Source organism: Notothenia rossii (genome assembly GCF_949606895.1).
Source record: "Notothenia rossii genome assembly, chromosome: 6".
In the NCBI taxonomy this organism is placed as follows: Eukaryota; Metazoa; Chordata; class Actinopteri; order Perciformes; family Nototheniidae; genus Notothenia; species Notothenia rossii.
In genome coordinates this window covers 76,939,411-77,011,499 of record NC_136909.1, presented here as the reverse complement: position 1 = coordinate 77,011,499, position 72,089 = coordinate 76,939,411, and the positions used below count along the sequence as shown (strand labels likewise).

The 72,089-nt window shown below is 41.4% G+C and overlaps 2 protein-coding genes across 8 annotated transcripts in view; both read right to left on the bottom strand.

Annotated features, from left to right (window-relative positions):
• The window catches only part of adam12b (ADAM metallopeptidase domain 12b), a 92,778-nt gene extending 57,630 nt beyond the window's left edge, over positions 1 to 35,148 (bottom strand). For 3 of the 5 annotated variants that reach the window (XR_013809460.1, XM_079688763.1, XM_079688764.1), the window contains exons 1-4: positions 34,203 to 35,148; positions 14,339 to 14,460; positions 11,035 to 11,108; positions 9,844 to 9,975 (exon numbers count right to left, since the gene is read on the bottom strand). Coding sequence is in view for 4 of the 5 variants with exons in the window: in XM_079688763.1 (XP_079544889.1) it covers positions 9,844 to 9,975; positions 11,035 to 11,108; positions 14,339 to 14,460; positions 34,203 to 34,317 (443 nt within the window). In the remaining variant the exon portion in view is untranslated. The remainder of the gene's footprint in view (positions 1 to 9,843; positions 9,976 to 11,034; positions 11,109 to 14,338; positions 14,461 to 34,202) is intronic. The other 2 variants (XM_079688765.1, XM_079688766.1) reach the window with 1 other exon arrangement.
• Positions 35,149 to 37,750: 2,602 nt separating this feature from the next.
• Positions 37,751 to 54,378, bottom strand: LOC307045164 (uncharacterized protein). Of its 3 annotated transcripts, XM_079690693.1 has the most exons (10): positions 52,185 to 54,378; positions 51,240 to 51,321; positions 50,223 to 50,283; positions 49,412 to 49,497; positions 47,020 to 48,103; positions 45,137 to 45,288; positions 43,284 to 43,464; positions 41,206 to 41,269; positions 40,580 to 40,679; positions 37,751 to 38,831 (listed from the first exon to the last, which is right to left on the bottom strand). In XM_079690693.1, the coding sequence occupies exons 4-10, from the start codon at positions 49,469 to 49,471 to the stop codon at positions 38,802 to 38,804; spliced, it is 1,671 nt and encodes a 556-aa protein (XP_079546819.1). In that variant the 5' UTR covers positions 49,472 to 49,497; positions 50,223 to 50,283; positions 51,240 to 51,321; positions 52,185 to 54,378; the 3' UTR covers positions 37,751 to 38,801. The 3 variants fall into 3 exon arrangements, with proteins under 3 accessions (XP_079546819.1, XP_079546818.1, XP_079546820.1); XM_079690692.1 differs by lacking the exons at positions 50,223 to 50,283; positions 51,240 to 51,321; XM_079690694.1 differs by lacking the exons at positions 51,240 to 51,321; positions 52,185 to 54,378 and having other exon boundaries at positions 50,223 to 50,335.
• Between the last annotated feature and the right edge of the window lie 17,711 nt (positions 54,379 to 72,089).

Genomic DNA, 72,089 nt, shown 5'->3' with positions numbered 1-72,089 from the left:
CTCACCTCATTAAACCCACTCTTCACACTCATGGATGCTGTGTGGGTTCTCCAATAAGATAATAGCATGCAATCTGTCATTCTCCACTCCATTACCTTGCAAACATGGTGTGGGATGAAACTTCCACTTGGCACTGATGTATCATTTTAACATGAGGTTCAGGGTGAGCAGTCTGTCACTGGTGCTGATGCGGTGCAACGCGAGTCGTCATGGCTGCTGGGTATTGAGCGGGAGATGTCAATTATTGGATGGGCTATGGCTGGTAAAACAACAAAGTGCTTTTTAGTTAATCAGAGCCCATACTCTAGGTGTATTGCTTTAAGTGAGTCTACATCTCTCGGATGGCTATGGCCAGAGTAAGCTGTTATATCCAAAGACAAAATGGTTAGTTCACTACTGACACCTGACTGATATCTCGACAGGAACACTAAAATGGTACTAGAACCTAAAACATTAGGACAAGTAATGGATTATACCCAAGGTAAGGTACCTTTCTAGTTGAGTAACTGTGCAACACCATTGAGGAGTCTTAAATACAATACTGCGCAACATTTGTTTACCATCTGAACTCAGCATAGAGCCAGTGATGATAACAATGTTACACATTGATAAAACAAAGAGTAGGACAACCCAAGAAACACCAGCAGTCTGACACAAGACAAATTATAAGAATAAAAGTCTGTTTTAAACATCACCGTTTACAGAACTTACTGTACTTGACCTGGTTGTGTATTGATACACTTTACCAGTGCATTTATGGGTTATTACATTTCAGCACTAATTAACTTCAGTTTTACACCCATATTAAGTGGTTCAGATGTTTGTTTACAGCTCATCTTAATATCATTGTCAGACTTTTGATCTATGCAATTGCTTTGGTGAGTAAATTATTATTAAAACTGAGAAGATGAGCAAAAAATTGAAAAAAATGAAAAACCCACTTGTGAACAATGATAATAAAGACTACTATGGCTAGGGGTGTTTACATACAGCACACACATGGTAGCTATAGATTTCCCGTTTCTGTTCCAAGAAACCATGTTCATACTTTGAATAAAAATGTAAATCTGATTTTCTGCAGATTCAGAACAAAATCAGAAACAGCATGTCTTCGTATTTGTGTCAAGAACATTCCCACTGCTTCTGTCTGTACACAGCGCTGGATGATGGGCCACTGACCCTTTGTTGTCAAGTTGAACCCAGCAAGGCAAAAACTTCCCCTCCATCAGTGATGTCATATGATGCACTTCCTCTTTACCTTGTTTTCCAAGGCACATCTGGATTTATTGTTAACACACATTTCCTCTCATGTGTATTCAGCTACCGTGTGTGTGCTGTATGTAAACACCCCTAGTCATCTGAACTGATGAATGCAAGCCGTGCATTGTAGTGATAAAGCTGTTTGTCACATTGGGCTGAAACCTACATTATGTGAACTTTGAGGGTTCCAAAAGGCTGTTGTACACTGAGTATCACACACACACACACACACACACACACACACACACACACACACACACACACACACACACACACACACACACACACACACACACACACACACACACACACACACACACACACACACACACACACACACACACACACACACACACACACACACACACACACACACACACACACACACACACACACACACACACACACACACACACACACACACACACACACACACACACACACACACACACACACACACACACACACACACACACACACACACACACACACACACACACACAGCGGTGATATGTGTTTGTTATGTTTAGTTGAGTCACAAAGGCGAGGCAGAATGTAATACGAAATAATCTGCTCCATACATGATAACGCCAAATCTTAAATGCTCCAGACCAGTGGCTTTAGCTCTGCAGCATCGGCAGCAATCTCAATCATTCCTTTAATCTGTATCTCAAATCACCTGAATGGGCTGATAGCATGGTGTGCGATATTGCTGGCATTAAACATATCAGATAAACACCACTGAGCGTGCAAAACTGCTGCTAAGCTGTGCCGTCTAGGGCAGTGTTTATTTCTCATGGGTCCACTACAAATGATCCACTCTTTGCACCATGCTGAGATATAATGTAGATGAGGTTGTGAATTAAACACAAAGCTATTTCTACTGTGAAATTTCACATTAAAGCTTTAATGGTAGATGTTGTGTGTGATGAGGGATTTCGATCATACTGTTGGCAGATTCACTGGCCTGGAATGGCTGTATCCTGGATTACAGTTCACACATACATTTTATTATCTTGAAAAATCTATTTATGTACAGGGAGGTAATGCAATCACTCATCTAACATACTCTGCGGGTTTTTTCACAGCAGTGTTTCCTGCTGATGCAGATAAATGATGCGTAGGATAAATATGAATATTATGCACCATGGACATCTGTAGCCCCACTCTCCAACATATCAAAAACTCCAAAGCTGATAAGACATTTTCTGCTTACCTACACCAAAGCAATCATTCACTCCAATGACACCATACTACAGTATATCACACTGTCTAATTTCAATACAAAAAGAGCAGCAGCCTTTTTAAGTAGTTAGTGAACAACTCGGCAAATGCCTCACATCTCTGTTCTTGTGTGAAGGCTTTCAGTCTGTGTTAAGTGCCTCACAGTTGTGCTAGCTGGCACCTTTGACATGTGACCCACTCTTGGTACAGCATATGTGAGGTTAAAAGCAGTTACATTTAAAGATGTTCCACTCAGTGTTGTTTTGCATAACTGAGAATTACTGAGTGACTACACCCACACCACCCTCTACACTGCTGCAGGCCCCTAAAAATAGGTCTGGAGCAATTGTACAAATATATGATGCCATACCTTGGAATACTGCATTAGTGCAATCATGTATGTAACGCTTTCATTAAATACAAAAGAATAACAGAGAAAACCCAAACGTCTTATTGCATAATTGTTATAAATATTGGAGAATACTTGAGTTTATCTGGTGTACTCTAACTACATATTTACAGTCTACAAAGGCTAAAATCCCAAAGTTCCCTCCAGAGGGAGTTTCTCTGCCACACCCCCCCCCCCTTTGCCTGAAACGCCTCCATTGGACTCTTTTGTTTACTTCTGTAACATAGTGACATCACTATGTAACACACAGCTTCTATTGGTTAGCGCTCCACCACATTGTGCATGAAAGGCTAAGGGGGACATCCATAAGCGGTTGACGAATCACAAGAGAGCCGGCCAGCTAACCAATCAGAGCAGCCTGGGCTCTGGTTTCTGACAGAGGGTGAAAAGAGGTGCTGCAGCACAGGCAGTATGAGACAAATAAAGCACTTTATGAACATTACATCACAGTAGAGGCGGAAAACAGAAATATGAACCTATAAATAAGCGTAATGGGCTTTTAAACATCGATCTGGTCAAGAAAAAAGGCTATCATATCAAATATCTTATACTCAGTGTAGTTCCAGAAATCCAAAATTCGGCTCACAGATAGCAAATAAGCTTGACTCGGACAAAATACGTCTCAGGATAGTTTGTTTTTTACTTACACAAAAAGTATCAAATACGAACACATATTCTCTCAGCTAAAAAACTATGTTGCTCGGTGCTTCTTTCTCCTTCTCACACACACAATCACTAGCAGCTGCCGTCGGCTATAACGTCTCGTAATCACGTACAGCTTCGGTCGCCTATGCCGTCAATTTCACACGGCTGGTTCAAATAAATGATACGATAGCACTAATAACAAAGGATTATAATATTCAAATATATCAACTATACATTTTAACATATGGCTTCTACACTCAGAGATCTCCACTTCTGAACAAATCAATCTCATTTTAAAGAAACGATGGAGGCAATAAGTGAACCCCAGATTAAGAGAAAAAACGTACTTCGAGGGACTTTGAGCTAGCTTGGCTCTGATACTTGGCTCTGATCCCACTGGTCAAAAAACTACCACTCTAATCTTTTCCCCAAGCAACGCCTAAGACTGCTCTCTCTCTTTTTTTTCTTATATTGTCCTTCAGGACTGGGCAACTTTCCCCAAGGACACTCTGCAGTATCCAGAAACTCTTGAGCCAACTAATTAAAGATGGCAGGAGGCGAAATGCGATTAGTGTGTGCTCTAAGCTTAACAAGAGCTACAACTACAAAGTCACAAGGGTAAAAAGTGGTCAAAATCTAAATCGGATCAATACTTAAACAGAAAGGAATGTGTGAAAACTGTCTGATAGTCGTGATCCACATCTCATCTCTCAAGACAAGATGTGTCTTTTTCACAAGTGAAAATATCTGACTGTCAAAGTATTTTATTCTCAATCTCACATTGCCAAAAAAAAGCCAGAAGGATTTAAAGAACTCTAAGCCATTGCAATTAACCTGTATGAAAGTCTTATATGACGTCGGTGGGTTTGCTATTTTGGGTACCAGAATACCAATGAAATATTATTCAGGTCGATAAGAGTAAAGGTCACTAATAGGCGGGCGGCAGACCGAAAAATTGATTCGAATTATTACAGCTTTTCCATTTAAACCAGTGCAGCTTTTCCAGCTTTAACAGCACCAACGACCCACAGACCTGCTGCATGCATTGTAAATCATCTCAGGTGCTGCTATTCAGCCAATGAAATCAGTGCGTTCAGATAATCATTGCTACTCAAGACTGAGACACAAACTGGATAAATTATACTAGAGAATTTAGTGAGAGAAGTCATTTCCACAGGGCGTGCATGTGTGAAGTGATTACCTTTACATGCTAGCTTTTTCCCTTTGTTTTTAGTCTTTATTCTAAGCTAAGCTAACCAACAGCTGGTTGTTACCTTGTATTTTAAAACCACACGAGTCAAAATGTTCCCCTCTCAATCTGGAAATCATAGAATAAAGAAGGCATACAAAATGAAGCAAAGTTTAGGTAAACAGCTAATGATAACCTGTTTGTAGGTGACTGGTGTTTAACCTTGTGAAAGTGATGGTGACAGGTTGAACAAAATGCCTTGGCATCCAAAGTAATGTCACACAGAGCTTTGGCACCAAACTATGAGTAGTACACGTGTTGGCCCCAAACAGCAGCCTGAGGTCCACCGTCCCCACTGGTGCCTGGTCTCAGGTTGCACGATGACAGAAGAGATGCTCAGAGGAAACTCAAGCATGCATGTAGAGAGCGTGGGAGGAAGGGAGGAAGCGACAACAAGAGATAAGAGAGGGGGGTAGAAAACCTGGTTATAGATACTGAGCCATGTCACAGGCAAAGAGAATCACAACAACTTGAACACAGGCGTGCAGGAACAAAGGAAGTGGAAGTGATGGAAGAGTTGGAGGAAGAGGCAGAAGGAGAAGTAGACCGTCAAAGTGAAGTCTAGTGCTGCTAAACATTCAGAATTGGACGATATAAGGGGGTTCTTTTTAATAATCTAGTTTTTTGGCTAGGATAATGGTTTTCAGCTGTCCATTAGAACATTTAATTATGTCAAGCCTTTCATTTTTCTTTAGACTTCTTTCTGCTTTATCCATTGTTTCGCACACAGAGTTTACTTGGGCAGGCTGCCAAGGAATATTAACAGATCTCAAGGTGGGTTTATTTGGCGATATGGAGATAAGGACGCAATCTGCTATCACAATCCCTGACATGCTGTTGCCAAAGGCTCCTAGTGACACATCATGAACACACGAGGCTCTTAACCATGCAGAGCTCGCAGCGATTTCTTTGAAAAATAATCTTGATAGCCAGCGTCATGTTTAGACATACGATGGCTGAGACAAGTAGACACGCGGTGTAAAATAACATGACCATTTTATTTCATTGAATGTGCACACAGCATTTGATTTGCTCAACCCTTATTTGCCTATTGCATTTGTTGCTTATATAATCCATAGACATTCAAATATGCGTAATTACTTTAGTATTTTTTTTTGGACGTAAATTATGATTATGGATTTTTCTTAAAGGAATATCGTCCATAGGGGAATTTCAACATTAATCCATCTCTTTCCTGACCGTATGCAGTTGATTAGGTCAGCAGAAAAGTCGATATTAATGACTACATAAATGCAAAAAAGTGTATTTTACAACCTCAATTAGCATCAGAGTTGACAAACAAGCTGGCAGAGTTCAATGCCTCATATTCTTTACAGACCCACTCAAGGATACCTAGGATCTCTCTTTGTTTGGTCTGCGCTACTGTCATTGAACAGCCTAAGTGATATTACATCTCCTCTGTGGTACCACACAATGACACAGATCAAGGCATTGTCAGTCGTGTTATTGGAATTGAGGACATTTTGTTTCCGCATTAAAAAATAAATACTCTGAGGATGTTGCTATGGGGATTTTTTCTTTGTCAAAAAACATAATGATGTTGTTTAGATGTAGCCATGTGTTTCAAAAGGGCTCTTTCCGCTTTTCTTTTCCTGCCACAGAAGAATGAAAGGAAATGTTCTCACTGGCAAACGCAGGTTGTTTTGCACAGAACTGGTTTGTCTGTGAACACTCAGCTCAGAGGTTCAAGGAGAAAAGCTGGAGAAAATGTAAAATAGTAGAATAGCAATGGAATATAAATAAACTACTGTTGGCAATGTTAGGACATGGGAAGAATAACGAAATATAAGAATATAAAAATAAATGTTTCTGTTCATACATTTATTTTCTATATACGGAGAGTTGTAATGAACTATTCTCTGTAGAACCAATATGTTGGTTTGGTACTGACCAACATGTATCCATAGCACAGAGAAGTGCAAATGGATGCCTAAAGCAGGCACTAAAGGTCAGATCAGTTTCATAATCTTGCTTTTCATTTTTTAGTAGTGTTTAGGTTATAATGTTGGCTGTCTTGTCCTTACATTTGAGTATTTTTTTTATTTGTTAACAACAGAAAATATTACTTTTGAAAGAAGAAATAACATGTTTGAATTAAAGTTAAACAAATAACACACTGTTGCTTAACCAATACAATCATTGGCTTTAATACTGCCTTTTTTGGTCTGGTATTGCCCGAAGCTTATTTTACCAATGTTATCTAATTCTAGAAATGATCCCACGATTGTCACTTGCGGCCACACATCTTCGAAGGAAGACTTCTAGTATTGAACTATTTCACTGGGCTTCAGAAATCAGAAATTAAATGTAGAAAACTTCAGTAAGTGTATCAAGCTGTGAATCTTTGACATGTCTTCCTCTCTCACACACACTCCCGCTCACCAACACGAGCACCTTGGTCTCCCAGACAGTGCTATTGAAGTCTTTAATCAAGACTAATGTGGAATGTCCCATACGACCACCATTAATCATCTGAGGCTGGCCAACTGTGCCATTGATCAATGCTTTACATCAAAGCCGCTGCTGCTGGCACAAGTCTGCATGTCTGCCCAGCTCTGTGTGCAATGTGACATGCCAAGCCTTATACATTCTATATGACCTGGTATCTGCCATTGCTCTTATGTTTAAACATGTGAGAATCGGGAAAATGTTTTATCCTTTTTAACCCGGTTAAGCTACAGATTTTATTTGAACTGCTAAATATGGGGTAATATGCAATAAGATTTAACTGTTACAATTTAAGAAAGAACCCAAGAGGCCGATCTTAGTCACTTCCTAATGTGCTGCTTGGGTACAGAGCTGACAAAATACAATCCATTAGCCTGAACGAACAGGAACAGTTTGCAGGATTTGTTTTTGACAACTGTGATACATTTCAGGTGATAACATGTAAAACAGACAAAAGGTTCTGTGAATTCCCAGTGGCAGTAAAGAGACAAAAGCAGCGGCCTGTACCACACAGAAAGATCTAATCAAATCCAAGTTTAGGTGTTTTGTATGCTACCTATGGAAACACACCCATTTTATACACACACACACACACACACACACACACACACACACACACACACACACACACACACACACACACACACACACACACACACACACACACACACACACACACACACACACACACACACACACACACACACACACACACACACACACACACACACACACACACACACACACACACACACACACACACACACACACACACACACACACACACACACACACACACACACACACACACACACACACACACACACACACACACACACACACACACACACACACACACACACACACACACACACACACACACACACTACTGATTTCTCTCCTCAGCAGATCTGTCCTTGTCTTGCTGCAGCCAACTTTCCCTGGGACCGGGCCAGGCGGCTAACAAACAGCAGTGTATTAATTGGATCTGGTAGCGTGTTTATATTGCTAAGGACTGAGATCATTTCACACTGGCCTTGGAGCAGGTGTGCCAAATGAGCAAACTGCACAGGCTCAGCACATTCACGCAACAAAGGATGAGGCTTCACAGAAAACCTGACATAACTCCGCACAAAGAGGCACCACTTGCTAAGAAATTTGCATCCAGATCTGTTCAATTCAACAAAACAATGGTTGTTCCGTTTCCCTGGATTCTGCACTTTTTCCACCTCTAAACCTTCAATGTTTTCACCTTATTTCTCCTTCAATAGCAAAGCAAGGGAACTAACATCTACACAGTATTACTTTTATGTACCTCACTTGAAATGTTATAGAATAGCATGCTTACATTGTGTCTCAAGTACTGAAAATAGAAAATTCATGATGTGTTTGACAAAACTGGCAACATGAAATTGGGACAATTCTTCAGGGAGATATCCACATTGAGAGCATACGTTAGTGAGTGAAGCCTGGAGGGCCCTTTTGGGAAATATATGTATATGCAAACCACACCTGCCGTTATGCGTTTTTACTGCTTCTTTGGAGAAACCTTCTTCATTATTGTTGAGCAACTAAACTGTCAAGTATATTTCAGTGACATTTGATTGGTGAAACTAACTTTAATGTGCTCAATGTGCATGCTTTTAATATAGGATTATTTTTAATGCTGTCAAAATTATCGTGTTAACGGCGGTAATTAATTTTTTAATTAATTGCGTTAAAATATTTAACGCATTTAACGCATGCGCAGAATGGCCCGCCCCATACATCCCACCAGTGGCAGCGCTGGGGTAGGCTACAGCCATACCAAGAAATGGCTTAGCCCCACCATGAAAAATGATGTTAAAGTAAGCAAAATAAAGTCCGCCAACTCGCGGAGTAAATTGCACAGACAGCAATTAGTAAGATTGATTTCAGTAGCCGCTTGTCTGGAAATACCGAAGACTAGAAACGGTTTTGAAAACTTTTGGCGCGTAGTGATCGTCTTCTCAATAGAACATCTTTGATAATGTCTTCTGGCCAATCAGAATCACGATAACGGCGTGGTGTTGTTGCAGGAAGTCCTGACGGAGAATACTTTTTCTGTAGTACATCTCTATATACATCGATACAGCATTACGTGTTGATAGAAATCAACACGTAATGAAATAAGACCCCACGGTTTGATGATTGATAGGTGTGTGGGCTGTCTTTCATTTTGACACACAGAACAATGTTATAATAAACATACATACATAATGTATGTTAAATGGATATATCCGCCTTCTTTCATTTATCTTTCATCTTTCCATTCCCACAACAATATACATAAAGAAATGGCATATTTTGGACATAGTTTGAATGGTGATTAATCATGATTAATTAATTTTTAAGCTGTGATTAATCTGATTAAAATGTTTAATCGTTTGACAGCCCTAATTATATTATATCTGAGCAGGACTCACGTGAGCCAGTTTAAAAGAATAAGAAATTCAATTCATCGTTACATCATTTTCTTTATCCTGTTCTGTTCCCTCATCTTTCCCTCCGCCCCACACTGAACGGTCATAGCTTCGACAAACAGGCGCACGTAGAGGTCGGAGACCACCTGTTCTGAGTCGGCTGAACTGGTGAGGCGATATCAGAGGACACATCTGGCCGAGAACAGGCCGGATGGGAATGGCAGCATGCTCCCGGGCGCAGACTGCTGATGGATGACTCACAGCTGATGCTGAGGTCACTAAAGGTCAAATGGAGAATGGGGAATGAAAGGGTCAGTCAGGACATGGTTTTTCTAGGGAGTATGTAACTGCTGGACGGGGATAATAATATAGTTAGAGGGTTGGCAGGGTACCTTGAACTCTGGGTGGGGAGGAAGGGTGCTTGATGAGTTATTTGGCAATCTGCTCACATATAAGAAAGGTCTTTCTAATAGAGTTTTTGTATTTGCAGTATTCCTAATTATTTGCCGTTTTATTATGAATGTAAACCGGTGAAACACGAGTGAATCCATGGGAAGTTTTACTTCTGAATTTCAACTTCAGTAGTTGTTTTTTATTTCCAGCCTCCATCTAAGGTTATGTATTTTGAAAAGGGGAAGCAGGCGTTTGCTCTGAGCTACGTGTGATGGAGGTGTGACCAGTTATGGCCCAAGTCCATCAACCCAGTGTCAATATCTATATCCCTAAGCAGCAGAGTGAAATATAATGTCTCTACTTCCTCTGAATAAGAAGCACGCACAGAAACAGGACCGAAGACAATAATGCCATCAATCTTGTTGGATTGTGAAAGTCCCTGGACAAGAAACCTGGCCTTTTATATTCTGGCTCTAAAGCAATCCTTCCCATCTATAGGAAACAATGTGTGTGAGAATGTTTGTGTATCTACATATTCATGAACTCAGAATGATCCCCACCCCTCGTTTCAAAGTTCACTGTGTTTTTCCGCAGCCTGGAAGGGAGTGGAGTGATGAGAAGAGAAAGACAAGCATGTCCTCAGAGCTCTCCTCTTCCTTATTCTTCATCAGCTTTCATCTCTCGGCCCTTCAGAGAGACTGAACCATAAAAGAGTCCAATCACTAGGGGACATATTATTTTCTCCCTGCTGCTTGAATACACTACATCATAGCAAAGACCTATACAAGTTCTCCTCCTCTTGCATAAATAACTCCCGACAGCCATAGCTGAAAGTGTGGCTTTATCTATTGGCTGTGTGTGTGATTAACATAATAAATAGATTGTTTCTTTTTTCCTGGTGGAGTATGAATGGAGAATTTAAATAAAATGGGAGGATAACTCACTCATTTTTCTGCAGCAACAGGATCAGCTGTTCACCTTCTGCATGAACCAGCAGCTGGAGTGACGCAGGATAGCTCTGAAACACAAAAAGATGAGAGGAGTGTGTTAAGGCGGTGCCTGGAGCTCACCCATCCTGCCTCTGTGAACCAGCGTCTGTGTGAAGCTTCACCTTCAGCTTGACACACTGGCTGTATACAAGCCAGGATGTGGCAACGCACAATAGTGTAAGAGGAAACGGAAGAAAGCGTCCACATCCTTCACTTCCCAAGTCTGTGCATGAAACTAAAGTTTGACTAGACTCAACTAAACCAATGACCGTAGTTGTATTGCTATACTGCTCAAGTAAGTAAGTACCATTTTTAGGCTTTTAAATTCCATTTTTGTTACGTCATATGGTCCTCATTTTTTCGTTGCTAGCCATACAATGATGTAATTTTTTTGAGTAGCTTACACCTTTTAACAAATGCCCATGCTGGAATTAAATTGTAACTAACTAATTAATAACAGCCTCACTGTTCACTGTTCACCCTTTTAATGCTTCAGTGCGTCAACTGGCAAAAACAGGGTGCCTTTAATTATTGAAAGGCTGCCACAAATGCAGGTTATCTCTCTGGAAGGTTAGCCCTAACTGCGATCATTCATCAAAGAGCCCATTTTTGTCATGTAGTGATAGCAGATCACATTTGATTATTGCAAGACAGTAATGGAACAAGAAGAAATTAGATATCTCTCCTGTTAGATGAATATTTTAAGATAACTGGCTGCAGACCTTGAGCTCCACAAGGTGTCCAGCTGTTAGGTAGAAAACTCCTAGAGGTAGTTGCAGCAGTAAGTCAGATAATTGTTGTAAATAACATGATGGGAAAAATGATCTGCTTGAGTGATGCTGAATAATACTGGATATGGACAGCATTTTTTACCTAACCTAGAGCATGAGTCCAGTATTCATCAGGCACCTTAATATTGTTATGAAGTTTCTTGGCAGAAAAACTGTATTTCAGTGCAGAAGCAACTGCCATGACTACGCTCTGTGAGTATATCGTATATGGCACTGATTTATGGATGCAAGAACCCAGGAAATGAAGGAGATGCAGGAGATTGTGCTTACATTGCTAAATGTCAGTTTGAGGTTCAATCTTATATCACAATTTAAAGTGGCAATATCCCAACAAACAACTCTAAGATGCTTTTCAGAAAAGAATGTTGTTATCAGAGTGAAGAAGTGCCCTTGCAGCCGGACAGAAACAGAGTGTTCATGCCTGAGGACTCGGAACATTTTACGACGTGAACATAAAGAAAAACAAGAAAAGAAAGCCATGAACTTTTCAAAAAGGATTTATGTAGAGGGACAGAAATTGCCAGTCGTGTGCAAAGAGAGGAGCAGACATAGATTTGTGTCTCATCTGTTGATATTTTGTGCGTACACTGTCCTGTTTCACAGTGACATTTCTTAGGTCTGCTGACTGATGCCTTCAGGCCGTACTTTGCCAGTCTCCGGTCTGCAGCTCTGTCTGAGAGGGAGTCGGTCTTTCTTTGCGGGGTTTGTGTGTGTGTGGAAAGTCGATGTCACTGTAAGTAATGACTCGGCAATACTTTACGGCCGCTTCATAACCTTCCACTGGCACAAGGAGCGGCTATATCAATCTGTTATATGGGGACGTTTAAGTCTTAGTGCAATCTCTGCTAGGACAATCACCATCTGCCCTGGAAGTCAGTTTAATTAAGGAAGGGTCAGCTTGTAGATGGCCTACTGTAAAAGCACGGGTCAACCAAAATGTTCAACAGTCAGCAGTAGCCGGGGGTTAGACAAATCTGATGCATTTGAAAATGGGTTGCATAACACAGTGACGCAAACACAGATTTTTATTTTTGGATATTTTACAAATCACTCCCCTTTCAAACTCTATTCTTGTTATTTTTAACAACTTTTTTTTGTTACTGTCATATAGTCTTTTATACCTGTTAATAATTGAGTCTCTAATGTCTCATTAATAACTATAATGATCATATCAAGGTGTGCCTTAACCTCACTGAGCTGAGGTTATTTGAGCCTCTCAGGAGAGAGCTCTCTTCCACCTGGTTGTAGAAAAGCTCTTTAAATTCGTTAGCATAGCTAGCTAACCAGATGCTAATAACAACAGATCGCCACTGTGCTTACAACTAAAGACACAGCCACGCAAACACTGCGGCATGTGTACGGCTCCTTAAAGGTACTGCAATATTTGAAGAGTTGGAGCGGCGTTCTGATGCACTCCGTTACTCCTTTCAGACGAGACATAACCACGTGAAGACCTATGGTGAAGACACGTTATGCTCGTGTTGTGTTCAATGAACCTTTCCTTGGCCAGGAAAAACAGGCACTCGCTTGTTTAATTATTTTGCGATCTAGATTTCTTCTTCTTTTTTGAAGTGAGAAGTTCGGACTGACGGACCCCCCCCCCCCCCCCAGACGAAAACTCTTCGGTTCTCCACGAATTAAACAAGTCACCCAAATCAGCGTTAAAAAAGCGGGAGGCGCCGAAAAGCGACTAATTTGCATCACTGATAACAAGCTCTACAAAGCTAAAAGCATGCCAATGTGACATGTGGGTGATAAACAATTCATGTAATTAACTTCAGTGCCCCCCTCAACAGACTGACTGAGAGAGTAGCAGAAGGCTGGAGAGAAAACAAATCTCTCAGATGGTGACTTGCCTGCACCAGGAAAAAAATGTTTGATTGCTCAGGGAGTTCTCAACACCTACGCATTTCCTCCTATGGAAAAGTTTCCTTCAGTTGTGGTGGGGGATGCCGAATTTCAAACATTTCCAGCTGCAAAAGGTGGTCTTGATTCCAGCGGGGGCTGATTTCACTATACACAGGCATGTTTTAAAATAGCATATATCTTATGGTGCAGGAAAGAAATGAAACATTCTACAAGGCTGCTTCACACCGTCTAATCTTTCTCACAGCGTCAGGATTGTGTACTGCTGACAGGTAAAGCTGTTGAAGGGATGACAAGTTCCAAGGAAATATCACACTATTTTCTTGCCTACTATGCAACTCGTGCTCAAACAAAGGAGAGGGAGCTAGCATAGAGGGAAAACACAACAGGGAACAAACAGGAAGGGGCATTTCACTGAAGGAAAATCAAGCAAGCGGGGAAAGAGGAACTACTGTAAAGGAGACACGTACTGTGGTTGTGTCAAACAAAAAGCAAGACATCTGTACTTGGCTCAGCTCTTGGAAGCATCAGCTGTACTGCTGTGTGAGCAAGCTTCTTAGCATTACGCAAGTGTTGCACTGAGTGGCCTTGTGAGTGTTTACCCCGGTGTTGCGCTGGAAGAAAGGTCTGCGCTCCTCGCCCTTCAGCAGCAGAGGTACCGTGGTCCCATAGCGCTCTGGTCTGGCTGCTTTCCCTCGCTGTTTAGCCTTGTCTGGACTACTTTCTGTAAAAAGAACATCAGAACAGATTCAAACATCAGTGAGTCAATTAAAAGTCCCACTAAAAATGCAATGAAGGCAATGTATTAACTTTGTAAGCATGCAGACAAAGGGGGCAAGCAATGGTCAAAACAGCTCTTTAAAACAGCCCCTGCAACAAAGGCAGGGAATCCTTGGATAGAAAGCAGTTTGTTTTTTATTGTGGACTGAGCTGCTGAGAAAGAGTTAAGAGTTCATTCGGGGGCCTTTGAGGAGATGTGCTGTCCCCCAAAGGGTCTCTACGATAAGAAAAAGCTACAGACACACATCAATAATAGATCCGCTCACACAGTTTGTAAGGAACTCAGCTTTTACGATAAATCTGCACTGGAAAGAAGTCTTTAAAAGATACAATTTGGCAAGATAAATGTGTCCTTTCCACTTCTCATTTATCTTTTTACTTCATAAATATATAAAAGGTCAGACACTGGCACTGCAGTCTGCTGTTGCCTTCTCTTTCCCACTTCCTCATTCATTCAAATCCTCTTTTAAACTCTGACTGAAGAGAAATTAACTTAGTTAGAAGAAGCCAATTATGCTAATTAGCCCTTCAAAGACTGCTCATCGGGGAGGCAAACAAAATGGGATGTATATATAGCATAGGATGACATATAATAAAGCGGGTGGCTTGAAGCAGAATATGGGAATCATAGTCACAATTCCCTCTGCTCTCTCCGTGTCTCTCAAGCTCTCCTCCCTCTTCTCCCACAGACAACAGAGACTGTCCCTGATGCTCCCACGGCCTCACAGAGCACGTCTGAATTGTAGCAGGCCCAGCAGGCTTCCTGTGAAGCCCAGTAAATGTTACAAACCCAGGGAGGAGCTGCGGAGATGAAGTGGAGAGGTAGTGTCAGAGGGGAGGGGGAGGTTGTTTGAGGTCTCACAATCCTGTTATCACCAAAGTAAGGCTGAGAGAGCGTGCTGCGCCTCTGTGTACTGTACGTCTCAGGTCTACGCTTGTTCCCTAATCCCTTAGAGATACGCACGTAAAGCAGCCGTGTGTCTGCGTTGCATGTACAGCGTCACGCAGGGTACAACAAGAGTTCAGTAGTACATTGAGCTGCGATACTACACTGACATATTTGTTTACTCTTCCCCCCTCTCCCCCACCGGCTGAAGACGTCTTCATTTTAAGTATTCTTTTAAAGTCTGACGTTTATTTTCTTTGAAGCAGAAATGCAGAGAGGAGTCCTGCTCCACCACAACTGCATTTCTTACATCTTCAAACGGTGTCTGACGGCGGGTGCCCTTCGCTCTCAGTGTGGCCCAGACTCTCCGTTTATCCACAGTGGGTAATAAGCTAACAAGGGCATAAAAGGGACCTCCTATATTTAATGAGGTATTTCAACATGTGCCGATGGTAGTTTGTTTGTTTTAGTGGTGCATGAAAACCCTGTTAGACAGACGGAGCAGCATGACTGAGACCACAGGCTGTGGCTAGAGTGCTAATAAATGGAGCTATAAAAGAGAAAGTCAGGCAGACGTCTTGTTAATAAAAGACCTTAACACGACTACCGTTGTCCCTTGCAATTCAATTGGATCTCTCAAATACTTTTGAGTTAATTTAAGTCATAAAACCATACCAATGTAGAGGGGACACTAAAGCAGGAGTATGCGTAACACAAACTAGTTTATATTTCATCAGACCACATCTGAGGGCAATAGTGTTTATAGTTGTTCTGAACACTCAAAAGCACGAAAAGAGCCTGTCGCCAGAGAGGCTAGACACAATGAATCGCACACTTTGGGGCAATCTTTCCTGAGAGTCTTGTTGCAGTTGTTTGTTCTCGTGGAAAGCGCTAAAAAGGTTGTGTGAAGAATAAAAAGAAGAGCTTAAAAAAAGAATTCCAGATCACCACCTTGCACACTTGCAGTGGGAAGTAGGCATGCCTGTTTGATTGTTGTAAGTGGAAAATTACAAAAAATATTGTATCCACCCCCAAAAAAAGTTACCATTGAATATTTAATATGAATGTGCGTGTGTGCCGTGTGGAAACGGGCTGCATGCCGTATGTGAGTTTGTCAATATTTTTGCGTGCATGCTTCAGTAAAAGCTGGATGACGATTAACGTTTCTATGCAACATCCGTCATTGCTCTCTAAAACGAAGTATTCCCTTCAAAAAGCCAAGAAAAATTACATTCATGATTATTCTCATGGGCTTTATGCTCTTTGGGATCCTTTGAAATTCAAACCAAAACTGGGTTAATCCCATATGTTTTTGGAGAGTATCTTGATTGCTAAGCCAACCACAGTTGTATCCCCATGTTGGCCACAAGGGGAAATCAGCTGCGGGTCATACATCTTAAAAACATAACTCTGTTTGGCAGCCAAAACATCTTTCCTCCGCTCTCTCTGTAAATAGCCTCAAAAACTAAATCTCTACGAGGATGATTTGTTTTTGCTGCTTTATCATAGCACCCCGAGCAGTAGCTTTATTACTTACTAACTGGTGGGTAACGTGAATTCAAACGGGGGGCTGCAGTCCACTTTACTCAGCAGGGATACGACACAGACAAAAATATAAACAAACTAAATGAGCTTCAATTACTTCAGTCAAGCAGAAGGCGCCGCTGGACCCAAAATCCACCTCATTACTTGTTCTGCATGTCTCCTGCTGCAAGATGGGTTCACTTATATGTATATATTCATCTATTTAGTGATTAAAGCAGAGAACCATATGCATATTTTATTAATGTTCAAAGTGCACATGAACAGCATTATCTGTGTTCCCTTTAGTCTATTGGAGGAACAGAATACATTATTGTTCATTCACACCTAATAAAGGTACCTGCGCTATCGACAGTTCTATCATGGAGCCGCTCCCTTGAGATAAACAGGAGGATAAACAGTGTAGTGAAGGTCAAACAGGCAGCTGGAAGGACGTGGTAATCTATAGGCAATGTATTCAGAGAACAAGAAAGTGAATGTCACAGCGGGACTTTAGCAACTCCCTCAAGCTGATTACCCTGAAATAAAATGTGCATACAGACTATGCAAGTTTAGTGTTGACCTTGGGAAACAGTTGGTAAAAATCTCAACACATCTCACAAGATCATGCTTTAAGCACACACATATTTAGGGCTGATCATTGATCTTTAATGTTCATCAATAAAACTGATGTTTTTTTTTCTCTCTAACAATAATTTAGCCTACAGTATGATATAAGAAAGTTGTGAAAAATGTCCCTAAAATCCAGGCTTACGTATTAAAAATAATCATGTGTACAACTAACCAGAGCTACCACTGCATATTAATTAATTAATTGAATGCCAGAAAATAGTGAAAATATCCCCAAATCTAAGGTGATATCTTTGAATGCCTTGTACTGTTGGTCCAAAGTCCAAAGACAGTCATTTGAATGGATATCAAATGTAGAAAATCAGGACATTTCTATACTTGAGAGGCTGAATACTTAATAAGTTGATCAAATATTTGTTTTACTGTTCATCAACTTATCAAAAAATAATTCTCCCACTTTAAGAGATACTCAAAGACTATTTTGTTATCCAGATATATGCAGATGCAGGCAAGGCAAGGCAAGTTTATTTATATAGCACCTTTCAGCACACGGCAATTCAAAGTGCTTTACAAAATAGAATAAAAGACATTTAAGAAGAAATACATCAGAAACAAAAAATCATGTTGTTGCAAAGATAACCTCTGTCTAAGCTGCTCTTCACCACACAGGCCTTGTCTCTTTAGATTTCCACTCAAATATAAGAGCGGGGAAACATGATGGGCCCTGGGAGAGACGTGACACTCCAGTTATTATGAAGCGAAGGCCTTTAATAACAGCGCATTAGAGTTTCAGAGCTCTGATTATGTTTTGACAATGAAGATTTTATGTTCAATATCTGCAAGGCGGCTGCCAAACCAGCCCTCCATGCCTCCAAACGAACCCCTGGGATGTGTCTGTGAATGCATTCAAAGGGTGAATTTCTGCCAGCAAGGACTCTCTGGAGTAGCCCCCTTTTAGCAAAGAGAAAGAAGATGAAGGCCGCACGATTACTAAAGATGAGAGATGGCACACACAGAAGAAGTGAGTTCAACTGTTGAAATTATATTCGATTTAAATCTTGCTCTAACCCACAATCAGTGCTGCAAGTACCTACTGCATTGATCATTCATATTGATCAGATGATGGCCGTGTTTAAAGAGCCAAGGTGAAACCACTGCTTGGACATGGGTTAGGTGTCGTTATTAGTGTGGAGTAGGTCTGTGCAATTAATCGTACTTTAATCTTGATTACGATTTTCGCTTGCAACGATTACGAAAACAACGTAATCAAAATAAAACGATTATTATAACTTATTTATTTTATTACTTTCTTTCAATGCTTTTTCATTTCGGTTATGTTTACAAGTGCATGATATAAAACCTGAGTCAAATAGAAAAACTAAAGTTATGTTGTGCTGTCTACCTTTAGAATGCTTCTATTCAATTATAAGAGGGCATATTGATTCAACTATCACAGATAGAAATTCAACAAAACATTAAAAGCTTCACTAAAGTATAATTTATTGTAGGGCTATTGATCGTTTTGCGTTATATGATGAGCCAACATGTCAAACCACATTTATGTATTTACAGCAAGGTTTAACATTTACAAAGCACTAAAGGAACAGTTTGACCTCTTGGGAAATGCAGGTATTTGATTTCTTCTACACCAGGAGTCTTCGAGCTGTAGATTTATATATAAAAGAACAGATGTAAGAGTTGTATTGATCGTCTAATCCAACTGTAAGCAAAGCAAAGAGACTGCAGCGGTACGGGCTGAGGAGGCAGGTTGTCTGCTGATCACAAGGTTAGCAGTTTTTTCATAAACTCATTATTTTCACATGTCAATATTTTCTTGAATAAGACTCTAAACCTTGAATTGTTGAACTTGAATAAGGATTTTATCCGAAGTTGTAAAAATGTTGGTAGTTATGTACAAAGAAACATATACATAGGAACAGAAAGTACATAGAGTGCCACAGTGACGCGTCCTAAAACCCGGAAGTAAGTTAGCATTTTACCACTTCCTGTTCCTTCAACAAAAACCAATGCAATTCCTCTGTAGGATTTTGGAAAATAGCTCGAAATGAGGTCTGTTGTTGACACAAATTGAAGAGACAGATCACGTTTTGTTCAGCCGGATAATATCCACATGTCTACCCTACTTTTAGAATCATAAATCTAATCGATAGATTTATGATTCGAAAATGTTAAAAGTAGGGTAGACATGTGGATATTATCCGGCTATTTTCCAAAATCCTATGGAGAAATTGCATAGTTTTTTGTCGAAGGAACCGGAAGGAGTTTACTTCCGGGTTTTAGGACGCGTCACTGTGGCAGTCTATTTGTGAGTGATTTAAGATTTCTAAATAAAATGTCAGCTGTTTTATCAGCTACCAGTTTAAAAATCACTGATACCATAATCAAATAATTGCTGATTGGTCATCAAGATAATCGGTCAACTCCTAAAACATCACAAGGACTTAGTGGGTAACACAAGGGTCATATATGGGATAACATTTGAGAAAGAAAGGAATAAGAGGAAAGGAAATGAAAGTGAAGATCTTAGTGTCTTTGGTATTTGTTTCACTTCTGCCTTTTACATTCTCTTACACAAGAAATCTGAGGATTAAAGATGCTAACGTGTTCATCTTTTCGGTCCAAGTGGAACAAAGGAGCTCTACACACACTTTAGTGGAGCTTCCTGTACACATCCAATTACTGATTTCGTATGAAAACACCACTGACCTAAATACAGCAATGGATGCTACACCTCCATTGTGCCCTCGGAAATAGATTAGAGAATTGCGAATGAGGCCGCTTTGAAACGTGATACAGATATTCAGACTATCTTAATAGAGTCGTTCCTGGAAGTACAAATAGCTAACTTAGTAACTTCTCCTAGAAAATCAACTCGAAGGTGATACCTGTGAGGATGCTGTGACATTTATTTAATTAGCTGGAAGTCAGAGACGCCCAAAGAAATACAACGATTTCAACGTCATATTAACGGACTGCCTACCCTATTACATGTTGTTACAGTTCATCTAGCCAAAGTGTAAAACTCAGCATTGAAATAAAGCCTTGGTTTCCTTTCATAATAACAACTATTTCGTCCAGCACATCAAAGCGAGCACTTTACAATCCTCCCGCTAAAAAGCTCCTGACAAATCCTTTTAATAAAACAAAAAAAGTCCTGCTGCTGACGTTCGATATAATAATTGTTCCTAGACTAATAAAAGACCTGGAAAGTAGGCAGGATGAGTACAGCTGTAGCTCTGTGAAGCAGTGGAGCAGCCAAAACAGCGGCGAAACTGAGGCTCCGTGGTAAACTGTGGTAACATGAAGAGCCGTTTGGGAGCCGAAACAGCTGGCGCTTGAACGGCCTGTCCACACGGCGGCGTGCGTTGTTGCTTGCCGGCGAGGGGGGGGGGGGGGGGGAATGCTGAAACTCGACCAACAACCAATCACACATCTCCCGCCCCGGACACACAAGCACGCAGTTTGATTGGCTAGAGCTTGTATTGGCAAGCTCTAGCCAATCAAAAGTTGAAAATTGCTCAACTTTCGTCGCAAGCAACGCGAGCAAATCTACGCTTCGCTCCCACAATGCAGTTTGGCGAAACGTGACGTCACCCCATTCAAAGTGAATGGGCAGAAGCGTTGAAGCTTCAACGCACGCCGCTGTGTGGACGGGCCGTGAGAGAGCCGAGCCAAATGATCCGGCTCACTAACGTAAAAAGACAGTATCTATAAGGAACGGCTCAAGTCAAAATTCAACCCCTCCCTCCCCCCCGCTCTTGGGATGGACGCCCTCTCAGCTAGTGCTGAACGATTAATCGATTTTAAATCGAAATCGCGATTTGAAATGATGCGATTATCAAATCGCAAAGCCTGCGATTTTGTTTTTACTTTTACTTTCAATCAGAAGTGCTGTGCTCACATGTACCAGCCACTGTTAACCAATCAGAAGTGGCCCATGATAGAAGGTGATAGACAGATTGATCCAATCACCTGCCAAGTATTTTTGAAAGTGCATGCCCTTTCCAAATGGCTTCCAATGGAGCTTTCCTAGATGGTTTGGTGAAACAAACCATCTGAGTCAGGTTAGTAATGCTCCATCACATGTTTTACATCTATTACAGGGTGAATCTTAAACTGAAGCTTGACTTTAAAGCAACCCAACGGAAGTTTCATGTAAGTTTAGTTCTTTCACTCGTAGCTCGGGCTGCGGGGGTGCTTGAGACGGGACCATGTTGATGCGACCTTCCTAGCCGGAGATATGGCCGCATTTTACAATAAACTTCCGTTGGGTCGCTAAAAAGCAAATATCGCAAATCGAATCACAATCGCAATATTTGTCAGAAAAATCGCAATTAGATTTTTTCCCTAAATCGTGCAGCCCTACTCTCAGCCCTGGTCTGGCGGAAACTAGGGCTGGGCGGTATATCGAGTTTACACGATACATCGTGGATTGCACTACATGCAATGTCGTAAATGACCACATCGTGAACATCGAGTATTATGTTGTCAAATCAGTTTCCCGCCGCGGCCAAAATGAGCTTTCCTTTCTCCCTCATAGACACAGTCACACACGCAGGCACACACGCAGGCCCCGCCCAACTTGCACACAAACATTACACACACGCACAGTGACAGAGAGGCATTTGTTTTGAGGAGAGCGAAATAAAGGTTAGCTAGTTTAAACCTTAGCACAACATGTTCTTTTTATTTTTGTATGTCTTGTGAACGCAACGCTGGCATAATATGATGTGGCCTGCTGACATGGCCCATGTTTAATTCAGCCCAGATGCGATGACTGCAGGCCAAATTCATGAATGCGGCAGGGAGGTGTCCAAAATAAAGTCGCACCGGTATGAGAAGCAGTGAGAACCACGCACCTGTCAGACTAGCGATTGGGCACATTTACATTTCAGGAGAATAATGAAGATGGTTGTTCCACTCCGTTTCTCACGAGACCAGCGCGCTGCTGTTTGCATTAATGTGGACTGGACCAACTGACACCAGAAGCCTTAATAATTGTGGAAGGATGGACCCCCATCCTGCGAAAAATAGGAGGAAAGGTGGTGCAGAGAGGGAAAGAGAGAAAAAAGCACGCGAGGAGGAGGCAGTGAAATGTGCTAAAATCACAGATGTATTCAGAACCCCCCGTATGGTACAGAATGACGAAGCAGAAAGTAAGTTAGCCAACATTATGAGCCACATTTCTTTCTATATTATAGCCTGATGTGCACATCGACTGACTGTCAATAAAACAGTTTCTCAGTCCAATGTTAAGTTAGTGGCAGACCCTGTGTGACTGAGACTGTGAGGCTACAAAAAACCCAAACCTCCTTAATGTTACTCAAGGCAAATATATGTAGGCTAATATAACCGTTAGACTGCAGCTAACTGTGGGGCTACACAAGTATATATTTTTTGTGTGTTGGTTAAAATAGTTTTAATAGAAACCACGAATGAAGACAGTATAAATAACAATGGTTTAATGCAGACATATGTTACAGGGACTACTAGAATCATCATACTGGCGTGACTGTAAACATCAAGGGGTTAAATAAAAAAAATGTATGTGTTTTTAGAGGAAATTTCAGAATATCGCGATATATATCGTGTATCGCGATATAGTCAGTAAATATCGCGATATAATTTAGAGACCATATCGCCCAGCCCTAGCGGAAACACTGCTGTGAAGTGCTACCTACTTTGCTGCATATTAATTGATGTTAGACGCAACTCAAAAGAAAACACTCTTTCCAGTGATACATTAAGCCATGCATTGAAACATACACAAAGGCTACTTTTTTTACATAAAAAGCAAAATGTAGTTTTCATCACTGCGTTTCATCTTGAGCAGCATAATGAACAGAGAGGCTCATATTCCATTAGTTACAGCAATAAAATGGACTTACAGCATACTCAAAAAGATACCATACAGTAATTTCCAGGCCCTTGCAATGCTCAAAGACAAACTCTAAAGCCTTCTTCAAACAGGTTTTTACATTTTTTGTGGATTTATGTAGAGATGAAGATAGAAGGGCAACTTTATGAAATTATTATTCTGCTCCCTACACCAACTTTCTTTAGCTTTAGGCTTCTTTATAGGTTTCTATAGCCATACTACATACCCATTTCGTATAGTATATAATACTGTCAACATACAATAAATAATATATGTGAAGTAGGGCTGTACCCGAATATCCGAATATTCGTTCGTTGGAGTACTATTCGGGTTTCAATTTCGTTATTCGGATATCCGTTTTTTTTCTTTTTTCCCCGTTTTCTTTTTCAAATTGAATTCATTGAAATCTCCAATATCAACGTAAGAGCTTGTGCCTCTTCGGGGGGTGCTAACACTTAACCATAAACGTTATCGTTTACTTTCTCCGTCTTTATATGTAGATATTACATTTCTCCGTTAATCTCCGTCACGTTGTTTCCAATGCAACAACAACTTCCTGTCAGCTCTCCTTCAAAATAAAAGCATGTCCATAAATAGGAAGGCATCTACAGTATTGCACGTCTGTCCGTCCTGGGAGAGGGATCCCTCCTCTGTTGCTCTCCCTGAGGTTTCTCCTATTTTTCCCTTTAAACTGTGTCACGATTCTCATGTTATGTCACGTTTATAGTTTTGTAGGTTTGGGTGTTTTTGCTGTTTTCCATGTCATGTTTTCCTTTGGGTTATTGTCTTGTCATTAGTTTCCCCTGGTGTGTCTAATTGTCTGATTATGTTCACCTGGGCCCCTGTGTTTTCTCCTCCCTCCTCACCTGTGTCTTGTTGTGTGATTGAGTCTTGTGTGTATTTAAGTTCTGGGTTGTCTATCTGTCTTGGTCGGTTCGTCTTGTTCCCTGACTAGCTCTGTGGTGAGTGTTCTGTTTTGTCATTGTATATATATATCATAGCCTTGAAATAAAGGAATTTTCAGTTTATATCTGCATTTGGGTCCTGCTTGTTTCACAAACCGTGACAGTACGAACCGACCAAGAAATGGGCCCAGCAGATCCGTTAGAGTCGGAATTATTACATTTTTCCTTTTTTTTGGCTAACTGCTCGGATAGATGGAAGAGAGCACCCGGAGTTCAGCAGCGGGAGGCTGTGTTGTCGGAGGCGCGCCAGATGGCTAGAGAGAAACCAGGTATGGTGAAGTTCTTACCTGGCTGGATTTCAAAGATCCTCCCTGTGTGTGATTTCCGGCCTGCTAGCCCCAGGCTTGCTAGCTCCCGGCCTCCCAATTCCCAACCGGGCACCATACGCCTCGGTGGGTTCCGTCTGCAGTCAACCCATGCTTCTGCCCCAGTTCCTGCTCCTGTCCAGGAGTCATATTCTGGAACTCGTCTGGCTTATGGAGGTCCACGGAGTATTCAGGCGGCTGCTAAGAGGAGGAGTCGCAAGGCCAAGCTAGCAGCTCAAGCCCCAAGAGCCATGGTTCCGGCTCCAGAACCGGACCTTACAGCCATGTTGCCGGCTCCAGAACCGGACCATACAGCCATGTTTCCGGGTCCAGTGCCGGCCCACACAGCCATGTTTCCGGCTCCAGATCCGGACCTTACAGCCATGTTTCCGACTCCAGAACCGGACCTTACAGCCATGTTTCCGGGTCCAGAACCGGACCTTACAGCCATGTTGCCGGCTCCAGAACCGGACCTTACAGCCATGTTCCCAGCTTCAGTGCCGGCTCCAGTAACCATGGTCCCGACTCCGGCTCCTCGTCACCTGCTGACTCATCGGCCGACGCCAGCTCCTCGAGTCCTGTCAGCGTACCGGCCGACTCCAGCACCTAGTATCCTGTTGGCTGTCCGTCCTACGCCAGCTCCCCATGTCCTGTCAGCATACCGGCCGACTCCAGCACCTCGTCTCCGGTTGGCTGTCCGTCCGACACCAGCTCCCCGTGTCCTGATGGCTGTCCGTCCGACGCCAGCTCCCCGTGTCTTGTCGGCATACCGGCCGACTCCAGCACCTCGTCTCCTGTTGGCTGTCCGTCCGACGCCAGCTCCCCGGGTTCTGTTGGCGAACCAACCCACTCAAGTGTCGTTGGAGGTCCCGCAGACTGCCCCGCTGCCGAGGGTCCTGCCAACCCCATGTCCTGTGCCGTTGGAGGTCCCGCAGACTACTCTTCTGCCGGGGGTCCTGCCAACTCCATGTCTTGTCAAGTTGGAGGTCCCGCAGACTGCTCTTCTGCCGAGGGTCCTGCCAACCCCATGTCCTGTGCCGTTGGAGGTCACGCAGACTACTCTTCTGCCGGGGGTGCTGCCAACTCCATGTCTTGTCACGTTGGAGGTCCCGCAGACTGCTCTTCTGCCAGGGGTGCTGCCAACTCCATGTCTTGTCACGTTGGAGGTCCCGCAGACTACTCTTCTGCCGGGGGTCCTGCCAACCCCATGTCCTGAGCCGTTGGAGGTCCCGCAGACTGCTCTTCTGCCGGGGGTCCTGCCAACCCCATGTCCTGTGCTGTTGGAGGTCCCGCAGACTACTCTTCCGCTGGGGGTCCTGCCAACTCCATGTCCTGTCACGTTGGAGGTCCCGCAGACTACTCTTCTGCCGGGGGTCCTGCCAACCCCATGTCCTGAGCCGTTGGAGGTCCCGCAGACTGCTCTTCTGCCGGGGGTCCTGCCAACCCCATGTCCTGTGCTGTTGGAGGTCCCGCAGACTACTCTTCCGCTGGGGGTCCTGCCAACTCCATGTCCTGTCACGTTGGGGATTCCGCCGACTGCTCTCCTGCCGGGGATCCTGCCGGTCCTGTGTCCTCTTCCATGGGGGATCTTGCCGACACCGGCTCCTGACCGGCCTCCGGAGGTGTCTGGTCTTCACCCCTCCTCGGACTCTGCCTTGCCCCCGGGCCGTCCGCCCGAGATTCCCTCCATGGACTCTGCCTTGCCCCCGGGCCGTCCGCCCGAATTCCCCTTTTTGAACTCTGCCTTGCCCCCGGGCCGTCCGCCGAATTCCCCTTTTTGAACTCTGCCTTGCCCCCGGGCCGTCCGCCCGAATTCCCCTTTTTTGAACTCTGCCTTGCCCCCGGGCCGTCCGCCCTCCACCCGTCCTCCAGATCCCCTCCACCCACCCTGCTGGATTTTTGTTTTTTTGGGACGTCTGGAATCCGAGCTTGTGCCTCTTCGGGGGGTGCTAACACTTAACCATAAACGTTATCGTTTACTTTCTCCGTCTTTATATGTAGATATTACATTTCTCTGTTAATCTCCGTCACGTTGTTTCCAATGCAACTTTCTGTCAGCTCTCCTTCAAAATAAAAGCATGTCCATAAATAGGAAGGCATCTACAGTATTGCACGTCTGTCCGTCCTGGGAGAGGGATCCCTCCTCTGTTGCTCTCCCTGAGGTTTCTCCTATTTTTCCCTTTAAACTGTGTAACGATTCTCATGTTATGTCACTTTTGTAGGTTTGGGTGTTTTTGCTGTTTTCCATGTCATGTTTTCCTTTGGGTTATTGTCTTGTCATTAGTTTCCCCTGGTGTGTCTAATTGTCTGATTATGTTCACCTGGGCCCCTGTGTTTTCTCCTCCCTCCTCACCTGTGTCTTGTTTTGTGATTGAGTCTTGTGTGTATTTAAGTTCTGGGTTGTCTATCTGTCTTGGTCGGTTTGTCCTGTTCCCTGACTAGTTCTGCGGTGAGTGTTCTGTTTGTCATTGTATATAGATATCATAGCCTTGAAATAAAGGAATTTTCAGTTTATATCTGCATTTGGGTCCTGCTTGTTTCACAAACCGTGACAAACTGTGGGTTTTCTCTGGAAGTTTTTCCTTGTACGATGTGAGGGTCAAAGGACAGAGGGGGTCGTATTGTCATACTGATATTCTGTACAAACTTTGAAGACCACTGAGACAAATGTAACATTTGTGATATTGGGCTATATAAATAAAAATTGAACACAATGCGATATCCTTTTCAATTTCAAAGAACACAAATTGGGTTACATTAACAAATAACTATAAAACAACAATACTTTAGAATAACAAAATTAATGCCGTGAATACACCGAAATACACGTGTTAAAGCGGTTCGCTGCTGATTACTACGCCGTCGCCGCACCCCCGCGCGGGCCGAATATTCGCTGCTGATTACTACCGAATATCCGGAGCCCCAAAAATTGTATTCGGGACAGCCCTAATGTGAAGTTGGTTGACAATCAATCCGAAGGTCACTGCGAATAATCTTCACTGCTTTGCATTGTGAAAGAGTATTGCACATAAACATAACACTCAAAACGAAATGGTATTTACTGTAAATGCTATCAGCATTGAGTGTACTTGATTTATTACCTTTGTGTTCACATACTACAGCTTAGAATCAGTTGCGATATGCATCATCGCCAACATCAATACCAATCAATTGAACTCAGACCTTTCAAAGCTAAAAACGTCAGCCTCATGTTGGCAAAAAGTCAGAGGATTACCGAAGCCAGTAGAATTCATCTGCTGATTATTTGTACAACATGTAATGGCAATCCATCCCATAGTGGATCAGATATTTGAATCTGGACCAAATGTTCATTATGAGAGCCGAACGTTGCTAATGTTACTAAAAATAAAGCGTTTTTGTTGTTTTGATGGATGAGTACATTCTTCTGTTTGAATCTTTAATCAACCAGTAGTTGTGTATTTCTACCTAGAGTAGATAGTACAGTGCATTTTCAAAGTCAATATATCCTAACTGTACTGATCAGTGAGTACTGTTCCACTCTGGCTTCTCTACAAGTAAGGATTCTTAGAGTTCTGGATTGTTCTAAGCAAAATCAAATAGATAATGAAAAAAGAGGGGGTTTAAAATGTAGTTTTGCAGAACAGTTCAATATTATCAGCTCCTTATTGACAGTGGTAAGAGCAGGCTGAAAGGCAGAGCGAACATGACTGAGAAGCACACAGAGAAACAACGACTTGGAAAGCCTTTTTGCAGGAGTTTGACATTTGACTGTTGCCTCATTTGAACAACCCCTCCCTTTATCATCTTAGTTTCCCCTGTGATGACACACACTGGAGTAATTACTGAAGAAGTTGAGAAGGTGTTAATCCTGGATGTGGGATCCTCCCCAATCTTTTCCAAACAGAAGAGCCCATTATTGGCCTGATGGAGTAAGCTACGAGGTCAGCGGCTCAAAGTGAAATAATGGTAAGAGGAGACTTCCCAGGGAGTTCTAGTGAGATTTGTGTATCCCATTCCCATCCTGTGGGAGCAACAGTGGGAAATCAAAATCCCATTTTGTCGTGCACAGATTTGGGCATTACGTCTCTAAGCTTTGGGGACTTTGGGGATTAACAGAAATGCATCACACAGGCTGGGCCACCTAGCAGCTATCGGTGGAAGGGACGGGGTTCCGACAAATATGGATTTGTATCCATGCTAAGGGCATTGGAGGGCAATGTCGGTCAGTTGATTGGTTGTTTGGTTTATCGGTTTTGGTCCAAGTAGCACTTTAGCCTGCTAACATGCTAAACAGAGGTAGTGAATATGAGAATAATTATACCTGCTAATTATCAGCATCTTATCAAAGTCATTGTGATCATGTCAACATGCTCCCGTCTCTAGCACCCCAGCAGCCCAAGCTAAGAGTGAAATAACTAAACGTACATGAAACTTCCGTTGGCTTGCTTTAAAGTCAAGCTTCAGTTTAAGATTCACCCTGTAATAGATGTAAAACATGTGATGGAGCATTGCTAACCTGAGCAATTGTTTCACCAAACCATCTAGGAAAGCTCCATTGGATGCCATTTGGAAATGGCAGGCACTTTCAAAAATACTTGGCAGGTGATTGGATCAATCTATCTATCACCTTCTATTATGGGCCACTTCTGATTGGTTAACAATGGCTGGTACATGTGGAGAACAGCACTTCTGATTGGTGTGGATGACTGACACACAAGAAAAAAAAAAGAGAATTTGAATAAAATCGCAGGCTTTGCGATTTGATAATCGCATCATTTCAAAATCGCGATTTCAATTTAAAATCGATTAATCGTTAAGCCCTAGGGCGAACCAGAACCAACCTCCGCCTTAGAGGTCTTTCTTAACAAAAGATTTTCACTTCATATAATGCCCTCTCAAAGCTGGCTCTATTCCCTCCATCAAAAGCTCCTACAATATGAAGACTGACGGTTTGAGAGCATGGCTTGACTCCAATAAGCGATGTCTCACAGTAAATAAACTGACAGAGGGGTGTGATGACCTTTCTGTTGTGAAATTATTGATGTAGTCTGCTGTGTAACTGCGTGAGTCTCAAACCAGAATCATGTTGCTGTTGCATCAGTTCACTCTTTCCTTCTGTCCTCATCCAAGCTAAACCTAATATTTCTTAAGGGCGCTCTGTCAACGGAAAAAGAAACAAACAAGCAGCCGCTGCTCTAAAGAATTCATGTTTGCCAGCTCTTTTTTGTTTTTTGTATTTCTTCCATTACACCTCTGGCTGTCATTCATTTTACAGTGAGTATTGACGACTGCATGTGTGCACCTCCCGTAAATCCAATTTCTCTGCTTTCAAGCATAAATCTCAACGCATGCTGTTCACAGATATGTTCCGACAGCAGCGACTTCATGTTCCCTTCCTGCTTTGCATCTATTCATTATTCCTTTCTTATTCTCTCGTCGCTCCACAAAAAACTCATATTCCTTTCCATTTCATAGAAAATTGTCAGTAAATGGATGAGAGAGGTAGATGTCTGCCTTCACGCCTTTCTCTTTGTCTCTTTTGATGCAGATGAAGGGGAAATGCATCTTTCTGCATCACACCCATGATGGATTCTGTCTGTCAGGACTCTGCAGGTGGTGGTCTGCAGCTCTGTTGTTGTCCAACACCAGATTTCTCACAGTTTCACGAACATAAACCACATTTTATTTCTTCCTTCTCTGTCTCATCTTCCCTTTTCTCACTCATGACATCTGGAATAGCTGAAAGCAATATTCCATGTTAGTTTCTCAGATTATCAAAAAGCTGTTTGCATCTGAATTGTACATGCTCCTGGTTTCTGTGTTATGTTGCCATCAAATTACATCGGCTTATCCACTATATCGGTGATCCCGTCATCCTCGGGCAAAGCAGCACGTGTGGAGCAGGAGGAAGCTAAATCATACTGATGGCTTTAACGACCAATGATGCCTAACAGAGGGAGACGTTCCTAACTGTGTCGTTCCCTCATAGCCAACAAATCAATGCCAGCCTGCCCTCAAAATGTCAAGCGACAGCCACCCCTATAGGGTTTTAAAGACAGACCAGGATGAGGCTATTTCCTAAATGGCTTTAGCGGGGAAGGGTTGTTTTAACCTGGATGGGTTCCATACATCAGAGCTCTCCCACAGACTGGAGAATGGCTGTGAGTTACATCCCAGAAATATGTGCTGAAAAGTGGGCTATGCACCTGTGTGTGAACTTCTACGTGTTTCAGGGTGCTCAGGGCAGGTTTAACTCTCCTATCTGAAAGTTTGTTTAGACACACATTCTAATCTTTCTAATTAATTTAGTCGGAAGCTGCGATTTGACCAGAAATCTAATCCAGGTCATTTGTGATTCTGCCTCTAATTATTTATTGAGTTCCCTCTTCCCAGAACAAAAAAAGGATTAGTCCCTCAGAAAAACCGTTGATATGCAGAGAAGAGACAAAGAGAGAGCAATTTATCAAAGATTTGTAAAACACAGATTTGTAAACACAGTCCTCTTGATTCTCTTCCTTGTGGACTTTTATTTTTGCTTTTAGCCAATTTAACAACTCGACTTTAACTTTGTGGATTCTTTCACAAACTGTTTTTCCTTCAATTTAATTATAAGGTGTTTTTTTTACCCAGCTTTTAACGACAAATGTGTTGGTATTCTGAAACTCACTCAGTGTGCCGCCTGTCAACCTTTTGATAATTTCACGTTTTCTTTCTGATGTTGGAAGGAAAGGTTGGTTTTTTGACCCGGACACCTTTTCTTTTGGCAATATGGAACGGACAATATGACAGAGGGAAATGTTGTTAAGCACATTTTGTTAATAGCCTTGTTTTCCTTTGTTGTACTTAACAATTGACTCAATGCTTTTTGATTTCATTTTCCTACTTAAAGAGTACTTGTGACTTCCACAGTGTTTCCACCTATTGAATGTTTCTTGTAAAAATCCTCTAACCTAACACAGTTTTTGAAATGTGTCCAGGTAGACGATTGCATCCGAGTGTTGGCACAGCTAGCAAGTGTTCTGGCGATGGAGGATTTAGTGTCGGCTCTGGTCCATATATGACTGACAGATTTGGCCATGTTTTTGGGGGGTGTGGACTTTGGCTAATTTAGGCTGAGAAACTGTTCAAGTAAGCAGCAATCAAGCTAGTTCTGGGCAAGTATCAACTCATGGCATTAGCCCAAGTTTGGCTGTTTCCAGCAGGCCACTCCTCACAAATCTTTGAGACCAGTAGTACTGAATATAGGCCACTGTTGATTTTGGCTAAACAAGTCACTTTACAGTAAACATACATCCGGATGTGCCTATTACTCCCATGCATCTTTTTTTCCCTCCTGATGAGACTGTAGCTTTCACCTAAACCTTCTATGTATTACTTAACTTCAATTATTGTTTAAGCACAAAAACTAATTTGAAAAGGAAAAGATCATGGTTTAGGTTAATATGACCCACTGGTTGAGGTTTCGGGAACTATTGTCATGGTTAAAATAAATCAATGGCACTGTCAGTAGGAAATGGAAAGCAAACAGCAGTCCTGTATCAAAATCCAACATTTACCCATCCAATCAATCCGAACAAAGTTTTCTGAAAACTGCAGGGGAATCTGCCTCAAAGAAAACCCTTTTCAAGCTTCAGTCTGTCCCAAAGACTTCAGTATGAGAAAGACATGGTAGTGCAGTCTTCACTCAGGTGGAAGGAAGCCATGACAAACATTTCAGAGTTGAGCTGCAGTCAGTATCCTGCTGACATCAAAGACGTGGTATGTATGTACTGCTGCCCCATTTCAATACCCACACAACTCCTTAAAACTATTTTTACTCCCTGCATTCATACATCAGCTCAGCCTCTGAGTGATAGCTCTAATGACCTCACATTGGGATGATGTGTGTGGTAAACATCTCCTGAACTACATCTCTCTATTTTTTCTGCCAGCCTGGTAATTCTCAGAGAAGCTTTATAATTAGGGGCTTTATATGATTCACGCTCAGGATTCATGTTTGTTAAAAAAAAAAGAAGTCATGAACAATGAGCAGTCTGTGTTCCACATGCTGCATTGTATTTAACTGTTGCTAGATGGAGTAAAAACTAAATTATTAAGACAAGACTCAAACTTCCATTTGTATCATATAGTGTACTTTTTTTGTATCTTCTTTTCTTAGCACCATAAGTAGCCTCTCTAATTTTGAAATACAATATTGTTTCAGAAGAAAACAGACCTATTGTATGTTGTTTTTGTTTGTTTTATCTCCTAAAATGTGGGAATAAGTTTATATCACATTTACTGTAGTTTTTTTTCAACCTTTTTTTAAGCCCCATGCCCCTGGTACCGGGGGACTATGTTCAATCTGAATTTACATTAAAATAAAAAATATTCTATATTGATTCTGACTTCTCTACATCCAACTCACAGGTTTATCATTACTTGGAGAAAAAATAATATTAATGTACCCTTTTTAGAAGTGAAGATATAGTCAATTGTTCTGGGAATGTCATTTTCGAGCCTGAGGCCTGAAAAACAGGCACTGGACTTAACTGATCCTCAGAAACAAAGTGGCAGCCCAACAACATTTTAACCACGGAGAATATAGCTTTGGTTCACAAGGGGGGGATTACATTACATTGCATTTAGCTGACGCTTTTGTCCAAAGCGACTTACATTCGACCAGGAAGATACAACCTAGAAGAAAACAGAATCATATAAGTACATCAGGTTTCATAGAGCCAAACATTTCAAGTGCTACTCAACTGGCTATAGATAAGCCAGTCCTTTATTAGTATATAAGTGCTCTGTTAGCAGTTATTTGTTCGTAATTCTATTGCTCGAAGTGGAGTCGAAAGAGATGAGTTTTCAGTCTGCGCCGGAAGATGTGCAAGCTATCTGTCAGGATGTATGTTTCGGTTTTTATCCTTCTTGTTTTGTCTTGGTACTACATGCACAGCCACACACACAACAAACTAAGACACAAAAATAAAAAATGATATCCTGCCTCGTGCTCTGCTCCAAAAATACAATGACCGGATAATCACTGTCTCATTCATTCAGCAGATTAAGTTTGCTGCTGAACAATAATAACATCCTGTTTGGTTCATGTTTACAGCCTAAAGATAAAGCTCCTGGATGTAAGACTCATCTGTCTATCCCAAAACTTCCCTGTATTGTTCCATTGGAGCAGAATGATGGATCTAAAAAAAGACACACTCTGCATTTCCCAAATGTCAAATGCACAGCCAGAGATTTACAAAGGACTGAATGAGAAGATACATGTCAAACTCGTATGTACGTGGCATTTGTATTTTAAGTGTTCAATCAAATGTTTAAAAAAAGCTCAGTCATTTACATACAAATGCATATAAACAACAACAAGGTAAACCATACTGGTAACAAAAAGCTTCTTGCACTGACTGTATCCTCATGTAACATAAATGCACTCCAAACACACTCTAAAATCATGTTCAATGGACCAGACTGTGGCTTTACATCTGCAGCACTACATGGAAATAAGCATAATGACTTAAGACATAATTGTTGTGTACTCACCCTCATGTGTGTTGTTAAGCTTGCTGTCAGTATATTCCGTCGCCGTGGACAGGCACCAGACGTGGAGAGCGAAGAGCACAAAGGCAAAGTTCTTCCGCCGCCTCCAGGTTCTCATGATGCCCGGGCTCAGTGAGGTGAAACCGGGTGAAAGCGCTCCGGTCACACCGCGTTATAAAAGCAGCACGACCAACACTTCAAACAGGTGACAGGTAGCGGCCAATGTAGTTCACTGTGGTGTGGCGGGGGCTAAACCTCCAGGAAGGTGTGGTAGTCTGTCACTCCAGGAAAGAAGCTGTCAAAAACTTTTCATTCCTACACCCACGTTTAAAGTGCAACAACCGGTGGGGAAAACGTACAAATACATGTGTTATCCCAATGTTGCTCATGTGGTAGAGGTATGGCAAGGAGCGAGAGAGGAGGCAGAATGAGAGGCTGTTGGAGCGGAGTGGAGCGGACTCGCCATCCCCTCCAGGACCGGAGCAGCCACTCTGCCATGTGCGCTTCAGGCTCCGCTGGGTCCTAGAGCCGGACCAACCAAACAACTGAATGTAAACTATTTAGCCTAAAAAATCACCAACTTTGCGCTAGCTAATTGTTTTTTTTATATATAAAACACAGACTAAGGTACACCAAGGAGCTTTAGGTATGTTCTAATTTTGTAAAATATTAGATGTTGACGTAACATACAATATTTTGAGAGTACCTCAAGTTAGCTAGTTAGCATTAGCTGACAGCGTAGTCACGGCAATTCGTCCTTCACAAAGTGTAGACATAAACGTCAGTTTGATTAAAAAATACCTTTAGAGATGCAACCCGCTGCTTGGCAGCAAGTAAACAATGATGTGTAAAAAGCTAGAAACTCTAGTTAGCTAACTTATAGTTGCTTGCAGCCTGAAGTTTGTGAAGCGAACAGAGAACGGTTGTAGTGCATGCGTTTAGCGGTAGCCTTTGGCGGTGGCTAGCTAAATACTTCAAATTACAACTTTATTGAAAAGCAGTACATTGACATGAGAAACAAAAGACGTAGACCTACAGGAGAAAGATATTAAATGCACAAATGGAAGAGAAAACAAGAATCGAACTTATTGACATCATTAAATACATTTGAACAATTAAACATTCATTTACAAATTATTTACAACATGACATACGTTAAAAATCCCTACCATTAAAATATAAAATATATATAAATATATATAAATATATATATATACATATATATATATATATATAATTATTTATGTTTAGTAGAACATTCAAGTTTGTGTGATCCAGGAAGCTATGTTAGGAACATATTTAGAAACTATGAGACACAATCATTTCCTTTCAGAAGCAGTTTTTTAAAATCAAATTTTACTCATGAACATGTTTTGTCAATGTTGTTTTTCTTCTTCTTCTTTTTGTACCTCAGAACTAAACTTTAAAACTAAAGATGCTCTATAACAAGGAAGGAAGGACATTTCCAAAAACATAGCACTTCCCCATGTGATCACCTACTTTGACTATGCTTCTTCTTGGTATGTACTTTTCTGAACAAGGTAGTGTGCTGGACTTCAAATCAGGGGATAGGACGTTTGAGTCCCACTGCAGCATGTCGTTGTGTCCCTGGGCAAGACACTTCACCCCAAATTGCTCCTGTGGGGATTTTCCACAGTACTAAATGTATGTAAGTCGCTTTGGATAAAAGCGTCTAACAAATGACATGTAATGTAATGAACATCATGATGAGTTGTGCAAAATAAAATATATGCATGTACGCTGATGGTATTACAAGTTGACATTTCAAAAATTGGTAAGCTTCTAACCTGTTGAACCCTCAGTTCCCAATTTAGTTCATTTCTAAAATGCCTGTACGTGCGTTTCTTTTGGTTTAGGTTTGTTATCTTGAGATATAATAAAGACCTTCATGATTCAATGTCAGTGTGAGAATATTGTATGTGAAAAATATTCAGTCCATCAAAATAGGAAGTTGTCCTTCACTTTAAAATACCCCTGGGATGAGGATGGCTCATCCTTCAATCTGTGTCCAAATGACATACAAAAAGACACACACACACACACACACACACACACACACACACACACACACACACACACACACACACACACACACACACACACACACACACACACACACACACACACACACACACACACACACACACACACACACACACACACACACACACACACACACACACACACACACACACACACTCTCTCTCATGGCCCCATCCGTGTTTTGCACAGGCTACCTTGTCTGGTTTAGAATAATCTTTTTCATTGTGAATGCTGCAGGCAAAGAAAGTCACATCATGTCTACGTGCACATATCAGTTCACTCTACATCTCCACTGAGGTCACAAACTGCAAAGAAAATTATAAAAAAGATTTGATATGCCAGAGCTGACTTTAAGTTATATGCCAGAGTCTGGTGTTCATCCTAACTTTCTCTTTGAAAAAGATGTATTAAATATGTTCCCCTCTGCTTTCTGTTGTAACTTTTGAGTTGATTCTGTTTTGGATGACACCTCCATCTCCTCCTCCCTCTTGCTCACCATTTTCTTGTGATAAGACAACTTTCAAGGCACATTTATCTTAGATGTTAAAGATTAAAATAAATATAACACAGAGACACTGCTGGAAACGATGGCAATGACGCCAAACTAACCCTATCCCAGAAAATATGGGTGCCAATGAAATGACTAATGGCAAACCACTCTTTGTCAGTGTTTCTGCTTCACTGTACACAATTAGCCCTATACATCTCATCTAGTGTATCGTTTCCAAGACAGACATATCAGCTGTTTCTTCAGGGCATGCAAGTCAGTCAAGGCTAAGCAAAGGGCCTCAGAGTACACAGTCCATATTATGCGGAGATAGCAATGTGACATGCAGACACATGATGCCTCAGAGAGCGGGAGGCAGACTGACATGAGCCCTTCTCCTCGTATACAGCTGCCTGTCAGTCTCTGCTCATCGTCCGGAACCAGCCCACATGACAGCAGAGCACTTCTCCCATGTGGATTACTATTTTAAATTGTCTTGCTGGTAATGCAGCCATCAGTCATGTCAGTGGAAACTGACTTTACTGATCGATTGATACTGTTTAATACATAATGTTCCTTCCTTGCTAACGGCCCAAATCGATCCATCTGTTAAAAACTGCAATTACATTACACACTTGTATAATGTACACAGCATCCTTTGTTTATATTTTGTCAGTAGCAAGTTAATTGTGTTCTTCTAACTTATTATTGCTATTATAATAGTCTTTAGATACTGTATATTTTACTACTTCTGATATGTTTGTACTAACTGTTTTTCAATGTGTTGTTTTCATAGTAGAAGAGATTGAACTAAAGTAGCTAAAAGTAAAGTATGACATTAAACCTTGCATTTTGTTTGGTTTTTAAACACGGTCAGTATTTACTCTTAAGAAGTCAACTTCAGATACAGCATGCATTAATACAGCGCGGTGGTCTGAGACCTGCGGCACATATCCTTCCCCTGTTCCCTCCTCAGCCCAGCAGGCTCAGTTCCACAGAGATGTCAGTCACCTTTACGGGCTATATGCGGACTGCAGTCACAGCCTGTGCTCAGTAGTCGCCTCTCTTATTACAATGTCATCTCTGGTTTGGAGCTCTATGACAAAAGCTCCCTTTCACCAGCGTTGCGAGTCTCCTGAGTTCGATTAGCTTGGAATTCCAGTGTTCCGGATGGGAGGATCCACAGGCCTCGAGGCAGACGCGTGAAGCCAATGACGCAACATGGTTGACCCCTCTCCAACTTTACACACCCAGAGCACCGTACCAATGATAGTCAAGGTGCTGGGCTCCAAGCAGAATCTTAATTTCCTGGAAAATAACACTATGCCTACACAGAATGTCCTTGGAAAGCTGTTATTTCATTCTTGAGATACATTAGAGAAACATGATATCGTAGATAAGGAATACAAACAGTAGAAAGGGTATGAGCCAAGATTAGCCTCTATTGCTTTTAATCATTGGGTATTCATTTAAACAGTAAAGAAAGGTATAATTGCATTTTTTCAACGTATAAAACTGTAAACCTCATTCTCATTTGTGTGTGTGTTGGTGTCAGAAGTTTAGGTTTTGTCAATGTCTGCACACAACAACAATTGTTATTTATATTGAACATCATATACAATTTTTATATACAGAATACCATACAGTTTAATATGGGTAAGAAAATGCTTATTTGTCTTTGCCATTGTGGCATAGATTGAATTGTGTCTTCTCTGGAACATATCAAATAAGATTACAAAGTTGGAAAATAATGAAAGATTACTCAAAATGTGTGTTTTTGTCACCGTCATGACTTCATCATCTTGTTCTGCAAAATCCGATTTGTGTTTCTGATTTTGTATTCATTCTAACTGTTATGCAGTCAGGATAGAATAAGTAAAGATTGAACATGATATTTCATATAAATCAAGCCTAAATCAAATGAATATATGCCAAGGCATGGAAATGATTTACATAGAAGATTGACTGAATTAAATACATTCCTATTGAATTTACATCAGAGCCAGGATGGTCAGTGAATTAACACAGTTTCACCTCCTGGTTTCTCTAATTTATCTTTGCAGTATCTGGTCCAGAAGTCTCTGCAAAAAAATAGAAAAACAATGTAATCAATAACTTTCAAAAATGTATCTGCTTTCAGATCTGCCTTCCCCTAGTCTCTTAAGAGCAGCTCTGCATCAAACAGGAAAGACTCCCGCTGCTAAATTGGCTTTCCTCTCCCTAAGCCTCACCCTCAGGAAGGATGGAATCATTCTAGTTTGCTATCGGTCCAAATACACTGCTATTCATTCGCCCTCCTCTCACAGCACAACCCAACAGTAGGAATCTCATTTCAGCCAGCGTTTAAAACCACCCACCCTATACCTCTCACTATCAGACCTCTGTGTGACTCTACTCTGGGCTCAACCTGTCTCCCTGCTGCAGACTTTCTGACAAGAATGACGCCTGTGTAGCACACACACGACTTGGCGTTTATCGTGGTGGAACACACTTCTTTTTTCTCCCCCAATCTCACTGCGGGTGTGCCCGGCTAATAGCTTCATTTGAGAGGTGGCAAGGTCACGCTGGCATCGTTACAGTCGGCTCCATTTCCTTGAGAAATACAAAATGTTCTCTCACAGAGCCATTTGACGTCACACTGTGCCCTATAATTGCTGGTTGTGTCAGTAAACCACAGAGTTGATTTACTGTCGTACAGTGTTTAAAATGAGTGTTGTTGGAGGTCCCGAGGCAAAACGGTTCCCAGTTTATGTAAGGGTTGGCGAAACGAGAGAGAAGACAATCATTTTGAGATTACCCTGAAAAACATATTGGTAAAACACACACACACACACACACACACACACTTTCTCTCTCTCAAGCCTGAAGCTGCCATGATAGTGTAATTATCTGTAAAAGATTGGAGACATCTCTTCACACTTTTACCATCTCACCTGACTGACAGCAAATGTATTGTTTGGGTAAGGGTATTATGGGAGATGAGTGATGGCTCACCCACATGTGAAGCTGAAGAATTGATTTGTCTGACGTTTCATGTCCTAAATATATCACTCATTTGCCAAATGCCCCTCATTGTGAGGACGTGGATTCTGCCTCTTACAGTTAAGCAAGTCCTAGGCATTACGTCAGCAGGGTCTAAAATCCGTTACATTTAATTAAGTTATGTGTTTTTACTGTACAGTGAAAGCCAAGACCACAGCGTAGCATAATGACTGAAATGGGTTTAGTTGTGATGAAGTAAGGGTTTCAATTTGGCATGAATTATTAGGAGGTTCTTTAGTGTTTTCTAATCTGATTTTGAAGAAAACACTAGTCCTGAAAACTCAGAAATAACTGCATGTTATATATAAGGAAAATTAATGGACATAAATGTTAAATGTGCATTTTGTAATGTTTAATTTGTAGTTTGACCAATGACCATGGATCTGACTTTTGCAGTCAAACAGTGCCCTCTGCTGGATGATTGTCAAACTATGAGTCATTTTATTCAGTTTATTACAACTCAAAAACATTTCTTATCCCTACCCACATTAATAAGATGTCTATGTAGTGCACATTCTGGGTTACTGAGTGTGACGTGAATACAGTGAAAAACATTTACAGCTCTATAGAAAATCTCCTCATCAACACTATTTCTTAAAAAAAAATCATTCAACTTGAAAATGAGACTCTGCTCCATATCTTCAGAAACACATTTTAAGCAAGTGTTACAGTGTCAGTTTTGGGGATTTTAAGGTAATGTTGATGCTGTACTGTTTATATAATTGTAGAATCGGACACATTTTATGTTTTGGGTTGATTTTGTAACACATTTAAACCCCAACTCTACCTTTTTAAAGATGTCTGCTCGCAATCTGTTGCTTTGTGATATGGTCCTCTTCTTCTCCTCCTCTTTTTTCTTTGTCACCTCTGGTAGCTTTTTGTAAATCCTACAGACACACAAAAAGGTAAATTCATACAGGACAGGGGAATATGCTATCAGAAGTCTGAGGGTGGTTGAGCTATGCCAACAGATTGGCTACAGACAAAGTATTATCTAGTGAGACCACAGCCGGCACAAACCTGGATCCACTGATAAACAGGTCTCACACAGACCCCTTTTTCACTCCCATACCTCCAGCCAATTTGTTAGGAGATCCTCCAAGTCAGATAGTGTCTCTTTAAACATTTTTTACAATGGGCAGCCATCATCTGATCAGGTGTGCCTTTCCAGATAAGGCCAGAAAAAAGGGGGAAAGAGATAAGGTATACTGAGGGTAGTTCATATCTCCTATCAAGACATTTGGGCATCAAACGTCTATTGTTTCCATAATACAGAGTGAGGGTGTGTTAGTGTGCGCTGTGTTTGCGCATGGCAGATATGACAAACAAGCTTTGGAAGGATTGTGCTAAATAAAGAAAACAAAGAGAGACGGAGTGACATCGTCTGACGTGGGTTTAGTCTGGAGAACTCACCGTCTGGACCTCAGCTGCATCTCTCTGCCTGATATAGACCTCTCTCTAGGCTTGAAAAGGTTATCTAGGACAAGCACACACACACACACACACACACACACACACACACACACACACACACACACACACACACACACACACACACACACACACACACACACACACACACACACACACAGACACACACACAGACAGACAGACAGACAGACAGACAGACAGACAGACAGACAGACAGACAGACAGACAGACAGACAGACAGACAGACAGACAGACAGACAGACAGACAGACAGACACAGACACACACACACACACACACACACACACACACACAGACACACACACACACACACACACACACACACACACACACACACACACACACACACACACACACACGCACACACACACACACACACACACACACAGGAACAACAAATAATAATTAATATGTAAATGAAGCTTGCATATGTTAATGAGCACTGAGGACTGTATGATCTCTCTTATTCAGACACCTTTGAGCATTAGCACCCCCCTCCACACACACACAAACACAAACACATGAAGACGTATCCATTTGATTTCACAACCATCAATAGCCAGTGGTATTACATGTGAGTTTTCTGTGTCTCACAGATTGAGCTGCAGTGAGTTTTCTGCTCAGGTCAACAGGACCCAGACTCTTTGTTCATAATTAGACTTCAGACTTCAGTCAGACATCAGCGTGAGTGTTTAAAGGCTCTTCTTTCCATGACTCCTCAATGACCTCCCAAAACTTTCAGTTATCTGAAATGTGCTATGCCCCCCCCCCCTTTATTAACATTTTACTCAAGCGTTAAGCGGTCAGGAGTCGGGTTGGATTTGCTGCAAAGAAAATTGCTATGAAAAACAATCTGCTGTGATGAATGTGTAACAAAAGGGTTCAAAACCAAAAAAGCATTTAATAAAATTCCGAGAGACTATGTAGATAATCAACTCCATATCAGGCTTTTAAAATCACATATTTTCTCAAAGACAGAGAATCAAACATTTAAGTTAAAACTAATATAGGAAATGTTGGATGTGCTGTGCATTCATTTCAACTGAACAAAGCCTTGTTAGAGTTTATAAGTCTGACAGCTTCAGGCTGAGAAGAAGAAAAATACTCTTGTGTGTATACTCTTAATATATAATACCCTTCACATAAACTATTTTGACAAACGCCGATTTAGACTCGGTATGCTGCTGGGAAAGATGATTTTCATGCCCCTAGCATTATGAGGCTGCAATTCTTCCTCTATTTGGGTCCCTATTGTCAGTTTGAGTTCACTTTTGTTATTATTTGTAAAAGTATGTGTATGCTGTTTCCTATATGAGAAACACTTTGTTGTTGTATTTTCACCTTTTTCCATTCCTGGTATGATATAAAAGTTGGAACGAAGAGAAAACAAAACCCCACATTTTTATTCTAGACACCTCTAGTCTCAACTTGTGTATTCCCTGCTCACAGAGCCTTAGAGAAATCAAATGCTGTAACTGATCTGCAATACTAGATAATAGCCAGCAGAGAGCAAAGTTGGATAATTGTCATGACTCTAGTCTAGAAGGAGAACAATATACTGTAAAAAAGCTGCTATTTTTCGAGGCCAGCTGAGGTTGTTGATTGTATTGTAATTTTAGAGAAACTCCAAGGTTCCCTTAAAAAGCCAACATGATTCGACATGACCACCAGCTACCTATTTACTTATTTCCCAATCTATTCAGCAAAGAAAGTCGTATAAAAATACATATAAAGTAGCTTTCCTTGCCACATTTCAAGGATTCGATGAATGTGTAAAAGCCCTACAGAAGCGAGGTAGCGACCGATGAAACATCGTAACAGATCGGTGTCGAAGAGGAGGACTAGCTCTGGACTGACTCTTGGGAGAGAGCTAGACTGTGAATTGCTGCAGGGTGACATCCCTATAGGTTGAATGCCACACTTACTCCTCCACAACTCCCATGATCTTCTATCATATGATCTATCCTGATTGTTTGTAGAGATATGAAATTGTACTTTTGTTTTTCCAGGCTCCAGGCAGAGTTATTCAGCTGCACTTACCACTAAGTGGATCCGGTGTGGTGCAGTTTCTCTTCTGTTTGTCTCGTTCCTCCCTGAGGCCCTGCACCACGTCTGGATTGGAGTCCTGCAGCAATCTCCTTTTTGAAACCCTCTGCTCCAACCTCCTCACCCGACCTTGAGATCGGCTGATGAAGTCTGGCCTGAAGAGCTCCAAAGCCTCCTAACACAGGGAGAGGGAAACCTACAGTAAGCTGTGTTGTTATTGTGAAGAACACAGAACAACTCATAGACATTAATCCTGTGGAAAGAGAAAGACACATCTTTATTGAATCTGAACATTTCCCTAATCTATTCCTTAACCTTGCAGAATCCTCTTCACAGCCTTGTAAAAGCTAAGAGGTAGAGGCAGCGTTATACAATTATGCTCAGCTTTACTGGGGATAAAGGTAAGAGGGCTTTACTCACAGGGGGAATGGACCTCAGTGGATCTCTCAACGCTGGGATATAACTTGTTACATCAACTGTGTAATAATTACAATTAAATGAAAATAGGAAAGAGGTGGAAGAAAAAATGAAAAATTGTGTAATTATTAAATATAGTTTTTTCGTTCCCCTTCTACTTGGCAGAGGCTGTGTCAAAAACCAACTAAAGTAAACATCCCTCCAAGTTTAAAATTCAACCCCTCAAGAGATGCCGCTTCTGTTCGGATAATGCTTAATCCAAGAGTAAACACATTAGGATTCTCTGTGTGGTAAACCTCAATTGAAATAGTCTGAAACACCATTCCTGAGGGTTTCAAGGTTCCATCTGGCAGATTCACTTTTTCCACATCTGATCATAAACCTTGTGTGGCTGCAATGTGTAGAATACTAAAGATATTTTCATGGTATTTTCTTGACTCCATAAATGACTTTTAGGTTATCATTCTTGGTTGTGTACTTTGTGAAACCATTTCATGTAGTATTTCCATCCTCACGAGCCTCGACACTCCTAACTTTGATGGATAAAAAGCAATAGAACGCGTGGACATTTTGAAATCAATTTGCCACTGTTGACTTTCATTCCTTGGGATCCCCCAGTCAGAGCTGGTTGATGTGGCCAGGGAAAAGAAAGTTTGGGGCTCTCTGCTGGAACTGCTACCTCCGCGACCCGACCACGGATAAGCGGGAGAAGATGGATGGATGGATGGATGACTTTCATTAAGTTATAGTTACAGCTGACAGTCTATGTATGTTCTCAAAATAAACTAGAATGGCATTGAAGAGTGCATAACTAACAACATCTGTGGAGGTAATAATGATCTAAACTTCTTATTATCTATGGTAATGTATTATTTCCAAATGCATATATAATTTAAAAGTAGTTAAAAATGGACAGGGGTTGACAACAATCAATATACAATTGCTGGTTGGGGCTGAAAATGAAATGTTTAGCTTTTTAGCTGGAACTAGCACAACAACCCGGTATCTCCTACAAATCTGCACTCGGTCAAGTTGCATTGTGGGTAATGGATGAAGCAGGTTTTTGCATGAAAGTAGAATGTTGAGCATAAAAAGCTGTTTTTGTTGTTGTTGAGTCCTTCCCTAAAGACAGACAGATTAAAACCTGCCCTGCACAATAAGGTTTTAACCTGTGACAAAGTTGATCACAATTTGATCCGGAACATTTGATCCATCTCCTCAACTCATTCTGTTGATATAGGCAGATGTGACCAATTTATTTTTGAAAATGTTCCGTAATTGGACTTTGTGACAAGTATGTTTTGGCAAAACACATTTTTTAGGTCAATAAGAAACCATAAGGCTCACTGTTTACTTTGGAGTTTCTTTAGCTTGTTCCAATATTGAGTTTATTTCCTGAAAGAAGTCATCATTTAAAATGTGGCTCCTACTTTGAGGCTGAGAGTCTTGGGTGTGCCTTTCAGATAATCAGCCTGCGGTCGTTTCTTCAAGGAGACTCTTCGAGGCTCTGGGGACCCGTCCACTTCTTGTTGTTCTTCTTTCTTGCAATTTACAGCTTGCTTGCTGCAAATTCTGGATTCCACTATAGAAACACAGAAAGAAGTTACATGTCCGTAAACTTTAGCAACCCAAATCCTTCCAAAAAATAAAGTGGGTTCGAAGACAAACAGCATGATTGCTTTTATAGGGTAACTTTCATAGTGAGGAATCATTTGAAATAGATTTGTGTTTTGCAGTTTGTGAAGTGGTTTGTTGCTGTTTGATGTTATATAAAACACATACAGTAGATGTATCCGGATGACTGTATGCTTCGCCTCAGACTGAGTTATTGCAAGATTTTCCCAATGTTCCCAAGTTCTATCTTACAGTAGCTTTTATGATCTGGAGAAAGCAGGAACATAAACAGACCTTAAAGTAACCTTCACAAACTCTCTCACACACACAAGCCCCACAACTCTGGGAGGAGAAGTACTAGAGGGAACACGAGTACGGACAATGAATAATGCAAAAGATGACCATGCATCCATCCTACACCTCCAACCTCATTCCTCTAACTTGTGTCGAATTCATATCTATACTGAATTTAATGTAGAAAAATAATGGTTCAGGAAGCACATGCAGAAGTGTAAAATCCTCAGTCAAGCTTCTGCTACAGGATGTGTCTTGCTGTAATCAGAATAAATGCCCAGTGAAAAGAGCAAAAATATATAAGAAGAAAGACACAAGTGTGTGGGATGATTCAGGAAATAAATGTTGTAATGAGTGGAGAGAGTGCTTTAATAATTTAAAATGTGTCATGTGGCGGTTGTTCTTTTGAGACTGCCATGGTAAGATGGGAGGCAGGCAGGTAAAAGTGCTTCAGGCTGTGACATCGCATTTTATTGTCATTTTGGCTGCAACATCCACTGCCATTACTTTATAGGCCTAATCATAGATTAGGTCCGCCTACTTGCAGTCAGTGCTGCAGTATGGATATCAACGGATTATGTTTACCCTTGCATCACCACTATTATATAAATAGTTTGACATGCTGTAAAATACTATTATTTTATTTCTTCATAAAAATATTGATATTAATCTATTTTCTGCCTGTTGAATATGAAGCTACAGCCAGCAACCGTTAGCCTAGCTTAGCAAAAAGAATGTAAATAGGGAGAAAACAGGCTGGATTATTTCTTGCCAGGTGCAGTGACATCAAGTTAACCAGCAGACACTCCAGGAAGTCACCTAGTCCATAAACTAACTCTCCATTAAACCATAACTTAACTTTCTAACATTTAAAAACGCGAACTAGACATAAAACATGTTATCTATGCATCCTCACTTGCATAAACCAAATCATGTTTCTTAATAATGCTCTCATATAACCTTGATCTTATTTTACTAGTCCTAGGAGACCTGAACGAAGACTGTTTTAAATCATGCAAATTAAGTCTATTCAACCCACTCTGTAAAATATACAGCAGCAGTTCATAACTAATAATCTATATTATGAAGTGTTGGAAGTCAGAGAAGAATGAATGCAAGTGTTGGTGCTTTATTTAAATCTATGGTTGGAATGGGATTTACCTTAAACAATGTGAATGTACAGTAGGAAAAAGTATAGTGAGTTGGTGAACTTCTATTAACAATGCATGAGGTATAAATCAAACGCAGGAGCAGAGTAAAAAAAACCACCTTGGCACTGCATCCAGCTTGCTGTTCGGAAATGTAATCTTATCTAAAATAGCTTAAGGATATATGGGCCGCTGAAAGGAAAATACAGATCAATTGCAAAGGTACAACTTCTAAAGCAAAAGGATGAAATTCATACCTGGGCCAATATTAGAAGTGTGCTGCTTGAAATTGCTCCGGATAGCGAAGGCTTCCTCATCTGCAATCCCCTTCTGCCTGCCAGGCTTTGTGTCTGAGGGGCCCGGCCCTTTGAATGACAATAATCCCAGAGCAGTGCTGTGCTGCTGCTGCATATCTGAATCATCAGCCTTGCTGTTAACACCATGAGCGGGTGCTATTGGCTCGACCCTGTGTCCCCTGGGCTGTGATAGAGGGCTTCTGCAGTGACCCAAAACACTCTCTCGGACATTGCGTTTGTTTCGACCCAACATGGCCGTTCTAGGTCTCCCGTAACCCTCATTTATTTTGGCCGCTTTGTTATCTGCAGAGGATCTGCGGCAGGATTGGACACTGATGCGAACAGACAAGCTGGACCTGTACTGAGTGGGTTGACCTGATCTTCTTCCCTCTAGTTCCACAAGGGAAATGGAAAGGGACTTGTCCAAAAACACAACAGAGCTAATGGACCTCAGCGGCATATCGAGATGGATACAAGATCGGTGAGAATGTGCAGACATTAATAAACCACCTATCTCATCCTGTTTCCTGTCACTCTCTGTGTAGCTCACCCTGCGTACAAGTTGTACTTTCCTCTTTCCTTGATCTCTAACTGCCAATCCATCAGCGTGTGAGAAGGCCTGTCCGAACTCATTTGGCATCACAATGGTAGGACCCTTTCTGCACACGTCCAGTTGAGAACTTGAGACTCTCATTGGGCTTGTGGGAATGAAAGTTTCTTGTAGAGTTGGAACCTTAACAGGCTGTGTTGGAGTGGATCGATACGCAGGGTCCTGTGGGTTGCAAAGTAATGGCAAAATCCTCTGGGTTGCGACGGAGATGGAAGAAAATGCTGACTTTGGACTCCTTTCCGCCACATCTGGGACACTTGCAGCCCTGAACAGGTTGGAAACTCCACTGTAAGATCCAATTTCTGCCACTGTCTGAGATGTGGAAGTGTGTGTTATTGCTTTAAGAGACACACTCTCTTTCTCCTCTTTCCCCCGCCACACAGTCCACGACAGGACATTCCTGTGCAGTGAAGCAGTGACATCTTTACTTGAGGCCTATGAACAGACAGAGAGAAAGTGTCAGATTTGTGCTTAAAGGGCGCAGTTTGCTCCTCAGCCATCTGAACGATTCTGTAACTCAAATGAAGCCAAGAAAGAATTCAAATAGAGAGATGTTAGCCGCTGTGATGTGGAGGGACTTATTATCTGCTCTCTTAGGGCCTGTGTCTACATAGCTCCTTTTCATGCAGAAAGGTGCTGGCGCCTGCTTTATTGTTTCTATGGCAATATCTTGGCAAGCTATCCCTGTTTTGCATGACAGACTAGCTTTGCCCTCTTAGATTTCATTATTTGTTTGTTTTACTTTGTGTTTGACATTGATTGTTCTTGCTATCACAGTTCACTTCACCTCACAGTCTGACTGGCGTAGATTGAGGAGTATAATCCACACAAGGAGATAAAAGTCACACACTCACCGGCAGCAACAGTCAGTGTCCGCCATGCTGCTATGCTCAAACAAGCTTTTTTGTTTTCCTTACATTTCTACAGTGACGTCACCAGTGCTTTTCTGAAAAGTGTAGACATTTTCAACCCGAGGAGCTTGAAGCGGCCGCAAAAAAAGGCGAGGTGCCCCAAAAAAAGACGCTGATGTAATACAGACTAACTTACTAACTGCGTGTCTTAATCAGTTGCTGTTTCCACTACGATGGGTAACTTTAGGGGCAGCACTTAGGGACAAATTATCCATGACATTTAAAATGTCTCACAGATTTGTCGTCTACACACAGACACAAAAAACACTAACCTTTTTCAGTATTGCTTCTTTATAAGTGAGTTAAAAATACAAAATCATACACACTTTGAACAGGTAGTACATTCTGCTGCTTTACACGGCATACCATGGAGGTTAACATGTTTTTCTCTCTCTGTTCGAAAGGCAAACTATTTCATCTTCTTCAAACAGCTCTTGTGTTGGCTCAGATTCCCAAGTCGTAAATATCAGGAGAGTTTTAAACAAATATAATTTGGGTAAATTCGTTATTCTGTCTCTAGCTTGAGTGTTATTGCAAACCAGAGAAATTGAAATCTGAGGACATCAACTAATTAGAACAGATATCAAACATCATAATTGGACACAATATTTTGTTACATAATAAGACATGGAGTTTTTACATAATTAGTTTTTTAGTCAACAGTTAAGACAGTGAGATTGCACTGGCTCAGATATCCATAATAGCAATCATTTAAAACTAATAGAGCATTCGCATAAAATGTAAAACAAAGAAGAATTAGTTAATTGTGTTTATCCGTCGAGCAAGTGTCAACATATGAAGTAAACAGATAAGTTCACCGGGAGCTGTTTACCTCATTGATGTTTGGTGTCGATAGGCTTGGGAATCTCCGACTGTGGAAACCCACTGACATCGACTATCTGTCTTTTATTTTCTCATCTGTAAAGACACAAAATAAAAATACTGTACTTTAGATCCCTGCAACTCCTGGCTTTAACTAGGCTGCGCACACCCTACATGACATAAAAGGGAAGGCCACTTCAAAGGGAACACAATTATCAGACTTACCTACTCATCATAAAAAATACAGCTATCTCGTCACTGAAAATAGCCTCTCTGCTAATACTTGAACACCGCATTATGCACTTCACTTTATCTTTCCATCATTTATTCCATGCTTAGAGCCATGTTCATTACCACCCATCAGCACTTACAAAAAAAAAAATCTGTTTATCTGGATTTCTGCTGCTCAGACTCTCCTCACACTATCTGTCATGCTTGCCTTGCATATTTTTGATTATTCCTTAACACCAAACAATAGCTTAAATGTTTAGGCCTATTGTTTCAGCATAGGAAGGGGCTTATCGACTCTTTTTATTCGCCACTGAGCATAATTCAGTTTTTTAATCATGATACACCAAGAGCACTGCTCCCAGTTCAGCTGGTATAAAGCCTGACGTAGCCATTACAGCTAATAAAACTTAGATTATAACAAATGGAAGAATTATTTACTCTTTAAACAAACTTTTCAAGCGTGCAGGGCATTCATTTCGTCTAACAGTGTCACAGTCAGACCTTGCAAATTGAAGTCATGTTGCTGGCCCGTTAATATGTTTGCGTACATGGTACAGTTCAAAGAATACAAGGAAAGTAATTATGTTTACCCCGTGTGTTCCACTTTGAGGTGAGTCACACGGGACGGGAATGCTGCCTTGAACAACAACACTGAAATAGAAGTTTACACATTCAGTTTCACCCCATTTTCCTTTGATTTATTTTTTGCCAAGCCAGCAAGTGTAATTGGAGGAGTAATACAAATGTTCTAATGTTGCCACAGAGGGTAGAAGTTTGTTTGTGTGAGGGAAAAAGGATCCTGAAGGACATAAAAAATATGGCTTGAAAAAAGGGGAATAAAAACGGGAAAAAAAAGCAAAATAATGCAGTAAACACAAACAAGTGAATATTTTACTGTATACATGGCTGTATGGTATTAGCAGAGTATAGGTTTTTCTGCATTGTTGTATACCATCAAAGATTGAAAAATTAAAGACAAACATGCAAAATGTTTTGGGTAACATAATGAAAATAGTCTTCCATATTCTGTGTTAATGATGAAAATGATAAGCTGCTGCATGGCCTTCACAGTCACACAGATGTTATGCAGACTCAACACATTTAGGTGTTAGCCAACGCTCTCCACCACCAGCCTCCACCACTAGATTTGTACAGGCTTATAAAACCTATGCATGTTTCAAAGCAGACCTATGGTGGACGACCAAAATACATGTTGATTATTCCTTACATTGCTTTACACATCTATAAACAGTATTGTATGTACAGCAATATTGTTAAAAATTGGGCAAAAATGTGGACTTTTTACAACATTTTCTGATTTATGTAGTGATAAAAAGAGCCAGACCTTAGAGCCACAGAAAGTACAGGGCAGTATTAAGAGACAGACATATTTTTGGGTTTGGTCTTGTCGACATAAAAATGTAGAATATCCCTATCTTTGAACGTTAATTTACCAGCCAACGTGTCTGTGACAGAGGAAACAGAAACAGTGTGTGTTTTTGCGCAGAGACAAAGTGACAGCTCACAGAGAGCGGACAGTGTTCGTGTTTGGCTAAGGTAACCATATGCTTATTGTTGCATGCACGGAAACCAGCGATTGAGTAAACCTTTGTGCTGCTGACAGTGCCAGGAACAGGCGGGAGGCCCTGGGACTTACAGCTGGTTAGGGAGCAGACAGGCTGTGCAGAGCTGTGGGGATGTGAGAGATAGACCCATCAGCACAGCCAGCGTTTAAATGTAGCTCATTGAAGCTAAGAGAAAAAAAAAGTGGATATTCAGATGTTTCACATGTGCTAGGGTGAGGTAAAAAAAATTCACAGACAACAGACAACTCTTTTAATCCTGGTCTTTTATGTACGCACATTTCTCTACATGTTGTCCCTTTCCCCTTTCATTTGTTAGATAAAGAGAATTGTACAATAGCTACATAATGACTTGAAATTGCGGGAGGGATTTTCACATCCGTATTTAATTTCCTAGTGCGCTTTTCATTTGAATTACTTTCTGAACACATATGCAGTATTGATCGGTGAATCGTGAATTGTAAGGATGACGTATGCTCCTTGTTATTACCTGCAGCAGTTACATACTGGTCTCTGTATTAGAGCAATTAGTCAGACTGAGTCAAGCGTGAAGTAATGCCTGACTGTTGTGTAGGTCACTGGAATTTGATCACATGGGCCATAATCTGTTTAAATTCGCCGTCGGAAAACATACAAGTGGCCTCAATAGTTAATTGTACTGGACATTAAACATGTATCCCTACCTAGGAATGGAAATGCTTAACACATTAGCAACAATGTTAATGATCTACCACTGCTAAAAAGTAATTAATTTTATTATGGGTAGAATACACTGGTTGTGCCTGTGATGATGGCATATAAAACGTGGTATAATCTTACTTACGTACCATTGTCATAATTAATTCAACATTGCTATATTTTTATAATTTGTTTATTTAGGGAAGAAAAGAGACTAATTACAGAGAGAAAAATTGCATAATTCTGAAATCTACCATTCAACCTTTGCTGTAGACATTGTGTCCTTCTTACCTGATAGCCGAGTGTCAAGGCAAAGCCATCAGCTGTTGCTCCTCTCTCGGCTGCAGGTATATCCTCTTCTTTCAGCAGGGGCCACAGAGCCAGCTCTCCTGCTCTCAGCCACACATCGGGTAGGCGAGCGCGAACTGAGGTCTTTACTCGAGTCCTAGTGGAAACCCCACTCAGCTGACAAGGGGGGGATCAAGGAGCAAAGCACAACTCATAAACAGAGTCAATATGTTTATACAAAGGACCCCGGAGCTTATGTTAGCCGCCTTAGTGACTTAGAGCCGAATGTGCTCTGCAAATGAAAGAGAAGCCGAGCCCGTTTCCTCTGTAAATCTTTAACTGTGATGGCGCTGGTGGACAAGCTTCACATAATCACGGAATATCCTAGTAAACTAATTCTGGGTTAGTAATGCTGGTTTAAGCTGTATCAAAGGCAGTGAGTCTATTCGCTGAGTCATAGACAGCACAGTAAGGCCGTCTAGTCTTCTTCTCTCCTCCATCCGTCCTCAGAGCCAGGCTCAGGTAGCAGAACAGGTGACTGGCTCTCAGGTTTCACGCCTTGCATAACAGGGCCCCGCTACACAAGTTATTCATGGAGTCAACTCATGCAGTTGCCTTACTGCAGCTGCGAACAAACAAAAAAAAGACATAGATAAAATAAAACTGAGGCTGTTTCACCCTCTTTTAGTCTTTTCAGTGCTTACACAAACCAAGACTTTCCACAGATGTTTCCCAAAGCTACTTTTAAAAGACACATACATCTTCTGGGGAGTCGGTAGACGTGCATGCGGACAAAAGAACAAAAAGAATAGAGGCAAAACTATAAATAAATGTCTCGATACGGTATAGCATTGAAAGTGCTGAATATTCAGTTTTTCGTTTCTGCCCAGCCAAAGTAGGGTATAGCATAAAGAGCACAGTGAAATAAGGCAAGTGTATTGTGTCTCAATGATGAATAACTCAGTGACTGAACTAAACCAGTGAAACATTGAGGCATATTTCACTCCTGTCACTACTCAAGAAGACCCAGTGTTTATGCTGATATGAACACTAAAAGAAGAAAGCTGATGGACAATGATTTACTAATCTCCATCTTTTAATTTGAGGCATGTGCTTTTACACAGTCACCATTTTATATTAGCCTAACGCAGAGAATATTGGATTCTTCGTTCTTTATAACAAAGTGTTTTTGGACCATCTATTCTATATGCTAGTTAATCATCTTCACACAGTAATGCCACAGCAATATTTACAGGAATATAATTGCACGTTTTCATTACAATGTCAAATGAGTTACCTGATTTATGTTGAATCCTTTTCTCCATACTGTAAACATGTACCTTGTAATACCAGTGGCAAAACCTTATTAAGGAAACAAAAACGAATGTGCCACAGAAGAACAAATAATTTGGCTTTAAGTTAATTGAACTTTAATTGTTCCCTCTAATATATTACATTTCAGTTTCACGCAGGCACATTGTATTCTTACAAGACCACTTGAGCTGAGCCAAGTCTTTTTTGAGTCATTCTTGTACCTACTCCCACCTTGACCTTATAAAACCTTTTTTTCTTATTCTTAACGTTTTTCAAGGGTTGCACTGACCCTACAAGATCTCTTGAAATAAACACAAAAAGCGGCAGTTTCACTCAAGTGCTGTAGTCCACCGGCTTTTCAAAAGTACCTGATAGAAACTGTGGAAGGATGTTCTTTTGTTCACCATGTCTCCAGATATGTGTAGAGGAGTCTATTCTGAGATAATCCTATTAAAATTCTCATGTTGTACAGTTTGTCCACCTTAATTCGTCCATGTTCACTTTTCATTTGAATGCCACTGTTTCAAGTTTCATGGGGATTTGTGCAATCAATAGTGCTCTAATGGAATGCTCTGTTCATTTAAGAAAATATAAGCAATTTATTTTCTGTCTAACCCTAAAGGACCTTTTCACCTGAAACACCATGGGCCCTGTTTTTTTACACAATGAAACATTTGGATGTATCATTCATAACTGGGTTGGTTTAAGGCCATAGCTTGAAAGACAGTATAACGCAAATTTAAACCATAAAGTAAGCGTAAAAGAAACTCAACCTTCATTCAATCACTGAAGGTCAGCTGGATTATGGGCTTTTTATTCTTTTCTTAAGTGTTTCTCTTTTACTGTGAGGAAGCCTACATGTTCAGATAATAAATGGACATGGATAAATTGGACCATATTACATATGTTGAGAAATAGAACAAGTGCCATCTGCAATCAGTGTATCCAGTTTACGAATATTTGGGTTTAATCTATATGGCTGTGAAAGCCCTAATCCTTGCAATAGAGTTCATTGCATAGCATTTTAAAGTATGACATTCCCTCATCACATTTCTGATAAAATATTGAAAACCAAAATGTGAACATTGAAAATCTTGACATCTCAGTTGGTTTTTTGGAGGGATACATCAAAGAGAATATTCAGGCAAACTCCAGTTCAGTAAAAACAAATATTTAAATTCTTGACCTACCTGTATGCATGTCATTCCACCAAATTCCATTGACTAATACAAAAAATAAAAACATTGGCCGAATACATGGAATACAGCTTACTGCATTCTCCTGCTGTGTGAAAACAGCTCTAAGGTGTAAATTATGTTACAAAATCTCTTATTTAAAAGACATTTTAGCTAAGTTGATGTTGCTTGATAATAAAACAATTCAAAATAGCACTGGTCTGATGTGGTCTGTGATGATGGGTAGAGTGTGGTAGAGAAGGAACTTGTATCAAGTATTACTTACCAGATCTTTAAAGAATAGGGCTATGATTGGCGATTTGCAGGTTGTACACGTTGCTGCACTTTTCCAACTACAATAAAAAACCCAATGTGGGGGTACACAGATGTAAATGTTATTTTTTTTCTCTCCGTTGCCAAACATTTTTGACTACACAGCAGGCACACTGCCTAGCAGAGCCCGGGGAACCTTCTTTAGTTTGACTGACAGGCGGGGAGAGGATATGAGGCTTCACTGACCTGACAACCAGAGAGAAGCTTATGAACTTTCACTGAGATTAACAAAAATGGAGGAACTGCATGGCATTTCAAATGTTGTATAGGTGTTTTACATCAGAGCAAAGACACTATTGATGACATTGTTCCTAAGCCTTGCCCCCGAAAAAGTCAGTACAGCTACTGTATATGTTGGATGTCTCAATGATTCAAATCAGTTACTCATACTCATGTTTAAGCCTTTTTAAAAAGTTTAGTCAAACCCATTGACTGTATTGTCACCTACGTGTGTGGTTGGTCTCAGTCCTTCTTTAGACATTAAGAAAAGTGACTTTGTTCAGTTTGGTGAAGCCTTGGAGCTCACTGTTGCTTGCAGCTTTATTTGTTTTGCTAAATGCATTTTCATAGCTTACTACAATTTGTCTTACTTCTGACGGAGTGTGTTGAATGCTGGTAGGGTGAGGTTATTCTATTTAATCAATAATCAGCACTTCAGCAGTTGCTTTAACTCAGCTGATACATTTAACATATACTTTTCTTTGCGTTGAGGTTAAGCAGCTGTTGTCAACACGGTTAAGACTCTCTTTCTTATGTTAGAAATACATTAAGTAAGACTTAAGTTACATATCTCTTCTTGATGTGAAGAATGTGAAGGACTCTATTTTTCTGCCATGGAGGCCAGGGAGATAGGAAGTCCTAGACAGTGATAATAAGCCTCTTTTTCTAGTAATGTGTTGACTGGGACTTGAGGCTCAATCGAAGTGTATTATGTTTAGAAGTATGTGCCAGGTCAACAGCTCATCCAAAATAAACCTGGGAGCGAGTGCACGGCCCTCTAGAGTAGTTATTGTATGAAAGGGCAGTATGTGCAAAGAAAAGAGCAACAATTGGCCAAAATATGTGTCTTATATTACTAATCTTTACAATATTAAAAAGTGTAGGTATAAATCATTTGTATTCCATTGAAATCGGACTCAAACATTTTACGATACCCTGCTAATGAGCGAAGTGACACGCATACAGGATGGTACACATAGCCTCAGTGCCAGAAGTAATTACAGTGAAGGTATAAGGCAGGCAGTAGAGCTCCTAATCAGTTTGTCAGCCTTAATAAGACCTTTCTCCTGCTGAGAGGAAGTAATCTACTGGAAACTTATTTGACTGATGAAGCCCCAAATCAACCACCAAGCCAGTGAATCCATCATATTATACAGCACATTATCCTGGTGTTATTATGGTGATCAAAGAGGTTAGAGTACAGAATCTGCCCGTCAGAATTCTGGCAGTGTAGCCGGTGATGATATAGCACTTAGAATTATTTATGATTCTGGCAATAGAAATGACACTTACAATGAGCTCTGTAACACGTCCTTGCTAGACCTAAAAGTTAGATTAATTTACAAAATAAATCTTAAATTGAATGCAAAAGCTTTTTTATTACATGACACTTTTATATTGGTTCTATGAAGGTCAGTCAAGATTTTATGTAATTCTTCTTCCAAATTCAATGTCATAACCAATTTCTTTCCTGTGTTAAAACTGCTAAATATTGAGCCGATTAAGATTACGTTTTAGTGCCAGATGACGTTGTGATATTCAGAATATCAACACAGTAACTGCTCTCCCCTTCCCCCCTTTATAACTTAATGCAATAAAAAACACATTGTGTATTGTGGCCATGATGAGAATGTGCTACTCATGATCACTTAAGCCCAGAGGTTCCACCAATTGAAGGATAGCTGAATGTGCACTGTGACATGATACACATGCAGTAAAAGGACCATCTGCCCATATGGTCGCCAATTACCTTACAGTCCCAGCTCTATAATGGTGATCGAGTGAGTCAGAGCAGTAGAATTATACACTGGGAATGATAGGTAAATGTCCCATGATGTGGCCAATATTTTTTTTTCAGGATGATCCACTGGATCCAAAACTGAAAGTGTCTTGGCAAAAGACAGATTAATTATACATTTGCTGGCCGTCTGTCTTTCACTCTCTGTGCAGTTTAGTGTTCTCTGTGCAGAAATATGAAATGGTCTGCTGTGTATGCACACCCTCACAGGACACAGTGATTCTAGTGACTCATTAGAATGAAAGTGTCTCGTTGACTTGTTTTGCACGGGTAACAGTTGCCCCTGTCCTGGCAGTGTTACACAGGACGACCATCTGCAGCCCACGTGTCAGAGAGCGGATGCCAACATGGTGTTGGATAATTGGTGAGGGAGGAGGGCTGGAGCAGGGGGCTAAACCGAGTGAAATCAATTTGGAAGAGCTGGACTAACAGTATAAACACATGTGTGTGCACAAATACAGAGTGAAAGAGCATGGTACCATTTACACATCCTCCATGTATTCTGCAGTTTATGCAAGAAGCCTTTAGATAGCTTCACTGACTGTGAAGGTCTGCGAGTTATTCATGGCCTGAGGGGAGCCATCATTCTTATACATTTCACTGCACCTTTTGCTCCCATTTAACATCACTCATGTGAGTTAATGACAAAAGTCAATACGTAAAAAGACACGAGGAAGCACTAGTGTAGCAGGACTGTTGACTCACACCCTAATGTACGTCTGCAGTAAAATGCTGTGCACAATGGTTTTGCATTTAATTAAGCATTTGCATAACGTGTTTATTTTGTGTTGTTCAGAATGACAACCCATTCAACATAGAATAAATCATGACATTATTTCCCATGCCATGTTAAAATGGACTCATGTCTTCTTCAAGGTGATTTTTCTGTATGTAAGCGGCCTATTTGTTGTTTGACATTCTTCAAACAACACTCATTTGTTTTTGAGGTGTCACACCCAGACCATCTTACACACACACAGTCACAAATACATTTGCACCAAAAGCTATATAATACTGAATGACAGACAGTCTGTCAAAACTTGCGAACATCTAATTTGTCTGGGAATTAAAACTGGAAGACAGCGGAGGAATCTCAGACAGCAATCTATCCCTCAGACAATATGCTTACCCGAATTGTGTGAGCCAAATTATTATTTACAACCTGCTGTCAGCACAGAACGAATGAATACATTCATAAGAGTGCTTCGGACTGCATGAGGCGCAACATTCAACGTGCACGTTTTTCATGGATGAATCTGAGGTTATAGATTCCCAGATGGGAATCACTGCCGATCCAATTACATGTAAGAACCCAACTTGTATTATTTAGTGTTTATGCTTTATGTTATACTGCTAATCATGTCTTTTTGGAGAATTTGACGTGAATTTCTATTATTTACAAAATCTTAATCTTGATGTGTTCTTGCCGATTAAATGAGACCTACAGGTCAGTTAGTACGACGCAGGTCATTGGTAGCAGCGATTGTGGGTTAAAAGACAGATAATTCAAAAAGAAGACGATATTTTGCCTCCATCTTAAATCTCAATTACAACAGTTTTCCCCCTTTGATCATAATAAGATATTAATATAAATGATTTTGAAAAAGGGTTTAGCAAAAAACAGAATAACCTTCTCCCATTGCAACATTGCATTCTGTCCATCAATTTGTCTTTTTTGCTCTAGTAATGTAGCTCACAATAATGCTTACATTAATGTGTGTTGTTATATGCCTGGATATGCACCAACATTACAAAACCTGTTAACAAGTCTTTGGATTATATATTTGGTAAAATTATGGCTGTCGTCAGATGTAATCTTTTGCAATGCAGAACACCACAGACCACATGACACTTATTACATTACAATGAGGAGGTACAGTATATATCTTCAATTGTAAGAAAATGAGGTTAAAACGATCATTCTTAGACTAATGATAACCTTGAAGGTAAAGTAAGTTTACTTCATAATCACGAGAAGACATTAGAAAGAATACTTTACAGAGATGAACACTTTTTTTCACATAGTAGATTACAATAAATGCTACACTGTGACTTCTAGAGGCATTAATCAAATTGCGTACATAGGTGCATTTATGCAAGTGCAACTGTTGTCTGCATTCAACAGCTATAACACAATCTCCAACTGTCAAAAGGCATTTTAGGATTTTTCTGCATGCTGAAACTCTGGCACATTGGGCTTTCACACACAATTAACCAAACACTATGTTGGAAGGGTGACTTGAATGTATAAATGGGACATGTTAATTACTATAAATACTAATGTTCCGTAACTTAAGGATGTTCAAGAGATGCACAACTGTGGATTATTTTCTGATGTGTCTTAATCATGTTCAGGATATTCTGTTTAAGTATGTACATAAGTAATCAACTGCATGATACATTCCATAGTGTAAGAGCCAACTGGAAATACACATATATTAAAGCTGGATTACTGTGACATGTATACCCATTAATCAACGTGAAGCCTTTCAAATGCTATGAGGTCTCGATCTATCACACATAGAAGTCATTTTACAAATCTTACAATAAGGAAACTTTGACATCTGAGATACGATTGAGGGCTTACAAACTAACCCAGCTTTTACACACTGGAAGCAGTGAGGTGTCGCGGGGTCACACAGTGAACACATCTGTACACAGTGTCAGTCAAGTGGCACTATTAGCAAGGATCAACACTGCTAATGCAAAGGTCAATATCGAACAGCTTTATGCTGCACAAGCATTCTAATAGAGTTAATGGGAATTGCTAATGACATTGTCAAGAGAAGTATATGAATAAACCCACTTAGCCTTTCACCAGTACTTGCCTCGTTGCGTAATGTTATGATGATCCATTGGGAAAATAGGTGGTAGTTTCAGATATTGGGGTGAAAAACACACATACAAACTTATCAACGTATCGATAAAGGAGGCCCAATGAGTGATACAGTAACCTGGAGAGCTGTGAACCGTGGAACTTATCTGGGTTGCTCTTACTGTATATAATTATAAATTATTTACCAAGAGCAAATCTTAGAATTCAATTTATCTTGGTATCAAAACCTTGCACCTTGAATTATTGAAACACCAGCTCTATTTTAGCTGTTTGACTTTACCACATCACACATTTAATCACAGGGGTTATTACACACTCCTTTTTTACAGAAACAGCAGCAATTCCAAACTTCATTCTTTTACCGACTGTCTTTTGCAGCGTTGCCCTTAACTTTAGTCTCTGTGACAGTTAATTTCAAATATGTAGTTAAAAAAGGACAAAGAGAAAGCATTCTCTTTCCATCCCAGCATTTGTTCATAGCTAAGAAAGGCATCCTACTCTGGTGCAGAAAGGACACCATCTAATCCTATCAAATCATCCTCTAGCTTTGAATAATAACCAACTTGACAGTGTCCATTTATGGGGCTGGACTAGTGAATGTTGTTCAAAATAATGGACAGGCTGGCTTAGTGGGGGCTGTGTGTCTGCACGCCTGTCTGTTGTTGCCCAGTAAATTATGGAAATGACAGATAGATGATGAGGATGTTCTGTTAAAGTAAAACGTTAAGTCTTTGTTTTTCTTTCCTGCTGACATATGTTAGAGGCGTGATTAGCAGCAGGAAGGTCTCTGTACCTGTCTGGTGAGACATCTTCAGGAGAAATACTAGCGTGTGGATAACAAGGGAGACTGATAAATTGTCTGTCGTAGTTTATCATCCCTCTCATTGTTCAAAAGAGTCACAGTTTTCACAGCTGAGATAGAAAGAGGGAACGCTAAGGGTCCTGCAAAAAAATGTTTAATTGATGGGTTGAATAACGCATTAAAGGTGACCTATCATGCAAAATGCACTTTTGTACGTCTTTTATACATGAATATTCCAGGGAACTCACCAAGTGTCAGAAAACACAACCCTCTCTATTTTCCTCCATACCCAAATCTCTTAAAAAGGGGCTGCAACGGATCTGATAGAGACTGATCCAGATTTGAACACTTCTATGACGTCACAGAAGTGGCGCTACGGCTATTGGGCCAACTCCACCAATCAGGAGGAGACAGCCACGGACATTGCCGTTGGAAAGCGCTGGAGACGCTGTAGTACATATGCCAGACCTGTAGATGGTGCTGTTCTCACAGAATCAGCTCATGCAAAGACAGTGTTAAATTGAGCGAAATGAGGAATGGCTAAAATGCATGATCTGTTTGGTATTTTGAAAAATAAAAAGTATAAATATGCCTTTATATAGGTATGGTCCTACTCTATATTATTCAAATATAGCATGATAGGTCCACTTTAACATTGCCAATCTTTTAGAATACCTTAAATTATTTACATATTTTAACTGATATGTAATTGTGTTAATATGGGGGAACACTTTGAATCGACATGTCTTTGCTATTGACTCATTTGAATTGTCCTCTGTGAGATATTCATTATTCACAATTGTTCATAATTTGTTCACAATTTTGGCAAATCTCACATTCACTATTTTCTCAAGATATGTTTTGGCATATTTGCCATATTTTTGGCTAACATTTGATAGTGATAGCTTGTATGGAGAAAATGGCATACAGCAAAGGACCAGAATCAAACCAGGGAGGCTGCGTTTACGGACTCAGTCTTGACACTTAGTGCACAGCTATTGCCCCTCCTCTCACTCCCCTGTTTGATGCAGGCAAGCGGCCTTGTAGCTCCACAGCTTTGTATTAACCTGATGAGTTGTTGATTCGGCTTGCCCAAAACATTCATAAAACAGTGTCTTCTTCAGATAAGAACAGGACCAAGCTGACATCCAGTGTCAGAGAGCAGTAAGGACATCCGTGGTTCTCATTCATAACACTCAGTTCGATGTCTCACTATAGGATGCGCCTCAACGCGTATGCAAACAGAAGCATCAATCTCATTACGCCAATCCTGATTGGCTGGTGATCTTGACGTCTACGTCAGGGAATCCACCCACCCTTTAAGTAGCTTGCGCTACGTCGCAGCGTCATTCAAACACCTCTTCTCGTTCGGAGCACATCTCAATATATCAGTAGCCGGGCTAGCTTAACTGTCCACAGACTGAACCACAAGCTAACTTTCGGTCGACGGGCGCTTGCCGGCTACTCTTGCTTTGCAAGAAGATTGAATTGAATATTAACACACCAGTTAACATTGACATCTGCCACGCCGTTTTTTCTTTCGGAATAACGGTAAGGTTTTGATTTTTCTTCTAACGGTAACGTACCTGTTACTAGTTTATCCCTCCACGCCGACACCCCGGCGAGCGAGGACGGATTCTTCTCTCCCTCACATCAGAGGAGACGGAGATAAAAGATATTAACACACCAGTTAATATTAAAAAAATCTGCCCACCGTTTTTTTCCTTTCGAAATAACGATAAGGTTTTGATTTTTTCTTTCAAACGGTAACATACCTGTTACTAGTTTGTCCCTCCACGCCGACACCCCGGCTAACGAGGATGGACACTTCTCTCCCTCACACCGGAGGAGACGGAGGCTCGGAGACTCGGCTCTGCGGGTTTAAGATTTCGAGCAAGGACTCACACCAGGTCTGCTCGTCCTGCCTTGGGCTGGAACACGCCCAGGAGGCTATCGATGCCCCCGGTTCGTGCGGACATTGTGCCCGCTTCACCACCAAGAGCCTCCGCCAACGGCTAGCGCACCAAGCTAGCCTGTCGGGACAGGACCTCTTTATGTCTGTTGATTCGCCGGCCGGCAATCGAGACAAGGTGACGACCGCAGCGGAGGTTGAGCCCCACGCTGTGTCGGAGCTGGACCTCACCATGGTTCCACCCGCGGGGGATGTCCTAGAGCTGGATTATATGGAGGAGGATGAAGAGGATGCCTCTGAGTTCCTCTTATCCGACTCAGATGAGCACGAAGATAACATCTTCGTTTCATCTGCCCAGGCTGCCAAGCCGGATGCAATGTCCGCTCCCCCGGGCAAAAGCACGCCAGCTTCGCCCTGCCTCAGTATGGACTTGCAGGCCGTGTGCCAACGCGCTGCGTCCAGCCTGGACATCCCCTGGCCTGAAGTGGCCAAGGAGACCTCCAGATCTCGCTATGAGGGGAAGAACTTGCCCCAAGCAGCGAGGATGAAGGGGCAGCTTCTCCCAGTCTTTCCAGAGATGCTGGATGAGGTGTCGGTCTCGTGGAGAGACCGCCCTTTCAGCAACAAGGCCCCAATCCAGGGTGCCTCCTCTTTGGACTTTGAGGACACGGAGAAGCTCGGCCTGCTCCGCATGCCGCCCATGGAGCCGCTGGTGGCAGCCCACCTCCAACCGCGGCTGGCTTCGGCACCGAGCAGGAACCCCACGCTGCAGGCAAAGGCAGACCGTTTCCAGTCAGCAATGACCGAACGAGCCTATAAAGCCGCAGCTTTGTCTGCCGGGGCGCTCAATGCCTCCTCACTGCTGACCGCGTACCAGGCGGAGCTCTGCGAGGACATGACGAACAAACCTGAGCCTGCCGTGTGGGATGAAATCACAGCGATCACGGACATTTGCCTCCGTGTGCAACGCTGTGCGGTCCAAGCCACGGGCAAAACGCTGGGGATAATGGTGGTAAAGGAGAGAGCCAGGTGGCTTAACCTGACGAACCTTCCAGACCGGAAAAAGAGGACGTCTTGGACATGCCTATTGTTCCCGAGGGCATATTTGGCATACCGCTCTGGCTTCAATGCAACAGCGCTGTGAATCCAAAAAGAAGGAGGGTGAGGCTCTCCGGCTTTGTCTTCCCCGAAGGGTCCAGCCGCCGCCTTCAACGGCCCCGCGGCAGTCCTTCGCTCAGGCTGCCTCACGTCCTGCCCGTTTCAAGATCCGGAAACAGCAGAGGCCACAGCCCGCCCCGGGTCTCCAGCCCAGACTCGAGGCAAGGACGAGCTGGCCAAGAAAGTCTCCGGTTCCGGCAGCAGCCGCTCAGGCACAGCCGGCCCAGATTTTCAGCCATCAGGCGAGGAAGAAGAAAAGAGCGGCCTTGACAGCCTCCTCTCCTCGATAAAAGAGCTGGAAGTTCCCTGTTTTCCAGCTCCAGAACACGTTCCAGTGTTAAATGCTCATGTGTTTCCGGGGTGCAACCATGCCCCCATCTTCCCGCCGCCTCGAGTGATGTCAGAACGTCATCCTCGAGTTCGCGCCATGAGGGAAATGGACTTAACATCGTTTAAGTCACACAAACACATGTCATCACTCTTGTTTCTCAATAAATCATTTTCCACTGTCGTTCCCAGGCTTAAAGCCAAGGGCGCAGTCAATAAAAATGAAAAGAAAAACAATAAAAACAACAAACAGTCTGATGTCTTTCCCCCTTCTGAGAGCGGCTGCTGCCTCTCTCAGAAGGCGGACGATGGACGGGGCTGTGAAGGCACCACCGCCACGCGCATGCGCAGTGTCGACCGAGGTTGCCAACCTGGGGTACCACCGTGTTCAGACACTAGAGGGCTCCATAACACAACAAATAAAGACACAGAGAGCAGACGTGACATCTCCACTGGCTTTGAGAAGCGAAAAGTGGAGGATGCTCACAGATTCTGCTTGGGTTTTCAAGAGAATAGCATGGGGTTACAGACTCCAATTCGCTGTCACCCCCCCTCACTTTTCGGGCATTCTGCATTCGCAAGCCCGGGGAGAGTCGGCCCATATTCTGGAGCAAGAGATTCTCTTGCTACTAGAAAAAGAAGGCTATATCTATAATACCCTCCGAACAGTCGGAATTCGGCCTATACTCGATTTGAGGGCTCTGAACAAATATCTCAAAAGATACAAATTCAGAATGTTCACTCACACGTCTCTGTTGCGTCTCGTGCGCCAAAACGATTGGTTCACATCAGTCGACCTGAAAGACGCATATTTCCACATCCCAGTATATTATCCACACAGGAAATATCTGCGGTTCGCCTTTCAGGGTGTCTGTTACGAGTACAGAGTACTTCCCTTCGGTCTGTCTCTCTCACCACGAGTGTTTGTACGGTGTACGGAAGCCGCGATAGCCCCGTTAAGACAACAGGGTATTCGCCTGGCAACTTATCTGGACGATTGGCTCTTTCTCGCACAGTCGGAGCAAGAGGCTATTACGCAGACGAATGTCCTTGTAAAACACCTGCTCGACCTGGGTTTCGTAATAAACACAGAAAAGAGCATGTTGTCCCCAGCCCATACTGCACTCTTCCTGGGCCTATGCCTGAATTCGGTGCCCTTTACAGCCCGCCTGGGCGTCAGCCATCCTGGTGGTACGACTGGGACGCTTACACATGAGGGAGTTTCAGCGCTGGGTAGCTGCCCTCAGACTGGAGTGATGGTCACTATGAAATGCGTAATGGCACTGCGCCACTGGCTGCACCCGACTTTTCTAGTATGGGGCGTGCCTATGGGTGCTGTCCTATCGCGGAAGGTGGTCACCACAGACGCACGTCTGATGGGCTGGGGGGGTATATACGAAGGTCGACCTGTGAGGGGTCTCTGGAGCAGAGACCTCCAACGGTCACACATAAATTATCTGGAGCTTTTAGCGGTGTTCCTCATCCTGAAACGCTTTCTTCCTTTTTCAGAGGACATCATGTCCTCGTGAGGACAGACAACACGACCACAATATCGTATATAAACCGCCAAGGCGGTTTGCGTTCTCTCTAGTTACACATGCTGGCACGCAAACTGATCTTATGGAGCTGCGGACGTCTCCTCTCTCTGAGAGCGACGTACCAGTAGTGATGAACCTCGGGGCAGATCTGCTGTCCAGAGGTGCACCACTATATGCAGACTGGACTCTACATCCAATAATTTTGAGTCAGCTGTGGGTGCGTTACGGCCGGGCCGCGGTGGATCTGTTCGCATCAAAAGAAAACGCTCAATGTCAGCTGTTCTTTTCAATGCGGGATTTAAAGGCACCGTTAGGCGTGGACGCGCTCGCGCACGTTTGGCCTCCGGTACTCCTGTACGCGTTCCCACCCCTGGCTCTGATACCCACAACTCTGGCCAGAGTGAGAGAACAACGCCACACACTGATCCTAATAGCTCCACACTGGCCTGCAATGTACTGGCTGGCGGAGATACAGTATATCAGCTGCTGGCAGCTCCCGCTACGCAGGGACATACTGTCTCAGGCGGGGGGGACGATTTTTCACCCACACCCATAACCTGAATACAGTGGGGCTCCCTCAGAAGGTGATAAACATGATTCAGAGTGCAAGAGCTTCCTCCACCAGGTCCTTCTATGACTGTAAGTGGAGGGTATTTGAGGAGTGGTGCTTTCAAAAAGGGACACATCTCTTTTCAATGTCCTGTCGGGGTGATTCTATCATTTCTACAGGACCTGATTGATAAACACAGAGCTTTCTCTACGATCAAAGTGTACCTGGCTGCTATTGCTGCATGCCATGTGGGCTTTGAGGGAAAGATGGCTAGCCACCATCCCTTGGTCTGCCGTTTTATGAAAGGGGCTCGCAGGCTCCTCCCTGTTTCCAGTTCACTGGTGCCCTTATGGGACTTGACAGTGGTTTTAGATGGGCTCCCTCGACCTCCATTTGAAGCCCTGGAAGAAGCTGATATGAAACACCTGTCACTGAAGACAGTGTTGTTACTGGCCCTGGTATCTGCCAAGTGAGTCAGTGACATTCATGCGCTATCTGTACATCCTTCATGCACTCAGTATCCCCCGGGGCAAACGAGAGTGTTGCTGAAGCCCAACCCTGCCTTTGTACCTAAGGTGGTTGGCTCATGTACCCCCATTGACATTGAGGCATTTCCTCCGCCGCTGTGTTCCTGTGAGGAACAGCGGCCGAATTTGCTGTGCCCAGTCCGTGCTTTACGCACCTATATGGACAGGTCAAAAGAGTTTCGATGCAATGACCAACTCTCTGTATCCTGGGCTAACCCTTATAAGGGCAAGCCCGTTACCAGGCAACGGCTCTTCCACTGGATTGTGAAAGCGATTGCTCTGGCTTATACGAGTCAGGGTTTGCAGGCACCAACGGACCTGCGTGCTCATTCTACTCGTGGACTGGCTACATCCTGGGCTTTGTTCAAGGGTGTTTCCATCCAAGACATTTGTGCAGCAGCGAGCTTTTGTCCGCTTTTACAGGCTCGATGTCTCTGCTCCAAGTGTGGCCCGCGCAGTGCTGGGCCCCGTGTTGAGACAGGGTTCGACCTGTTAAGTTCCATCTTATCAAGTGCAAAGTTCCCTGGAGCAAATCAGTCCCTGCTAACAGCAGAGCTTGCTTTTACTTTTTAGGAATAGTCAAATGTAAACATTTAGATCAAAGCGATAGTGTCTGACATCAGTTCAAGCTCTCTAATTTTCTCCTTGTGTTCGAAGTCCTTGCTCCAAACGTTTCATCACAAATAATAAAACATTTTTTAACTTAACTATATAGATTTTATAACAACATTCCCCTAAAGAAAGTCCTATAATTGACCTGGTTTATTGTAGATATTACAGTGTTGGTCTACACTTAACTATAATGCATTATGCGAACAAAACCCTAATTAGACTAGGTTTAGCCCCAATTGAGCATGCTGTAGACTAGAGGGTTAGCTCTAAATCTCAGGTGTGATAATTCTCATTGGCAAAGTACAAAGATCTTGACAACAATTAAAACCAAACTCTTTGGAGTTTGATGACATAGAAAAAAAATCATTTGTACATCCATAGAGCAATAAGTAGTGTATGGAACAGCACTTTCTTTGTCACAACCAACTTTTGAATCACTTGATTAAAGCCAAGGAGAGCTGTGTGTGTACTGAGGAGTGAGTTGCTGTGAAATTGACTTTTTGTTATTAGTCGAATTTTGGGTAAAAAACTGGAATCAGGCAACATTTGAACAAGTTCCCCTGAGGATAGGACTGTCAGACTTAAACAGGCTTATGTTTGACACTCCTTAACCTTCATTTCATTGCTCAGCTTTCTTGAAGCCAGGATGAATCAGCATGAGCACTTATTAACTCTGCCATAAGATTATTTGTTTGGTAGTGTTGTGCGTGCATGAGTTTGTGTTCCACTCTCTGTCTGTCCATTTCTAATCTTGCATACCACAGGACTCATCAGTTTGGCATTTTTTAATTACATTATGACTGTTTGCTTAAGGACTTTTCCTGTTGCAGAGATTGCCAGCTGTACATTTACGTTGGTACTTTCTTTTTTACCCTTAAAATTACAATATTTTTTATTTGAATAGTAGGCTACATTTGACACATTTTTGAAGAGAAAGAAATATGTATATTAATCAGACAAATACTTATCACTATCTTGTTGAAGAGAGGTTTACATTTTACCCCCACATATATTGGTACAATGTATGATGAATTGAAAGGAGTGTGAATGTTTTATGCATTAGCAACATAATGTTTATCATAACAGGATGGATTAACTGCTATGTAGTGTCACAGAACTCTAGTATGCCTACATTAAAATTGAACTCACTTTAGCCTGGCATGACAGTGTGTTTGGGTTTGGTTTTCTCAACGTAGCTACCAAAAGGTTAACCTGTTAAGGGTGATCAACAATAGCTCACAACTACACAGTTATGTTCAAACTGATCAGATCTATTTAAGTTTACTATGCTCTATTTTAAATAACCTACCCCAGACAGGTAATTGGAATGAAAGAGAAAACATAGGATACTGACTTTTTTCTTGCACTGTACACATAGTATGTACCCTTTAAATTGAAAGAAAAACAAATAAAAACAAAAAAACATCAATACCAAATATATAAAAATATCAAGACCTCTTTTAAACAATGAAAAGTCCCCTTTAAAATAAGGAGAGCTCAAATAATGACCTGAAAACTACAGTAAGAAGAAGAAGAAGAAGAAGAAGAAGAAGAAGAAGAAGAAGAAGAAGAAGAAGAAGAAGAAGAAAAAGAAGAAGAAAAAGAAGAAGAAGAAGAAAAAGAAGAAGAAGAAGATGGACCTTTACTTATAGCGTACCTTAATATTAATCCACACAATTTAAACACTTTCAAATTTCTTTGGCAACATTTCGATTTCCCACCCCTTTAACTAGGTTAATTATGTTATGCTCTGAACGCACATTGGGCTCCCATCATTAGAAGAGCAATATCACAGAAATTCACACATGAGTAACTCACAGTTTGGTTTCAGTCCTTGAGAAAAAGTTTGGAGTCCGAAAGAAGAACCAGCAGGCAGTGGCGATAAAGAACTCAAAAAAACACGTAGGCCTATGGCCATTTCTGGGTAGCAGTGGCGACTTTTGATGCAGCAATTAGACGTTAGCAGTTACTAACTGCTAACTAGTCGACGTTAGCTTAGCAGTGAGTCGACTTTAGCTTAGCAGCTAGTCAACGTTAGCTTAGCAGTTACCACAGACACACTCAATGATTTCACCCTAATCAACTGATATTTAACAAGAAGTGTGTGTCCTGGTCTACTGAAAACAGATTTCTTCTATTTGGCTACATATTTACCAGGCTAAACTACCCTGGTGTTTTACATAATGGATGTAGGCTACATCACAGCATGTAGGTTGCAACAGTCTCACGGCATTTCGTGTTATAGTCACAACATTAATCTATTGATTCGTGTTCACCAACACAATTTCGCCATTTTTTTCGTGTCACACAGAACGATTTTAAAAGCAATGTAAATAATAACAAATTAGAAGCAAAAACAGATTAAAATAAATACAGATTTCAGTATTCTGACACAGAACAAATTTAGAAGCTTCGTGCCTGCACAAAATAATAACAAATTAGAAGGAAAAAAAGATGACAACAAATCAGATTCCAGTATTCTGAGGCTCTTTTTCCCCATTTATACATGTACATTATACAATTTAAAATAAAAGGGATAGGGTTAGGCTTGGGGTAAGATATTGAGTAAGAAAATGTTTTTATAAACCATACAGCTTCTGGTCTTCCAAGACCCGACCAGACAAAAATACCTGGTGCAGGCATGAAACATACTACCAATAGAAATACATTGCTTTTAAAATCGTTCTGTGTGACACGAAAAAAATGTTGGTGAACACGAATCAATAGATAAAATGAATTTCGTGACTATAACACGAAATGCCGTGAGACTGGGTTGTGTAGGCTTACTCCTGTTTTTTTCCCTATTTCTTTGTGTTTTCTTTCACCCTCCCTCTTCCTGACCTACAACCAATTATCACAGGCACTAACTGGTCCTGACAGGAACCAATCATCAAAATAGCTGAAACTAAATGCACAATTAGTGTATTTTTATAGTTCTCGCCACTGTTTGCCTTCCCATTTGTGTTCAATTATTATCATTATCATCAGTTAATCACATTAGGCCAAATCAGTTAACTTGTCTTGCCGGATTATTTTCCTGAAGAGTGTTTATTTGTTTTAATCACATAATATTGTAGATGTTTGGAGAGTTGGACTATTAAAAGTAGACCTATGCAATTCTGGTATTCACTTTTAAGAAGTGAAGTATGGACAATTACAACATTTTAATCTTATTCTCATACAAAATGTTACACAACCATCACTCAAAGGAGGAGGAAAAATAAAAGGTCTTTCTCTCTCGTTCTGTAGATCTGCCAATTGGATACCATTCCTTGGCCTCCAGACAGTGTGGATGTGGGAGAGAAAAGAAAACAAGTTGGGAAGTAACAGACAGTGAGCGAAAGAAAGACAAAATGAAGAATGACCGGATAAAGGATTTGAAACTGAAACAGAGAACAAATCTACAAGATAAACTTCAACACTGAAACCCCCTTTCCCACCCTGAAGTATAACATCTCATCCCAGATGCTGGCCTGATTCCTAAAAGTCCCTTTTAACAATTGATCTATTTCTCCTGTAACAGATTAATATACTGTCCTTTGCACTCCCTGTGTCCGTTAAACTTGGTCTTGAAATGAATTTGCTCACCAAAGCTTTCATCCCTCCACCTCTCTTCTGTCTCTTTGGATGGTTAAATGTTTGAGAGATTGCTAGCTGTGGCAGTGAAGCATACTGACAATGGGAGGCAGAAACTGAGGTCTTGCATGATGGGTGGTGGGGGAGACAAAATTGCTCTATGTTAAGGTGATACAGCAGTTTGATAAAACAGCTGAGATATTGGTCTCAGCTCCAAACCTGATCGAATCCCAAAGAGATTTCCCAGCACCTCCCACTGACAGACGACAAAGCAGCCTCCACAAAGCATTTATGGAACGGGTGTCGCCATTCAAAAATATATCAAGCAGTTTTAATGTATGCATGACAAGAAAAGTGCCAACTCATGCTTAATGTATTATGATATTACTAGAATGATGGTGTATCTATAGATATGATTTGCGATTATAGAGTTTTTTTGGGCTTTTCTTGTTACTAAAATCAGCATGCTTTGGAAACAAATCTAGATATTAAGAAAAATAATATATTCTATATAACATACTGATATGGTATGCAATGAAATCAATATTTTCAGGCACATAAAAAAAAAAAAACACCTATGTAAAAACAGCTTGAACTGAAGGAAACTGACACAACCCTTTTAAAGACTCATATTGGTACACATCCCTTTATTAAACTAATAAATGCCATAGCAGTCTGCTCCTCCATAGTGACATTAGTATGTGCCACTAGAACCTCACAAGTCATCTTTCATCTTGTTATGAATACAGTTCTGCATAATCCCATATGTAATCGAAGTTGTGTTTTTTTCAAACTACAAACACAAATGTTAGAGCCTAAATTATTAGAAAGTATAGTGGGCTGAAAAAATTATAAATAAAAAACAAATCCTCAATGAACTTTTCTTGACACAAGAAACACAAGACAGTTGTCCAAAAGGTTAATTCGCTGTGGAGAATCAACATTAAATGTTTATTTTTTTGTAATAATTCAAACTCAAATATAATCACTATTATTGCAATAAGGCGTATAGCATAAAGTGCCAGTATACTCTTATTTCATATATTATATTGCAGCAGATTTTGTTTCAGTTTCTTTCATCAAAAACTGAAGAAATGGGAAGATGTCCTTTGTATTGCACTGGGGAATGTTATCTATTCTCTTTGAACTCCTTCCTAAAAGAAATGGGATTGGCTCTTTACTGTTGTGATTGTGCAAGAAGAGGAGGTGACAAGTTCCCCAAACCAGGTTA

Excerpts from the sequence above, each read along its gene's own strand:
- LOC307045164 (XM_079690693.1), bottom strand. The coding sequence starts at position 49,471 with ATGTCAGTGGGTTTCCACAGTCGGAGATTCCCAAGCCTATCGACACCA. Across the intron at positions 45,289-47,019 it reads CACTTCTAATATTGGCCCAG|TGGAATCCAGAATTTGCAGC; the intron begins GTATGAATTTCA and ends GTGTTTCTATAG. Across the intron at positions 43,465-45,136 it reads CCAAGACTCTCAGCCTCAAA|GAGGCTTTGGAGCTCTTCAG; the intron begins GTAGGAGCCACA and ends TCCCTGTGTTAG.